The 72,089-nt window shown below is 32.2% G+C and overlaps 7 protein-coding genes across 7 annotated transcripts in view; 6 read left to right on the forward strand and 1 right to left on the reverse strand.

Annotated features, from left to right (window-relative positions):
* LOC129877078 (uncharacterized) overlaps positions 1–696 on the forward strand; it is a 2,412-nt gene extending 1,716 nt beyond the window's left edge. The window contains exon 4 of the mRNA XM_055952557.1: positions 391–696. Within this exon, the coding sequence (XP_055808532.1) occupies positions 391–507 (117 nt within the window). The 3' untranslated portion in view covers positions 508–696. The remainder of the gene's footprint in view (positions 1–390) is intronic.
* Positions 697–7,166: 6,470 nt separating this feature from the next.
* LOC129877190 (uncharacterized) lies at positions 7,167–13,091 on the forward strand. The gene is made up of 3 exons (XM_055952673.1): positions 7,167–7,581; positions 12,341–12,448; positions 12,539–13,091. The coding sequence occupies exons 1-3, from the start codon at positions 7,270–7,272 to the stop codon at positions 12,848–12,850; spliced, it is 732 nt and encodes a 243-aa protein (XP_055808648.1). The 5' UTR covers positions 7,167–7,269; the 3' UTR covers positions 12,851–13,091.
* Positions 13,092–14,550: 1,459 nt separating this feature from the next.
* LOC129877780 (replication protein A 32 kDa subunit B) lies at positions 14,551–20,077 on the forward strand. Its single transcript, XM_055953314.1, has 10 exons — positions 14,551–14,730; positions 15,010–15,120; positions 15,211–15,308; positions 15,577–15,618; positions 15,707–15,784; positions 16,957–17,035; positions 17,126–17,218; positions 17,337–17,413; positions 19,564–19,632; positions 19,724–20,077. The coding sequence occupies exons 1-10, from the start codon at positions 14,620–14,622 to the stop codon at positions 19,806–19,808; spliced, it is 843 nt and encodes a 280-aa protein (XP_055809289.1). The 5' UTR covers positions 14,551–14,619; the 3' UTR covers positions 19,809–20,077.
* Positions 20,078–24,232: 4,155 nt separating this feature from the next.
* LOC129877844 (nuclear transcription factor Y subunit A-2-like) lies at positions 24,233–29,742 on the forward strand. The gene is made up of 5 exons (XM_055953380.1): positions 24,233–24,296; positions 24,903–24,994; positions 27,912–28,027; positions 28,622–28,759; positions 29,046–29,742. Exons 2-5 carry the CDS (start codon positions 24,985–24,987, stop codon positions 29,370–29,372), a joined length of 591 nt encoding a protein of 196 aa, XP_055809355.1. The 5' UTR covers positions 24,233–24,296; positions 24,903–24,984; the 3' UTR covers positions 29,373–29,742.
* Positions 29,743–30,530: 788 nt separating this feature from the next.
* Positions 30,531–32,691, forward strand: LOC129875934 (syntaxin-121-like). The gene is made up of 2 exons (XM_055951180.1): positions 30,531–31,232; positions 31,969–32,691. Exons 1-2 carry the CDS (start codon positions 30,745–30,747, stop codon positions 32,387–32,389), a joined length of 909 nt encoding a protein of 302 aa, XP_055807155.1. The 5' UTR covers positions 30,531–30,744; the 3' UTR covers positions 32,390–32,691.
* A 2,855-nt stretch (positions 32,692–35,546) lies between these two features.
* LOC129875933 (pentatricopeptide repeat-containing protein At5g65560-like) lies at positions 35,547–40,237 on the reverse strand. Its single transcript, XM_055951179.1, has 2 exons — positions 37,122–40,237; positions 35,547–35,633 (listed from the first exon to the last, which is right to left on the reverse strand). The coding sequence occupies exon 1, from the start codon at positions 40,077–40,079 to the stop codon at positions 37,332–37,334; it is 2,748 nt and encodes a 915-aa protein (XP_055807154.1). The 5' UTR covers positions 40,080–40,237; the 3' UTR covers positions 35,547–35,633; positions 37,122–37,331.
* A 3,819-nt stretch (positions 40,238–44,056) lies between these two features.
* LOC129876855 (aluminum-activated malate transporter 8-like) lies at positions 44,057–50,231 on the forward strand. Its single transcript, XM_055952334.1, has 8 exons — positions 44,057–44,137; positions 45,843–45,890; positions 46,805–47,003; positions 47,222–47,362; positions 47,917–48,189; positions 48,517–48,641; positions 48,789–48,932; positions 49,683–50,231. The coding sequence occupies exons 1-8, from the start codon at positions 44,057–44,059 to the stop codon at positions 50,208–50,210; spliced, it is 1,539 nt and encodes a 512-aa protein (XP_055808309.1). The 3' UTR covers positions 50,211–50,231.
* The last annotated feature ends 21,858 nt before the right edge of the window (positions 50,232–72,089 follow it).

Below are 72,089 nucleotides of genomic sequence, written 5' to 3' on the forward strand. Positions count from 1 at the left end.
CAGGCTCACCTGTATCATTTATTCTGTGTGTGTTTGTCTATTGTTTTGATTTGGACGAAAAGGCTATTGACTCTTTCTGCCGAACCTAAGAGGAGTGGTTTTATTCGGGGTTCAAAGTTCTTCATTCTTGTTATAGCTAGTTATTTCGGTTTTCTAGCGGCTTTGGCTGTAGCCTCAGCTCTTTATTCTTCCAAGTAAGAGATGAACAATCGAACAATAGATAAAAAAGAGAAATCCTTCTGTGGGATTACATGAATATCATATCTACTTTCCTTATAAGTAGTTGCCAACTCTTGTTTCATTTCCTCTGATATTCAATTCTGTGATTTCGAAGAAAAATGTTATTTTGCCAGCTTTGTCAATCCTAACAAAGTGCTTTTATACATACAGGGTTCATATACTCTTACGATGAGAATGGTGGACGGAAGCAATCATGAATTGTCTTGCATAACCTTTGGCTTCAGTATTAGCGTAATCGCGGAATCAAAAGCAGTAGCTGATATATAGTTAAGTTGTACCATTTTGAACCAAAGTGTACACATTATGCTCTTGCAAATCATGTAAAAAGAGTTCCCTACTTTTTCAAGTGTTTGTGCCCAACTTTGCTGGTTTGAGGTCTCATGTATAATACTTTGCTTTATGTGAAGTACTATATATGTTACTCTTTCGTAGATATATACACGAGTTTTTTCGATTAAATTATTTTGTGAGTAGCTAAAGAAAGAAGTAGCTTTTGACCAAACACAAAATTGCTTTTGTTACGTGTCGCAGTTATACCAGCAGCTAGAGTTGGTTATAACCAAGAAAACTTAGATGTTAGTTAAGTATCCTAACTAAATAGGAGTATGTTCTATTCCTATTTATTAACTATACTACAATGAATAGATTTCGAAATATTATATCTCAGGTTGTTTTAGTTGTTTCTTTCATTGGTATCATATGTTCTTAGTATGTTGTAAGCTTATGGACTCTTTGGGATTACACCCTGGCTATGTTGTTGTATAGTATCTCGTTTTTATGTGAAGTCTATCTCAGTTTTTCTCTCTCTCTCTATATATATATATAAAAATTTGTATAATATTATCTCGTCATTCGTTGCTACAAAAAAGTTAAAAGATTCACTTAATTGAATGTTGAGTTATTTATCTAGACTATTAGGGATTAATTTACTTAATAGATTTTTTTTGATTTTCTTAGTGGTGCATTCATGTTCTAGAAATTCTAGATTCGTCTCTGGATCAGGTGATCATCGTGACTCAAATCGTAGGTCGTTGGAGTGGGATTATATGAATTTTGTCCGTTCATTTTGCTGGAATTGAAATAGCAAGTTTCATGTAAAATCTAATAATTGCAAATCATTGCGGCGATTCAGTTTTCATACCATATGTAATTTGCAAGTTTTGTTTTGATTTCTAAAATATCTCTCTCTTTTTTGCAAATTTTCTCTCTCAGCCGCAACCCAAGCATCTGATAATCATTTCGGATTTCAGTTTCAACCGTCGAAAAACCATTATTGGGTGTTTGAAGATTATTTACAATAATCTGATGTTTCTAACAATTGATCATAAGCTATATTTCTTGCAAATCATGTAAAAAGAGTTCCCTACTTTTTCAAGTGTTTGTGCCTAACTTTGCTGGTTTGAGGTCTCATGTATAATACTTTACTTTATGTGAAGTCCTATATATGTTACTCTTTCGTAGATATATATATGAGTTTTTTCGATTAAATTATTTTGTGAGTAGCTAAAGAAAGAAGTAGCTTTTGACCAAACACAAAATTGCTATAAAAAGTACTTTTTGGCTAAAATTTTGAAAAAAACTAAATAAGAAAGTAAATCACAAGTTTATTTTTGGAATTTCCTTAAATTTTAACATGAGCGAGCGTTTAATTTTGAACTCAAAATTACCATAAATTAGTAGATGTTAGTGCTTTCCCTTTAAATTTTTCTAGATGTCGCGAATTTGAACTAGTTGGACCAACGGCCAGAATTTGATATACCCAAGAAAACTTAAATGTTAGTTAAGTATCCTAACTAAATAGGAGTATGTTCTATTCCAATTTATTAACTATATCGAATAGATTTCGAAATATTATATCTCAGGTTGTTTTAGTTGTTTCTTTCATTGGTATCATATGTTCTTAGTATGTTGTAAGCTAATGGACTCTGCGGGATTACACCTTGGATATGTTGTATAGTAGCTCGTTTTTATGTGAAGTCTGTATTAGTTTCTCTATATATACGTTTTAAAATTTGTAAAATATTATTTCTTGTCATTCGTTGTTGGAAAAAAATACCAAGTAATTTCCGTCCCTTTCGGACCACCTTCAAGCAGAAAATAATAATAGAAAAATTTTAAGAGAATAACAACGCCACAAGATTTAATGTGGTAGCCCAATGCGGGAAAAACCACAGACTACCTAAACAAATATTTACTATATGAAAAATTATTACAACCATATAATACACAGTATTTCTCTCACGCACCCCAATTCCTAAAATACTATTCCCAAGGAGATCTTCGAGAGAATTATCTCTAAACCTCTCTTATAGTATACAAAGAATTGAATTTTTGGTGATGTTGTGTTCATGGTGGAGATGCCTATTTATAGGCAACTTAGAAGCATGGTTGGTGCTTATGAACACATTTATGCCACTATATTTGACAAAATGTGTGAAAATAATTAGCCTTCTTTCTTGACTTCCACCAACCAAATGCCCATAATTTTGACATTTTTCTTCTTTATTCAACCAAATACAGCAAATCTCCACCTTTGAAAAAGAATAAAAATATAACTCGTTGGCTTTTGCAGTTGTCCAACTACACATAACAAAATCAGTTCTTCACCTGATTCTAAACTCGGTCAACCATGCGCAGCTGCAACCTTCACATTATCTACTACCGACAATCATAATTCTAATATCAAGAATTATCATACCCGCACCATAAAGAATACATTCACTCAGATTGAAAAACCAATCCAAGAATTTTCACTTGAAATCACTTCACAATTTCAAGAATTTCAATTTCGGCTCATGTCGAAAAACTTGCTAATAACTTATGGTGCAACTATCTTGTTGATTTCTTGAGAGTTCATTAGCCATCGACATCCTTTCCACCACACACCTTGCATCACCTATCAACCAATGTCCATGTGCAAACTTGTGGACCAGCTACCAATTAAACATCCTCTTCCATGACAATTCTAATCTTCCATGGCAATTCTAAAGGTAACATTCATGCCATGAGGATTTTCATCTCTCTTACAAAAGATACCATCCCCCTCTTCTAGGGAGACAACATTGATTACATTTCCTTTGGAGCTTCCTGCCAAACTAGCCCCATTATCTAGACATTTACTCTTAATATGTCTCGATTAACAACAATTCCAGCAAACGATCTTCTTCTTGGAGCTTTTATTTTGTTTTCATTTTTCTTTAACAACAAAAGCTGAATTTTCTTGAGATTTTTCATCTCCATTCTTCAATCTTTTTTCCTCAGGAATTAATTTGCTCCTCACTTTCGAGAAAAGCACAATTCTCTTCTAATATATTAAAATGGGTTGCATGTGCTTATAGAAAGATGGAAAAGACCAGATGAGTCAAAGTGCTTTGTCTTCATCATCAATTTTCACTCCAACAGATTCCAATTCAGAAACAATCTCATTCAAGACACTCAGATGATCAGAAATAGTTGCAAATTCATCCATTTTGCAATTTATGAAATTGCTCCTTCAAATATAGCCTATTTGAAATACTTTTAGTTTGGTACAATTCTTCAAGTTTCTCCCATAACTCATTTGTTGTATACAATCCAATCACATTAGCAAGAACATTTTTGGCTAAACACAAGCGAATCTAACTTGTCGCTTTCATGTCTAACTCTTCCCATTCTTCATCACTAATTTTAAATTTTTTTGAGTCTCCACTGCTTTCAAATTTTTCTGAACCCTTGTCATCTTTTCCGCTAGTTGGTCTCCCTTTCAACGCCTTGTGTAATCCAGATTGGATTAACACATTCTTGACTTGCACTTGCCACAAGCCAAAATTAATTCTCCCATCAAATTTCTCAATCTCAAATTTTGTCCTCATTTTGCTTATTAGTACTAATAAATAGACAATAGCAATGAAAAGTACCCACTAAATTAGTTTCTAGGGACAACGGATACACTTAAGTACCAGGTCTTTCCTTAATGAGAACCTCTTTAGATTCTACTTATTTCCACTATTACTAAATATACAAGTACCCCAAAACATCTCCATTAGAATAGAAAACTCCACCGGAATCAAACTCGACTTGTTATTCCACCAGGATGAAACTTCTGCGTAAAAACAATAATTCTAATTCAGAATTTTTTTTTGATACGGAAGATCAGACAAAGCTGCAACCACAGAGCATACTAAAATTTCAAAAGAATTATTCCACACCTAAGGCTTTAATTTCACTTTTTGAGAAAAAACACTGACTAATTCTCATTCCTTCCGAACCACCTTCAAGCAGAAAATAATAACAGAGAAATTTTAAGAGAATAACAACACCACAAGATTTAACATGAAAACCGATGCGGGAAAAACCACGTACCACCCAAAAAAATATTTACTATATGAAAAAATGTTACAACCATATCATACACAATATTTCTCTCACAAACCACAATTTTTAAAATACCATTCTCAATGAGATCTTCAAGAAAATTATCTCTAAACCTCTCCTATAGTATACAAAGAATTGAATTTTTGGTGATGTTGTGTTCATGGTGGAGATGCCTATTTATAGGCAATTTAGAGGCATTGTTGGTGCTTATGAACACATTTATGCCACCATATTTGAAAAATATGTGAAAACAATTAGCCTTCTTTCTTGACTTCCACCAACCAAATACCTACAATTTTGACATTTTTCTTCTTTATTCAAACAAATACAACAATTCGTTGCTACAAAAAGGTTAAAAGATTCCATTGATTGAATGTTAAGTTATTTATCTAGAATATTAGGGATTAATTCACTTAATAGATTTTTTTCTAATTTTCTTAGTGATGCACTCATATTCTAGAAATCTTAGATTTGTCTCTGGATCAAGTGATCGTCGCAACTCAAATCGTAGGTTGTTGGATTAAGATTATATGAATCTTGTACTTTCATTTTTCTGGAATTGAAATAGCATAGTGTCATATAAAATCTAATAATTCCAAATCATTGCGGCGATTCAATTTTCATACCATTTGGAATTTGCAAGTTTTATTTTGATTTCTAAAATGTCTCTCTCTCGTTTTTGCAAATTTTCTCTCTCAACCGCATTCCAAGTATTTAATAATCATTTCGGGTTTCAGTTTCAACCGTCGAGAAACCATTATTGGGTGTTTGAAGATTATTTACAAACATCTGATATTTCTAACAATTGATCATAAATAAGAAAATTGAGAAATAAGATAGTAGAAAAATAGAAATAATAATACTAATAAATGAAACTAGAGAACACTTGACTACCTATTAACCTTTTATGCTAATCATAAGCTTTCACATCCTCATAACTGGGGTCATATTCTCGGTATGTTGTAGGTAGTCATGTCTTGTCTAATCACATTTTTTTAAATCCATCACCACCAACCTCTCACACCTCTTCATAGGAGCATCTGTGCTTCTTCTCTTTATATGCCTAAACCATTTCGTCTCACCGTCCTCATCTTGTGCACCGTCGTAGTCATATCTACCTTGTCTCGGATATCTTCGTTGTTAATCCTATCTCTTATAGTATGCCAATATATCTGTCTCAACATTCTTATTACTGCTACTATCGTCTTGTCGACGTGCGAGTTCTTGTCCTACCAACACTTTGCTCTATACAATGTAGCTGATTTGATAACCACTTTATAATATCTATCTTTAAATCTTGGTGACACATTCTCATCACATAAGACACCAGATGTGAGCCTTTATTTTATCCACTCTACTCCAATCCAATGTGTAACATCATCTTCAATCTTCTCATTTACTAAGATCATTAACCCATTATACTTAAAACTTTCTTTCTTATGTATGACTTGTGTAACAATCCTCATTTTCATATTTGTCACGTATGTCTTCAACACTGAACTTGCACTTCAAGTACTCTATCTTATTCATGCTCAACCTGAACCCTTTAGACTCTAAGATCTGTCTCCAAAACTTCAGTTTATTATTCATTCTGCGTCTTATCTCATCAATCAAAATTATGTTATTTGCAAATAGCATACACTATCCCACCTTTCTTGGATATGTCGTGTAAGTTCACCCATCACTAAAGCAAATATATATAAATGAGTTAAGAATTGATCCCTAGTGCAAAGACATCACCACTGTAAAGTACTCTAAGTCTTTTTTCAGTATCCTCACTTGGGACTTGATTCCATCGATTGTACATGTCCTTAATCGCACTAATGTAAGTTACAAGTACACCTCTAACCTCCGAACATCTCCATTGAACCCCAAAAAACCTTTTTTTATGCTTTTTACAGGATAACGAGTATCATATGTAAGTCTCTATTCCTCTTCCTATACTGCTCTATTAGTCTCCTTACGAAATAAATGACTTTTGTAATTAACCACCCTAACATAGTTCTAAAAAAAAAAACGTACTCAATAATTAAATCAAACAACACATCATAAAATAGAACTCTTCACTAATAATTGAATATCCTAAATTTTGTTGTGACCATCTAAACAGTTCCACTTGAAATATATATATTTCAAAAACATTTAACTTTAAAAATACACATCTAAACGCCAAACTAATATGTTAATGAAGGTATTATGCCTTTTTGTTTCAACATGTTATTTGTGTTTGGTACAATATAATATGGAAAACTTACTTAAATACACAACTTATTTTACTATATTCTATAAAAAAATTATCATTTGAAAAAATTACAAAAATTTCTATTCTCTCCTATTCTTTGATACATTACTGTACGTAATGTATCGGTTGGATACGATGTATCAAGAAGTCAGATACATCACGTTACGCGATATATCAATTGGATATATCATTTACATGATTGTATCAAGATGTCGAATACATCAATTTACACGATGTATCGATAATATATCTAGAAATAATATAAAAAAAAATTGAATAATTTTTTAAAAAGTAAAAATATAATATAATTGGAAGAATCACTGCAATTTAGTAAAATTCTGTCATAATATTGTCGTGCCTTCTCTGGCCTTCCCCAAATTGTCCGCTGTCTTTTCCACTCCTTTTAGTCTTCACAGAATCAAAGCCCTCAAACAATGGCGATTCAAAAGCAACCATTACTACTAGTCTTTTTACTAATCTCATCTCTGACCTTTGTAGCACAATCGCGCAGCGACACGAACCACGTGTTCTCACCGTGTGCCGATGCAAAAGTACAGAGATCGGATGGATTCAGCTTTGGAATAGCATTTTCTTCAAGAACATCATTCTTCATCAACAACTCAGTTCAGTTGTCTCCTTGTGATAAGAGGCTATCTCTTTCGTCGCAAAATTCTCAACTTGCTGTGTTCAGACCTAAAGTCGATGAGATCTCTCTTCTTACAATTAACACTTCCAGTTTCTTCCCTGTATGATCTCAAACCAACTTTGACTTTGTCTTTGTTCTCCCGCTTATATTTGAGTTATACTGTTAATTGTTTGTATAAGGCTGAAAATTGAGATTTTCTTTTTGTTTACTCGGGGAAATATGATGAAATGGGGTTAGATCTGAAATGGGTTTGTTCTGGTTTTAGGTTTGGTTGGGATTTTTGGTTTTGGGGTGGGGTGGGGGGCTAAGGAAGAATGCAAAGGGTATAAGGCTGAAAGTTGAGTTTTTATTGATTAATTGGGGAAATATGGTCAAGTGGGGGTTAGATTTGAAATGGGGTTGTTTTGTTTTATGTTTAGTTTGGGTGGGGGTGGGGGTGGAAGCTAAGTGAAAATGAAAATGGTTGGAATTGTTCTTGATTTTGACCCTTGATTATGTCTTTTGAAGATGGCCACAGTTATTTGGACATTGTCTTCCTAGTATTAGGATAGACGTTTAGTGGTTAGTTAGTTTCCCTTATCAGTATTAGTATTACTCTGGTATTACTATCTTTAGTCTTCGATTTTATTATTACTTGTTGTTTCGGTCAGGTCCTTTGCTTCGGTTACTGTGTTATTGTTTCTGTTCTCTTTCTCCTTTATTTTTAGCATGGCTTCTTCATTACTATATTCCTTTCCATACTTGATTTTGGTATGCTTTACTTGAGCCTTGGGTCTATCTAAAATAGCTTCTCTACCTTTACAGTGTAGGGGTAAGGTTGCGTACACACCACCCTCCCCAGACCCCACTTGTGGGATTACACTAGATATGTTGTTGCTGTCTTCCTATAAAAAAGCACTATTCCTCAACCCCGATTTGTGCGAGGGCGTTTGAGTGGGCATGGAGATTAGGGGAAAAAAAGCTTTTGAAACTTGTGGTTTGAACATATCATAGACAATTTGGTGGCTAAATGAGAAGTTTATACTTAAATTATTTCAAAATATTGAATGACGCTAGTTGTTTTGGGACAGAATGAAAATTAAAGAATGATACATAAATTGGGATAGAGGGAGTACTTAGTATGCATGAAAAATGTAATGTGGTTCGGTTTTCTTCTTCTTCTGTTTTTAACTTTTTATCTCATTTGTAAGCATATGTTTTCCATATGTTTCTTTTGGCCGAGTATCCGTTGGTTCTTAATTCTAGAACTGTTGGACTTGATTGATTTTCTTGTAGTGATGAATGCTAATTTCATTCTTTGTAACAATATCCCATGATATGTAACTATCTGAATTTGCCTTAAGTACCATTACTGTTCAATATGTGCTGATGAATTCTTGGTTTGTTCTTGATCTGATGTTTGCCTCCTACCACTAATTCTATCTTACTCTTGTTGGTCCCGTCTGCCAGATATCTATGACTTAATGCAGTCTTGAATTTTGTTTTGGGATTCATTGGTACCACCAGTGTGCAACTTATAGGTAGATTTTGACATAAATTAGTAATACACATCATCGAGAGAACAATTGCAATCATATATATAATTATTGAAAGCAATTGTATGCAACTTATAGCTAACTTTTAATAAAGATTTTTAGTAAAACATCAACAGTAAAGCATTGTTATCATTTATATATTTAAAGATCTAAGTAACTGAGCCTAAAAAATAGAGCAGACGGTGCTAAAAGTTTCTTTACTATTTAAGGAAATACGATGTGAGTGTTGAACTATGATTTGTGGTGTTACAAACTCCAGATGCCTTTTGGCCATCAGTATCTTCTCCTATATGACCACAATCTGGGAAGTGCCCATTTGCCCACCATGCTATTATTAAGGGCATTTCAGAAATTGGGTTAACTTTAAGATTTGGGGTGAATTAAGTCTGTATCATTAAATATGTTCTCCTCTTTAGTTAAATGCTAACTCTAAGTTTTGGAGCAATAGCACCTTGGTCGCCAGTAAATATCTCTTTTCACTTTCTGATGCCTTCCCCTTGTGCTGCTTGACCCCTCGACTTGATGATCACTGCAATTGAAGCAGCATTTTGCTTCTGACATTGTTTCTGGGGTTTGCACAATGACTGACCTTCCAAGGGGTCTCATCTTCTGCATTCATTACCTCATCTGCACCTTGTACTCACTCCTTCAAACCAATTGGCAACATGGAAAGCATGGAACGCCCTACAGACGCCTCTATCTACCTTATTGTCTTCTTCAATTAAGGTTGAGACAAAGAAGAGCTAATGGATTCCCAAATTAGGTTTTTGTCATGGGCAGGCCAATAATAAGCTGCTGTTTTGGGCTTAGTTTTACCTTTTGCTGATATCAATTTTCAAAGCAGGCCCATTTCCACCTTATATCTTTTAGGGATGGAGGGAATATTGCTTAATGCTCCATAGTTTTTCCTTTTGTCTATCAGAGAGCTTTAGTGAGAAAGCAATATGATATGCTTCACATTCTGCCCCCCTGTTCCTACTTACTGTGTTTTAGGGTTCATAGCAAGGGGGGTAGGGTCTGGGGGTGTGCATCATTTCAAATACCAACTCATGCACTAGATCACAAGCTTCCAAACTGCAAGTCTATAACTTGTAGAAACTGAAGGGCCTGCCAATGTTGTCTTCACTTTAGCATACGTTTCCAAAGTCTTACATACTTGCAATATGGTTGTGCTATTATTTGGCTATCATCTTAGAAAGTGTGCCTTATCTTTTTATTGTTTCCATTGTTGCCGCTAGGAGTGGCAAACGGGCGGGTCTGATAGTTTATGGGTGGGTTGAAAACAAGTTAAACAAATATGGATAATATTTCCGACCCGCCCATATTTAACGCTGATAGAAAATGTGTTTATCAACGGATAATATGGACATGCTTCAGGAGTGAGAACACAAGCTAAAAGTCAAGCTGAACATACTCTCAGAAAGCAAGAAAACAAGAACTCATGAAAAATAACAAGCAAACAAATGGGTGTTAATAATATGGATATCCATATTATCCATCTGGATATCCATTTTTTTCATGGATAATATGGATAATATCCATATCTGGCCCATTTTTTAAAAAGTCAGTTATCCAACCCCATATCTAATGGGTCGGATTGGATGGTTACTTTTTTCTTTTAACCATTTTGCCAGCCGCAGTTGCTGCCCTCTTCTATCACAAAAGTTTTCTTCTTAAAATATGGGAGTCTACTACACTTAATAGCTCATGATCTACAGTTCATTTTGGAACCTCTTTTGATAAATCATTTAGTGTTTATGCTCGTTTGTTTATCTCAACCCCCTAACTCTTATTTTTGCTGCATCCTTGAGAAGCCTCTTTTGTTTCCCTTTTTTTCTTTTCTGTTTATTCTATGGGAGAGGTGTGGGGATATTGGGAGAAGGAGAGTGATTTACTTACTGATTTGTACTGAGTTAAGGATTTTTTGAATTAATTTGTTATCAAGTATTGTTGTGTTCCTTTAATGTTTCTTCTCCTATCTGGACCCTTTTAGCTCTGTTTTTGTAGAGACAACTGTTTATTTTTCAACTGTTAGAGGAAACGTATGCATGCATGTATCTTCATTTTCGCTTATCTTTCCGCATTCTGCAATTTATGAAGCTCATTATACCTTTTATTTGGGTAGTGGTTGAGTACTTTCATCCTCCAATATGCTTACCTGGGGATAGTTCGGTAAATTGCAATTTTCGTTCGAGTTATTGCTTAATTATTTTTCAGTCCTTGTGATATTGGACTTATCGCATGCATCCTTCATTTAAATGAAGTGTGTGCTTTTCATCCAACTACTAATGGAAGCCAATAGAGAAAGCGAATTGTTAACGCTCAAAAGGGCAATTTGGTTATATGGATGCCACGGCTATCCATTTATTCTCCTGTCATCTTTTCTTCCTCTCAGCTCTCTCAAAGTTTTGAAGCTATCTTGTCTGCAACACAAGCCCCAAGAAAAGGAAAAAAAGAGAAACACACTGTCAATTTCCTTGGATAGTGTGAATTGAAGACAACCAACAATAAAAATCACAAGCTCCACAAATATGTTATGCTTCCGTGTTTTATTTTGATTCTGCAAATCATCTTTTTTATTGTAGGAAACAAGTATTGAATAGATAGTTGGCTATGCAACCCATTTTTAGTGAGATCAAGGAACGGGAAGTCCTGATCATCCGAAGACGGTGTTAGAATCCACTCTCCATTTTTATCAAGAACCATCTTTTTATTCCTTCAACCCACCATGGGAGGGACTCAAGCACTATCTATCAGGAGGGAATTTGACTTGTTTACCAAAGCCATGTTTTTCTTTTTAACTTTAGCCGAACACCCTCCACGCCATCAGGTTTAGGCATTAGGCTCATTTTTATCATCATCAGGGTAAAATCACGGAAAAGGCAAAATTATAGAGGTAATTGGAAAGACCGTGCTATGAAAAATCCTTCTGATAAAGTAGAGAATCAGATTATTTTTTTTCTCCCTTAAAGTATTTTGGTGCTGAATTTAGTTTGTGAGATACTTAAATTGTCTTTCTTGAAATTCACAGATTGTGTCTTTTCTGAGCTTCCGTTAGTAGTTGGAGCACAATCACACACTTCACTTAATTGAAGGATGAATGTTCTAGGTCAAATATCACAAGGACTAATAAAGAAACTAAGCAATAACTCGAGGACCGAAGCTGCTATTTTCTCGTATTTCTATATTCATATGCATCTACTAACCTCTCTACCTTCACAAGGTAGGGGTATGGCGGCGTACACACCACTTTGTGGGATTACACTGGTTATGTTGTTGTATATGCATCTACTAACCTCCGATGCTTCTTCTACTGTCCCACAGGATTCTTATGGAGGCTACATGGTTGCATTTGCTGGTCGGAAATATGCTGCTAGGTCTTTGCCTGCTTTCGTTGCTAATAGTACATTCATTGTAACAAGTTTTACTCTGGTAAGTGAAATTGCTGTCAACAAGATCTTGGTGTCACATCGGTTGATTTGTTATCTAACAACAGTATGGTTGTTCTTGTTTGATCCATAGGTACATGAATTCAAAAAAGGTAGGCTGGAAAACCTGTACTGGAAGAGAGATGGATGCTCGTCTTGCTCAGGAAACTCTAACTTTGTGTGCCTCAACGGTCAGGACTGTGCTATCAGGACGAATAACTGCAAGAATCGAGGTGGCAGTGTTGATTGTAGCCTCGGGATACAACTTACATTTTCTGGCACCGATAAGCATGAATCCGTTTTCAATTCGTGGTTTGAAGTGAAGAATCTTCGGCAGTACTCTCTTTATGGTCTTTATTCCAATCTCCGTGGTTCTCTCACAGATCAATACAACAAATTCTTCTGATTGTATGCATAATGAAGAGCTGTATTTTGTAATCTACTTGTTTTGTAATGGCTTCTCTTACTCTATTTCTGAGTGTTCTCTTTGTAATTTGTTTATTTACTTGTATCCATGTGGATATCATTTAACAACATTTCTCTTTTACTCTCTCCATTGTCTCCTTTATTCTTTGTACCTGTATTGGTTGCACTTGAACAAACTCCAGAAGGTAATGGTAAGGTCTGCATACATTCTATTCTCTTCAGATCTTATTTGTGGAATTTCACTGGATATGTTGTTGTTGTCATCTTCTTTTGCTTTCATTTCCTCTTGTCATTTTTCTAAGTGTTAAACTCAAAATAGAAAAAGAGAGACAAGTTCCAAATGTGTCGGACAGCGGAAATTTTACGCAAGTATGATTTTATTTAGTATATGATATATTAGGGAATAGACTTTATGTGATAATATTCGACTGATTACGAAAGTTAAAAATATATGCTAGGTATTACTTTCTTCATTTCATATTACCTGGCTCTTAGAGGCTCTTATATATAAAGTTTTATTTTACTAGCTCAATTTAAAAAGTCAAGAGAAACTCATTATTTTTTTTTCAATATTATCTCTATAATAGTATCAAGTCAACATGAGGAGGACATATTATTGTTCTTACTGTCAAGTAACAATAAATCTATATTACTTTAAAAGTATGAATGTTCTTGTAAATATTAATTAATTTTTTTATTATTTATTAAAAGATTTTATAAATTAATAAAATTATTATTTATTATTTTTTAAAAAATATTATTTAATTTTCTTTATAATATTTAAAATTTAAAAGTTCTAAAATATATGATAAAATTTATTAGGAGAACTAATAATTAAGGAGTCCTAAATATACGTTAAACAGAAAAATAAATTTTAAAAATTAATGATCCTAAAATATATGATAAGAGGAAAAAAATATTTGGTAAGAGTTCTAAGGTTTTCTTTCATTAACATGTATCTACTTTTTTTATATTATATTTTAAAGTTATTTATTATTATTAGACAATATCCGAAAAAGTTTATAAAATAATAACATTTTTTAAAAAATATTTTGTTATTTTTTAAAAAGGTAGCGAATAATATTTATTTTTTTCTTTTCAAAAAGTGTTTATTTTAGAAAAATTAGGTGTTTGATTAAGAGCCCGTTTGGATGAGCTTAAAAAAACTTTTATGTACGAAGTGCTGAAAGTTATTTTTATAAATAAGCAGTTGAGTGTTTGGATAAAAGTGCTTATGCCGAAGAAATGAGGAAAATAATATGAATTTTAGGGTTAAAAGAATAAAAAGGGTAGTTTGAAAATTTAATTAAAATATAAGGAATATAAAAATAATTTCCATGGTCAAAGAAAATGACTTTAAGCACTTAGAAAAAAAAAGTTAGGAATCCTAACTTTTCATTTTTGGCTGACTTTAAGAACTTTATGGTTTAAAGTTAGCATTAGGCAAACACCATAATAACTTAAAAAAGGCTTATAAGTTGGTTCCCATCCAAATGGACTCTAAGTTTTAAAAAGAAAATAAGTGCTTTTGGGACTAGCGGGAGTTATTTTTTAAATTTTCTAAAAAATAACTTTATCTTAAAAGTACTTTTAACAAATTATATATTTAAAAATAAAATTGTTTGTTTTGGTGCTGAAGGGCCAAATCGTAATTTTCCTATATTACAAGTGCTAAGCGCGAAAAGATTCCTGGAGAAGGAAGAGTTAAAGAGGCGGGAACCCAGTAGAGTGACACTCAGAGACAGAGAGATGTACGGTGGGAACAACCAATTCGACGGCAACGCGGCGTTTTCCGGCGGCGGTTTCATGCCGTCGCAGGCCACTCAAACCGCCAGCGATCATTCTTTCTCTCCGGCTAAGGTATGTTCTACTTCCTGAGCATATTAATTGTGAACAATTCGTTATGGTATTATTCTTCAGAAATATCTATGCCTCCCTGCTGGAACTGATAGAACAGAGAATATAAAACTAATTTAGTAAATTTATCAACCGAAGTTTTTTCTTTTGGATTTTAGGTTTTTTAGCCCTTTTTTATCTAGTATTTTACTTCTTCGTATTCAATTTGTTTATTTGGTTTTGACTTTGAAATGCAAGGGTGATAACATTTTCTAATTGTTTTTTTTCTTTCTCTATTCACAGAATCGTGATTCACAGACTTTGATTCCATTAACCGTCAAGCAAATTAGTGAAGCCTTTCAATCAAGTGATGATAAGACAAATTTTCTCATTGATGGTGTTGACGTGAATAATGTAAGTCTTTTATACTCATGGCTTTTGCTATTTCGTTGAAAGTTTATACTGTACAAGATATGTATGATTTAGAATCTGACGTGCTCGTAGGTAAAACTGGTGGGTATTTTATGCAACAAAGTGGAAAGGGTTACAGATGTATCATTTGTGGTGGATGATGGAACAGGGCGCCTTGATTGTTTTCGATGGTAATAGTCAGTTTCCTTTTTTGCTCTTTTTAATCTATCTCTTATTTTGGTAAGATTCTAATTGACTGATGGATTTGGTGTCAATCTCATTTTGTCATCATAGACCACAAGTACATTGTAGTGCATCTCTTGTTGGTAAAGGATTTAGAATTGCTATAATTGTGTAAAACACTAAAACCACAATCTACTCAGTTCTACTATGTTCGACACAATTGACTTTGTGTTTTTTAAAATTTTATTATAAATTTGGTTGATGCATACTACACAGGGTAAATGAAGCTGTTGATACCAAGGAAATGGAAGCAGTGACGTAATTTTTCTTCTCAATATTGTTATTTTTTCATCTAATATATCTTAATATCATGTTTTATCATATTTTTGGGTTCTTTGTTATATAGAAATGGCATGTATGTTCGAGTCCATGGACACTTGAAAGGCTTTCACGGTAAAAAGCAGTTGATGGCTTACTCAGTCAGGTATTTTAGTATGGGTGTCTGAATTGCTTATTTTGTTTGCTTCAGTATATTGATGTTGGTGAGTATATGCACAAGTTACTAAACTTCTCCGCTAGTGAAGTGGTTGCCTCTGGCTTGAAAAAAGCTATTTCCATGGGGCTTTAGGTTTTTCTCAAAGAAAAGGTTTTTAATACATAGTTTGTAATCTATCCAGCATTCGTATACGGAATGCATTGCACAACATTGTTTCAGCACAAAGTTACTAACTTAGCTTTACTTGAGACACTGCAAAAGCATGAAACTTATATTAATGTTGATTTTAATATTTTCAAGATCCTCGTATGGTCTTAGTAAGTTACTTTCCCTCGTTCCCCTAGTTAATCCTTGCATGCCTTTATTAGTTAATTTCTTCGTAAAGTATCTAGGATCTCTGTCCTTTTCAAGTGTTGACTATACATGTATATTGCTGTTTTTATAATTCCTTAATTGGCATAAATTCTTTTTCCTTTTCTTTTGGGGGATGTAAGGTTTAGAGGAAGTTCATCAGATAGAAGGTGGTGGGAGTGTGTACAACTGGTTTTTTCTAAGAAGCACGGGAAATGACATGATAGTTGTTTGTCAAAATGAGGCAATTATACCTGTTCCATGCCTCCTTTTATGAACAGGCACAAGGAGAACAGTTGAACAAAATTGGTGTGTAAACTTGTTACTAATGCGCGGTTTTGCATTATCTGATAGATCCCTTAATTTTGTTGAATCGATAACTGGGTAAACCAAATTTGTTAACTATATTGCCATGTATAATTGGTGATCATTATTTTCATTAACCATGTTTTAAAATATTTCTTCTTAACCAATGAACATCCTGTAAACTCCAACTTGATACGGAAAGATAGTTTGCAAGAAAAAATTCTGGTGAAATAAAACGAAAAAGCATCTTTACAGATTGAACCATACACCTATCCTTTTATATTACTGTATGAATGGCAAGGGAAGGAAGCATGCAAATATTTCATGAGAGTTGTTATTTCTACGCATACTATATCTCTGGGAATGTGCGATTATACTAGGTATGTTGTTGTACTATGTCTTTGGGGAGGTTAGAGGAGGATGCCCCCTGCCCCTTTTCTGTTTGTATCAGCTTTAACGAGTGGGTTGTAGAGATCCTAATTTCTTATTTCTGTGGTTTTTAGGCCTGTGGATGACTACAATGAGATTGCAAACCACTTTGCAGAAGTCATTTATGTTCATAGCTACAACATTAGTCTACGGGTATTTAACAAGCTGCATCGCATATGTTAAGTTAAACAATATGTTGTACATAAGATTCTGATTGAAGTTGCATTTCCTTTGCCACTCCAGAAGCAACATGATAGTTTCTTTCCGTCAGCTCAAGTACCTAGCTCAACTTTTAACACTCCTTTAAAGGGATACCAAGCTTCAGCGTCAAATCCAGTATCTCAAATTACATTTTCTCTTTCTTTTAATTTGTGTAGTTATTTTTATGTGCATTTTCAGATTTTTCACATTTCCTTTGTAGTCGGAGATTTTATATTTATCTTTTATGTTTCAGTTTCCTGGATTCAGCATGGACGGGATCAGAGGTGTAGATAAAATGGTCTTGGACTACTTGCAACAACCATCGTGCCTGTAAGTCATTTGAATCTCCAACACTTTCGCTCACTGGGCAGTGCTTGCACTTTCTAGTGCAAATACCATTAAAATCACATCAGTATAAATGAACACTTATTATTACATGTCGAATGCTTTTTTTTATGGCTGCTGATTTTGTCGGATAATCTTGTTCTGTCACATGACATAGAAATAAAATTATAGGAGTGTTATTCCTTGGTATAATCATTCACTTGCTTTAGAGAAGAATTGAGGACAAAATGCTGAACAGGTTCTTTCCAGTTCGGGTACTTCTCCTTTAAGGTGGAATGCAATGCCTAACAAAAATAGCTTAAAGAAAAGAATGGGATGTACGGATAATAGAATAGATCCGTAGGTAGTGGGTCATGACGCCCTTTTCGCACATCAAATCCACTTTGAATTTTGAATATCCTTTGCTCCTTATCTCCTCATCTTCCTGTTTATAGAACAGCGGTTCATCAATCTATGAAACAACCGGAAATTCTAGAGGATTGCCTTTGGAGAAGGGAGCGGCTTTCTTGTGGTAGATATTGTGATCATCTCTTCCACCATTGGGGCAAAGCCGCAAAGGTGTAATAATTTTGGTCAGAGTTAACACAAAGCCAGGAAGGATGCAAGCCAGTTATGACCATCCAGTGGACTAACTTTTCAATAATCAAATAGGATAAGAACACCTAGTGAACTTTCTGCTTTCAATTTCAATTGTGTGTTTTGGTTAACAAATGTTAGATAGATGGTTTTCCGGATACAACAAAAAAGTATGTAGCTTTAAGCACATCCAGGCAGGACAAGTGGATAGTTTATTTAGGTCCTTTCCTCTCAGGTTGATTCAAGTTTTTAGGACCTTATTCAACAGTATGAAATGTCTATTTTATCCAATTGCGCGCTCCATAGAACTAGATGTATTTCAGTAGAAACTATGAAACCCATGCTACCAACTAATCTTATCAACTTAGTGGTAAAAGCACAACGCATGATGTGTGAATTACATCACTGGTCCAAACCTGGCACAGACAAAAACTTGTATTATATGGAGAAGGGTAGAGAGCAGGCCCATTATCCACCGAGTTCAAACTAGTTGCCACTTGCCCTCAGGGGTTTCTCGGCTATAAAAAAAGAGGTAAAACATGAGGTTTTGGGCTGTTGCTCTAGAATAGCGGAAGAGGGGAAAGGAAGATAATTGAGTTTTTGACTTTGGGATGTATCATGAAAACTTTTGGTCAAATTTGTAATGGCTACACTCTATCAAAAGAAAACTAGAGGATGGCTTTCTTACTGCTAACACCACATAGGAACTTTGTAGATGGGATAACTTTGGGAATATTTTAGCAATATGATAATGATCTCCATTAGAAATTCATTGAAAAGATCTAAATATTCTCACGTTTTGTTTAGCTAAACTCAGGCATGAGCATGCCTTTATGTATTTCATTGTAGTATAAATGGGAAATTCCATCAAGAGACTAAATTTGGGTTGCTTGAGGAACATTTCCTCCTGCCTGTGTGTAGGAGCTTGCAGAGATGCTTGCTGTTCTTGGTAGTCCACAGTTATTCCTGTCTCAATGTGGCATTAACAATTGGATATAATTTGGGGTCTTGGTGATCCGATTAATACTTCTATTGCTTTAATATGTAAACTGATAGGCAAAGTAGTGCAACATGGTTCTTACATTGTATCTAACACGTTGGATCTGGTTTTGTGAAGCAATTATTTGGTTCTGAAAAGTTGGTTTCATTTTTACTCTTTTCACCTCGGTTTTATGATCCTGGGATGAGAATGGCGAGGAAGATCTTCCACTTGGATCAAGGACAAATCCACCTTGTTTCCTAAATAAAACTTTTCTTTTTAAAGATTAATATTCAAAATAGTTTTTCCAGAACCAAACATCAAACTTTCCCGCAACTGACTTAATTTTTATTTTTTATTTTTTTTATCTATGTTGCTTGGATTTTAAACTTTACTGCTGGATCCTCCAAAACCTATATTGTCAAAGGATCTGACACGGGTGTGACAAAAAAATTGGAGTATCCAAGTATCATAGTTTTGATACTGTGTATTTTATTTGCTTGTAATTGATTGAGAATATGACTACCAAGCTCCTTGAATGATGTTGCTGTTCTAGTAATCTCTATTATTTCTATTTCAGTGCACGTGAAAAGGGGGTTCATCGCAATGAGCTTGTCCAACAGCTACAAGTCCCTTCAGAGAAGATCTTGTACCTCTCTCTCCCCTCTCGTTCTCTTTCATGATTTGATCATTTCTGCTCTTGCTTATTTTCCTTATTCCTTGTTGTTTCTGTATGACAGAGAAGCTCTTGAATCTCTCGAATCAGAAGGCCTAATTTATACCACAATAGATGAGTTTCACTACAAGTCTACTGGAAACGGTTGATGTTGATGTGGGAGATGAAATTGATAAGCAACTTTATGTGTCCTTTTCCATGTATATTTGCTGGGTTTTTTTCTAGGATAGATTGTTGTTTTTTCCCTCAAAGAGTCTTTTGTGAACTATGTTTGGTAGCATTTGACAGTTGCAACTTTTACCTCATCTCTTACCTTGAAGGATAAATTATAATTTTAGCCTGTGGACTATGTATGGCCTTATCTTTTGATTTTCCTGGATTTGGTCCAACCTAATCTCACTTGAAATGATGTTGATAAGGTTGAGCTAATTCTATTAGTATGTTTATTCATGAAGTTTAAAGATTCACTATACAACTACCCACACACTGTAATTTCACAAGTTGGGGTTTGAGAAGCGTGGTGAGAACGTGATCCTACCTTTACATTGTGAAGATAAGAGTCATAGAGATGTTTTTAATAGACAAAGCTTCACAATGAGGTTTACTAATATATCAAAACCTTGCTGTAATTAAAAAAAAAAATGACCTACCTAATGTGATAAATTAGTAATTTAAATCTTGGTTTGTACTATGATGAGGAATATAATAAGGTATTAACCTCCACTTACTAGTTGGTTCCTCCTTCACTGAAAGATTCTGGTATTAATTCATTTGGGTTGGAAAGATAATGATTGTAGGTATATATCATTATTTATTTAAACAAAGTTCACTTAGTTAAGACCATAACACCAATACATTTCGGTGGACGGTGGCAATCTTGATTTTCTAATCCTCAAAATTGACTTGAAGGACATGTAGGGTGTGTTAAAAAAATATTTATTTTTAGAGAACATTTTCTATAGAAAAACAAATTTATGATAATGTCTTTCTTAGTAAAAGCAAGAAAAATAAATTTCATAAGTAGTGACATTTCACAATAATTATTTAATATTTACCCTCCAACATACACCAACCCCATAGCCCCTATCCCAATGATCACCCTACACTCCTGTCCCCTTGTCAGACTCTTTTAATATTTGTCTAAATTATTTTTAGAATAAATTTCTATCAAATATTCCATACTTTTTGATAATATTTTGATAAAAACGTTCATCTAAAATTTATATTTTTTTAATAAACAAACTTCAAATTTCTCATTATCTTTATAGAGTGGGATAAAACCATTCTTAGAAAGGAGCAGGCGTAGCAGATACGAATGACATTTCTGGGAATGCAGACAAAGGGTAAAGGGGCAAAACACGGTAAGCTCTTCATATTTTTTTCTCATTTCCTTTTCAAAGAGCTCTTGAAGTCGAAGAGGGTCTTTCGAAAACAGTCGTTCTACCTTTTAAGATAAGAATTAAATCTGCATACTCTCTCCAAACTTTACATTGTGGGATTATACTGAATTTGTTATTGTTATTGTTGGTCCTTTTCAAATAGATTTCAACAAGTCTTTTAAAAATAGCATATATAAAATACAGATAAATCCAAAGTTGGCTTGTCCTTTTTCCAAAAAGTTGGTTTACTAAAAGTTCTTATCATATATTCAGACAAGTCCAATAGAAGGAGCTCTCTAACTTTTTTTATTAGATATTTAATATTTATATTGAGGTTAATTGCAGTGGTTACTTTTTAAAATAACAATTTCAATAGAATTTTTTTATTATTTTTAAAAGCACAAATTTAAAATTTTTAATTAAATATAAATAAATTCTCAATCATTCTATCCCAAAAGGTAAATCTTATGAAGATTGCAATAAAAGTTATCATACAACTTTTTTATGTGTCACTATTCACTAATAAGTATATTCCACTTGGAGCTATCTTATGGCTTCCAAACAAATCTTCAATATATCATCCACCAAAATTTATCTAGAAGATTACTCATTTAACTCACTTTTCTCCTCAAATCATCAAGAAAGTAGGAAATTACTTACTGAAAAAAAATACTTATAAGACACTTGTTTTATATGTATGTTTTCATTTGATATAAGCATTGAATGCGAAAAAATTATTTTTCAATTCATATTTCAGAGAACATACTTTTTTTTGGAGGGGGGGGAGGGTTTAAATAATATTTGATATTTTTATTAGAGTTTTAATTAATTTAAATTCAGATTATGTACGACTCATTTAGGTAGAAAACACTCACCAACAAGAGTTTTTTTTCATATTACAAGTTTCAAATAAAAAACTTCTAATTAATAATGAAACAATTTTATTCATTCCACGTGTAAATATATAAATAACATAAATTCTAGTATTAAATGTTGAAATTCTTTTTCACTAATTAAGGAGTAACACGTGTACCTACCTTTGAGTTTGTACTATTATTTAGAGAATCTTTTTTTTTACATGTATCCAATGAGTATATTTATTTACCAAAAAGGGTATCCAAAGGAATTTACCAAATAAGGTTTCTCTAGTCTTAGCAAAGGTCATTTTCATGAAGTTGATTACAATACCTTTTAAGAATTGAAATTTAGGTGTTGATGGCGAAAAGTATTTAAATAATAATTATGTCCTTTAAAATATAATTATAAATGAAAATTTTACACGATAGTATATAGTATTTTAATCCTATTTTTAATAATGTGTCTTTGAAATCTTAAAAGGTTGTTGATCTTCTTTTATTAGATTTGACACCTCTTTTGTTAATTTTAACTTGTTGGAATAGGTTTTTTTACTATTTTATTAATATATCATCAAATTAAGTTCTTTATAAATAGTTATGGTTTGTTGTTGTATTACATTATTTTAATTTAATGATGTAAAACAATGAACATTATTGATATGGAAATTAATGATGAATTTGGCAAAGTATGATGAGTTCCATTTAAGACAACTTTTTACCATTTTTGCAATAATTATCTAAAGATATGAACCATTTTTGCAGTTCTTTGAAGTTACTCCTTTGGTTCTTTTTACCTTTTATTGGGTGAAAGTTAATTTATAATTTTTTTTTTAGTTTTGGTAATGATCAAACGAATTTGGATTCATTCTTGGCATACAATTCATGCTTTTAACCTAAATAAAAGTGTAATTTGATTTAGAAGTTTTCAACAACAAAACATAGAGAAAAACATAAAGATATGACCCAATGTGGATTGAGAATCATGAAGTTTCAAGTTTAAATCTCAGTAAAAATAAAAACACTAGGTGACTACTTTCATTATCTGATACTTGCTGCTGACGGGAGGTGCACACAAACTAGTCTAAACATCACAATTATCAATAAATAAATGGAAAAGGATCAAAATTACCCTTGAACTATTCGAAATAGCTCAAATATACCATTCGACTATTTTTGATCAAATATATCCTCGCCGTTATCAAAAGAGACCACAAATACTCCTCTACTTAACAGTTGACCGTTAAAGTTGATGTGGCAGTGCCACATGAAAAGAAATATCCACATGGTCAGCCACGTCAGCCTCTCTTCCTCTTCATCTTTAGTTTGGAGGTATTTTTACCCCTTTTTTTTTATAATTTTAATTTTTTTTCTAAATTTCCTACATCACCACATACCCCTTCCCTCCACATTTTCACCCACTTTTTTTAATTATTAATTATTATTTTTAAAAAATTTCTATAACATCGCATACCCCTAAACCCTAAAAAAAAGGAGAAAAAACATAACAATTTTTTCCTAGGCATCTCCTATTTGAAATCTATTGATCGTATAATCAAAAATATGCCTAATAAATAGGATTCATCAAAAATGAAATGCTTTCTATAATCATATTTTTTCATTTCAAAATTCAAACTCGAAATCTTATATTATAAAACAAAAATATCTTATAGTGGTTATCTAGAGATACTAAATACTCCACCAACCAATTATAAGAGTGGGGGCCAAATTTAGAGATCTATGCCAAGTGTAAAAATCAAAAAAGAACCACTTCAATTATCAATTATCAATTATCCAAAACCCTAGTCATTTCCCCCACCCACAGCATTATATTTGGCATTTATAAACAGTAAGATTCTTTAAAGGGGAACACTCCTAATCTTTTTTTTTTTTGATAATTCGAACTCGAAACATTAACGAAAATACTTATACTACAAGATTATAGTTGCCATCCTCTTTACACCCACTAATAGCAGTAAGATTACCACTTCTTAAGATTATCAAAAAATGTTCATCATAAAGGTAAGACTGTTAAAAGCATATGAAATAGTTTAATTTTATTGTTTGTAGGTCGTAATGTTATATTTTTTAGCTCAAAAATATTTTTGTTATTAAATTTTTTGCTCGAAAATTGTGATGACTCTACCTCTCTACCGTGAACCTAAATAACATGAATATATACAATATACATCTATCAAATAGGTATTCTAAAAAGCATATGAATAACATGATCAAAGTGCACATACAGACGATTGATGACACTTGGCTAGACACCAAAGGACAAAGATTTATTAGTAAAAAAAACAAAACATTTTCTTTGTCTTCTTATGAAGCCTTTAATTAGGTTATATTTCATATGATACTTCTATCTACCTATTTTCAATCTCTCTTTTTCTCTTTCTGTGTATGTCACTCTTCTCTTCTTCAGTTAACTTCTCTTATTTATTTATTTTTCAAAAATAAAATAAAATATATACAAATTTTATATAGCTGATTTATTACTCTCTTTTTTAGCTATTTTTCTGGGATTTCTAGTTCATGATACAGTAGAGCTCTTGGTTATTTTGTTTTTAAGTATTTTTTTATATATATATATATATATGTACCAACTTTGTGTGATCCATATGTGATTAATGATCTTAGTATTTTTATGTGGTGACTGGTAATTTTATTTGAATTTCATTAATATGTTCCTTTCCCCCCCCCCCCCCCCCTCTAATTTATCTTGTTTTTCCTTACTATAATAATGTAGAGTTAGATGTATAAGAGTAGTGGTGGCGACTAGTGAAAGACAGAAATTTAGTTAAAAGATTCAATTTTGTATACATATGGTATGATTTTCTAATAAAGGACATTTAACTGACTACTCTTCATTCTATGTTGCTCAACCACTGTTTAAGAAGTTCAATTAATTTTTTTATTTTTTTTTATAATTTGGTTGGTGAAGTTAAGTGTGAAAAACTGTTCCCTTACTTGATGCCCAATTATTGTTTGTTATATTTAATTACAGGAATTTGTTTAAGAGTATTATATCAAAGAAATTAAAGGTGTTGCTATTAATTGCTTTGCAAATCGTATCTACGGAGCAGCCTATGTCCTCTGGTAATTATTCTCTTACGGATTTATCTCTTCTTTTTTTTTTCCAATAAGTTTAGGTTTATATGGAATAATTATGAGTTATAACACGTATTGAAATTAAATAATAACGGAATTATTTAGTGGATATTTTTTATTCGTAGATATTTGGTTCATTATTGGACTAAAAAGGAAATATATTGGATATAATATAAAATATATGTTTTTTGATTTGTAATTAAATAAATTTTTATTTATAATTTTAATCTCGTCTCCCTACTGGAAACACTTTGGGAGAAAATTTTGGAAAAGGGAAAATGTGCTGTTGTTGTTGCTTCATCCTGGGCTTAGGCACATAATGTGTATAAAATAAAGAAAAACCATCCAATTACATAAATATTAATTCACTTTATAGTTTGGAAAAATTGAAAAAATTACATATTGTCTCACTAATTAATAATTTCATATCAGATACACCTCTCCTTCAGATTTTAAGTATCTTTTAATACTAGATACATGTATTTTTGAAAGCATATACATTTTGAAATACAAATACATAAGGAGAAAGGCAAGCGAGAGGGCCAGAGAGACGAGCGAGAGATGAGAGAGGCGAGCGAGAGAGGCAACATGTATCATTTGATATAGATACATGAATCTTTGATGCCATATACGTTTTGAAATACAAATATATAGGGAGACCATTTTCTTGACTCTTTAACAACATGAAGAAGTGATTCTACTTTTAAGTTGAAGATCTTTTCTTTCCACCACCTATGTGGAACAAATGCTTATTTCATAAAGCAAGAGTGAACAACTCATTTTTCCCTCTACTTCTTTTTTCCTCCATTTCCCATTCAACCTATCAATTAAACCCAACAATAACCCGCGTGATATACTACCTTCGAGTGGTTCGCAGTCACCTTAATTTGTTGTACCGCTATTTTTGGTGAGTAAATCATTCTATCTTGGGAGGAAAGATTTCAAAAAACCTCGGGTACGTTGAGGGGGATAATTTTCTTAAAGACACACTATGCATTCAGTAGGCTCGATTTTTGTTTTTACATAATTTTTTAGATATTATTCTTATTTTCAGTTTCTGTCTTTTATTTTCAGAAATTATTGTTATTGTTTCAACGTTTTACAATACAGATTACTAACACTTGTGTGGATAATATTCACCATCACTTTATCCACGATCACCATCCACCACCACTAACCACCTCTTCCATCACAACAACCACCACCACCACTATTGTCAACCACTATTACCGTCGTTTACTATTAGCCACCTCTGCCATCACAACTATCACCATTGCTAACCACGTACTACTGTCGGCGCTACCACACTTATCTCCTTCATCATTATAATTATATCAATTGTCACCACCATCTCCATCTCTATAAGCGTCGCCGCCGCCACCTCCACCGCCACTATCATCACTACAATCAATTTCTACTACCAACAAACTCCGCCATCACAACTAGCACCACCGTGCGCCAACCATCACTATACATTCTTCGGTCACCACCGTCGTTACCTCTACCACTACTATCAGCTACTACCACCACGGTGGTCAATCTATACGACTAACAAACTCCATCATTATAACTAGCATCGATTACAACTACCACAAATACATTACCAACCACCACACATTCTTTAGTCACCACCATCAATATCATCAACTACTAATATCAATCAAATTCACCATTACAACCACCAACACCACTACCAATTATCACCATTATGACAGTCATCACAACACCAATTACCTTCACCGTCACAACTATCACCACCATCATTACTAACCACTAACAACAACTATTATTATCACCACCACCACTACAAACTATCTCCACCATCACTAGCAAGCATAAGTACTTTGTTTTTTCCAATCAAATAATAATTTTATGTTATTAATTTTTATTTGAATTGTATTTTTATTATGTACATATAAATAAATTGTGTATGTTCAGATGTTGAAAAACAAACAGTTAATCATTCAGTGTTTAGTTATTGAGACAATATCTTAATCATTTGACATATCTTTAATTCAAGACCACAAGATTCAAAAATCTTCTTTATTTTTTTAAACTCATGTACTTAAATAAAATAGGCTAAATAAATTGAAAGGGGGAAGTACATTTTACTTGAATTACTAATTAAGATTTTATTATATATAGAAATTTATATATAATTACTTCATAAGTGATCTTATTGTGTAGACATCTTCAGTGTTTAGAACTTGAAACTCAATTATAGTATTTGCAGTCTTTTGATTTTGTATGGTAAAGATCTGCATGGTTATGTTCATTTCATGGCTTTGGTATGAAAGGAAAACTTCTGCAGCATTTTGTATCTTTGGACTGTTTAAATCCAATAACTGATATCAAAGCCTATGATTCGCCAAGACGAGTATAAATATGGTAAAATAATTGTGTGAGGTTTTGGTTTGCTATCTTTATCGATAGTTTGGAGACACGTGCACACAAGAAAAGCTAGATTCAATGGTCATAAATACTCGAACTAATAATGTGGGTTCAGATAAGCAATGAAATGATGAGTCATGTGGAATTTATTAGTTCGAGGGCTTGGGAATGGTCCATGTGAAATTTAATTCTAAGGGAAACTGTTAGATGAACGAATAGAATCCCACATTAATAGCTGAAAAGAAACACATACTATATATAAGGTGCAGGGCTACTTTTATTGGTTTGAGACTTTTAGAGAAAAAAACATATGAAATTGTTGGTGGTGGTGGGAATTTTATTGACAGTAACTTAAGGCTCAACTTGTGTTGTCATTCTCATTAAAATAAGTTCAAACTCAAACCTTTTCCTAGAGAATTGTTGAAGATCACAAGCAATTAACCAAGTGAAGCTAAGTTATGCTTTTGTATGGCACTTCCATATATTAAACTCTTATTAATATTTATTTATGCAGACTCTCAATCAGGTGATTCAAAATCTTCGTACAAACCAGAAAAGCTTTCTGTTTGTATGCAATCATATAATATGGACTATCAAGGACACTTTGAGCTAGGTTTTGGCCAGCCACTGGTAAAGTTTTCAGGGTTATATTATATACATTGTTGGTGTAAAAAACCTTTTTATATTATCACATCTAAAGTATCTCGATTTTTTAAGTTTCATACCTGAAATATCATGTGTGCGAGTTTCCTATCTAAACTATTACTAACTATTTATAAAAACACACTTCAACTATCATCTGTTCCCTTTACCTGCCTGAAATATTACCACCGTTCAGGTAGGAAACGGGAACAATTGATAGTTGGGGTGTATTTTGATAAATAGCGATAGTTCATGTAGGAAACTCACACGGCTGGTAGTTCAGATATAAAGCTCGAAAAATCGAGATATTTTAAGTATGTTTTTTGATCCTTCACTCTTTTCTTAAACAAGAAATCATAGAATGTTTTCTTAATCAAATATTTATTTTAAGTGGATATAGCACATATGAGACTTGTTATGAAAAATTACATATTGTATATAGATCAAATTTAAACTCTTTTAATCATCTCTTTTTGTGAGAAATTGTTCTATACATCTTATCTAAGATTCTTTTTTTAACTAAAATGATACACAAAGTAATATATATACTCATGATGGACGTTATATCTCAAAACTTTGAAGGGCCGGATTATGCTACCATTGAATTTGACCTCTGATGAAAGCCCAATATTTGTCAATGCCAAGCAATATCATGGGATACTTAGGCGTAGAAAACTCCGCGCAAAGGAAATGGAGAAGAAATTACTTAAACCGCGCAAGGTAAAGTTCTGCTTTTGACTAAATAGTTACGGATGACTTTGATTCATGCAGCTACTATGCTAACGACTGGCGTTTTCATGTTAGCAATGTCTCTTTATCCCTATAAGTGAATAAATTTGGATACTTGTTACTATAAGAGGGGAAAAAAGGATGTAATAACTAAAATGCATTTCATTGAGACGAAGAGATTACTTCCAGCTAGCTTTTTTTTCTTTCTCGTACCTAAATTTCCTTTCTTGTTCTCGCTTTGGTTGCTTAATTTTTTGTATTGGTTTAATGGTTACAGCCATTCTTGCACCTCTCGCGCCATCTTCATGCCAAGCGCCGACCTAGGGGAGGTGGGGGCCGCTTCTTGAACACGAGGAAGATGAATGGAAGTATCAACGATGATGCAAAAGGTACAACCAAGACTAGCAACACGAAATGCCATACCACTGGATCACAAAATTCTGAAGTTCTACAGTCTGATGTATTCAATTTTAACTCAACAAAGGAAATAGCTAACAATATGTCCTCTGTTGAGGCTTTTCTTGATATAATAAATACTGGCCATGAGATTCTCATAGCCAGTGAGTGGGGTCCGCAGCAGCAGATAGCTGCTGCTAAAACCTGAGAATTTGATGACTTTGCATCCTTCCTACAACCAAATTGGAGGTCTATAGACTCTGGTTCCTAGTTCCTACGCGATTTGGTTGCTAGAATAGGCAAATCATCCTTGGCTATCCACATTAAGGTTGCTTCTACATATCATTCCATGTAGCTATCCAGGTAGCCACATGGATGTTATGAAGCGCTAAAACCTTAATGCACTTTTTATTATAGTAGGACGTATATCCTATATGTAAATAAGTTCATCAAGGTTCAAATTATCGAGTTTGTGATGTTGTGTAAATGTTGGCTTGTACAAAAGTATGATTTAGTATTTGGTGTGTTTGAGACTGGACTTGTACTAAGATGGAAATGAAGTGTTTATGATTAAAGTATATTGGACATAAGTTTGTAAAATATGTGCAATGTACTAATTTTTTCATAGAGCTTATAATTGCACAATAAGTTCCTCATTACAAATTATTATTCTATAATAATAATTTTTCATATTTATTTGATACTTAAAACAATTCTAGTATTATAATTTCTCCATGATTAATATGTAAGCCAAAACAGCCTCTCATATGAGAACATTCTTTGGTACTCAAAATTCTTTGACGTATAAAGCCCGCCCCTGTTAGACTTGGACCCAGTCAATCTTAACGAGACTTTTGACCCTTTCCTTGCTCTCTTTATTTTGGATTTTTATCTTCATATATGATATTCACTTTTAAGGTCTAATTAATTCGAAATCATATCAAAAAGTTCAATTTAGAAGGTAGAGTGCTTCTTGTCAAAACTAATTATTTATTCAAGATTTAAATTTGAAATATGTGGTTAAGGATAGAGGAGTACTCATTATCCTACCATAACCTTTAGTAGTTGTTTGGTTTGAAAATAAGTTATGATGGAATTAATTATGATTAGCATAAGTTATGTTGGGATTAGTTATGATTGGATAAATTATGCTGAGATTATTTCTTACTAGTGTTTGGTTTGTTATATTTAAAATAATATGCATTGCATAAATTTTAAGAATATGTTGTTTGTTTACAAAAACACCCTTCACTTTATTTAATTGTTTATATAACATCATCTAATTAAGAATGAACGAGTATTCACTACTCCTAAAGTCTCTATATATTTATAATACATTAAATAGTGAAGACTAATACATTACTATTAATTGACTTTTTAAAAACTTATTTTTCCTTCCAACTTGTCACCGTAGTTGTTGAAGCAGACAACCATTTTGACGAGTCTTCTCTCCAGCCTGCCATTCCAGAACTAGTTAATTTCAACCCCGCACCCCTAACTCCACTTTACCCCCTTCAAAACCCATCTCAACCAAAATTCTAATCAAAATCTTGAAATCCTTTTTGCTCAAGAATTCAAGTATGAATGATTTATTCTCAGGATCCTTTTCTCGTTTCAGAAATGAAGAACAATCCCCAAATCAAGAATCACCTGGAATACAAATGAGACAAACTGGTGGTGTCAATCTTGACAAATTCTTCGAAGATGTAGAAACCATTAAAGACGAGCTTAAAGAACTCGAAAAGCTTCATTCCCAACTCCACAATTCTCATGAACAGAGCAAAACTCTGCACAATGCTAAAAATGTCAAAGATCTCAGAACCAAAATGGATAATGATGTTTCCATAGCTTTGAAAAAGGCCAAATTCATCAAAGTTCGATTAGAAGCATTAGATCGATCTAATGCTGCTAATCGAGCTGTTCCTGGTTGTGGACCTGGAAGTTCATCAGATAGAACAAGAACCTCTGTTGTTAATGGCTTGAGGAAAAAACTTCAAGAATCTATGAATCAGTTCAATGAATTAAGGCAAAGAATGGCATCTGAGTATAGAGAAACTGTTCAGAGAAGGTATTGTTGAATAAAGTTTAAATCTTGCATCTATATTACTATCTGTTGTTTCTCGAGAAATCTTCAGTTGGTTTAGCTACCTCAGCTTTCACTTACAATCCCCTTCCCTTAAACACCCCCCCCCCCCCCCCACACACACACACACAAAAAAAAAAAAAAAATTATCGGAAAAAGTGCCTATACCTCTACCGTAGGTTAAAGTAGGTTAAAGTTTGCGTATACTCTATTATCTTCTGAAATTGAGCAATTTTGCCTTTTGTTTGACTTTTGATTCATTCATTTTCTTGTTGTTAATAAATTGTTTCGTATTTGTTCCTTATTGATTAATGGAGCTCCTGGTGAAACAAGTAGAATCTACTTGTTCAAATTCTTCGAGAATAAAGGTCCTTAGCTTTAGACTATAGTTTAAAATAACCTTCACGTTGAAGCTCCATTATGAATTAAGGGAAAATGTCTGATTTTTCTAAAGGACATGATTAATATTAGACCAAAAATTAAACAGAGGTATGATTTTTTTATGACCTAAGTTTGATAATGAATGGCCATGAAATTGGAAATCAAGATCTTTACCTATTCTGTTTAGGTTGATGTATGTGGTTATCTCATCTGAAAGCTGAAATTATTAGAGAGAACATACTTTTGATCCTTTCATGTGTCATGTGGCTCTGATTCTTTTTAAAATGAATGTGGATGAGGCTCGAAATCATGACTTCACTCTAAGAATTTAAATCAATAGGTACTACACGGTGACCGGAGAAAATCCAGATGAAAGTACATTGGATAATCTGATATCTACTGGCCAAAGTGAGACATTTTTACAGAAAGCAATACAGGAGCAAGGAAGAGGACAAGTAATGGACACAGTTATGGAGATTCAAGAAAGGCATGAAGCTGTAAAGGAATTAGAGAGAAATCTGAAAGAATTGCACCAAGTTTTCTTGGACATGGCTGTTTTAGTGGAAAGTCAAGGAGCTCAGCTAGATGACATTGAAAGTCAAGTCAATAGAGCCAATTCATTTGTGAGAGGTGGTGCTCAGCAGCTTGAGGTGGCAAGAAAGCACCAGAAAAATTCCAGAAAATGGACTTGTTTTGCCATTATTATTTTGCTGATTATCATCTTGGTAGTGGTTCTTTCCATTCAACCATGGAAGAAGTGAGAATTACTCAAATGTTGGGTATTAGTCATGATACTTACATCAGGGTAGTCAATCTACATAAATATCCTCTTAAAGGTGTCGCCTTTCTTAAGCCCTGCATCAACACGAGATGCTTCGTGCATTGGATTATCTTTCTTATTTGCATTTTTCTAATGTTTGGAGTTCTCTTTGTAATTAAATTATTGCTCAAGTAGAAATGGAGCTGAGGGAGACTGTTTAATTTATATTTTTTTACCCTATGTTTTGTGCTATTTGCTTGTTTATACACATTTGGGTTTAAATCTAATCTTTTGTTGGTGATACTTTGTTTCTTTTTTGGAACTTTTCAAATTTCATAAATGCATGTGGCATGCCACAATGAAGATTAAAGCCTGCAATTTTTGTACTAGACTTCACAGAACATGTCATATTATACTGTTAAAAAGCTTATTATAACCTTGAGAAAAGTTTGATAATAGAACAACTGAACAAGACATTTAGCATACATCAATGAAATTTAATTAGCCAGCACACGTGAGTTGTCTTCTTATATTTGCAGCGTTACCAGCCTAGCATTACTAGATTAATCCAGGACCCTTCCAACGTCTCCTGTCCAGTCTTGTTTCACTAGTCCAAACCTTATCGAGGTCAGAATATTCCATGAACCTCTGTGTAGCAGCTTCCATGAAAGCTTGTATGGTTCATCGTGAGTGAGAGGTTGAGGCTCACTGGACATTACCTCTTTAAATTTTGCTACAAAGTCTTCAGGCGTTGTTTAAGTCAAGCAGGTTTGGGAATACCTGGAAAAATTCATCCGATGGGTAGTCCAAATTTCCCCATTGCAAGAGCTCGGTCATGGCAGTACAGAGCACTGCAAGCAAAACTATGTACATTAAAAAGCTGAATTGGCACAAGAAGGCACCATGGGTTCTTTACTTTTTGGTGGGGTGGAGGGCTTTTGTGCATTATGTAAAGAATCAACAGGGGACACGAAAATGGGGAACACAACTAGCATTAAACAAAAGGCGGCAAAGGGTCTGCACTCAACATCGTTGATCAAAAAAGCTTAAGATTTAGCAATTGGAAGTACCATATCGATAAAAATCCCAAGAAAAAAAATTGTATTCAGTATTTGTAGAAGATGTCGAGGAGAAAAAGTTTTAAGACTTTATACAAGTGATTCATGAGGCATTTACCCTTTAAATGAATAAGAACATTTGTACCCAAGTAAAATTGAAATCCCCCGGGTGTATATCTGTCTCATACTCTACATCACATAACTCGGGTAGGAATGTGCTCAATTACCTTTCAGGCCGTTAACATTGCTGATCATACGAATAATCTTTACCATCTTAGTCAGTGATGCATTAACAGTAAATAATGCCCCTATTATGCGTAACACCCTCTACATTCTTTATTAATAAAAAGTTCTACATAAGGATTCTTACCAATGAAGATAATCATATGTGTCATCTCTACTTTCATGATGCTGACATCAATATTCAATATTTTTGCTGTACTCTGCACTTCATGAGCGTCTTCCATATTACCATATACCTCCAAATTAAAGCCATCAAAGTCAGTCTTGTGCTTTGCTTAAGAGATCTACCAACTCCCAATATCCCTTCGCCTGGACCATTTTGCCTAAGAAGAGAAAGCTTGCTGGTCGCTTTGTCTATCCACAGCTGCTTTTTCTCCTATTTTCAGAAATTTTGGACTAACGCCATAAACATGCAGAACAAAGACTTGGGTAAATCCTGTACCTAAACAGCGATATTGGCATCTCAATTAGAAAAACATGAAATAGCAGCCAAGGAATTTTATTATTAAAATTTATAAGAGGACAGGGTGCTCTAAGATGCAGTTAAAGCATCTTCCAATGCTTAATGCACGTGAACCACAGTTTCCCTCTTTCTCCTTCTTCAGATGAGAATTGAGTCCATAAACTAAACATACCTTGTCTCAGTATGCTCTCGTTACCGAGTTGTAAATGTGTTTCACACTAAAGCTTGAAGAGCCCCGTTCATTTCCCTCTTGATATATTCCAAATGGTTTGTGTGGACGATGCCAAACAACATGATATTTAAATTTATCACTCCAACATTTGCCAGGGTGGTAATTGAGATGTTCTGGCTCCTGTAAAATTGCAACATCAGCATCCCTTGATGGGCTAAACTGAGAAGTGTCTCCAGCTGGTATTAGACTCCGCCTTTCTTTGGAGAACTAGAAGGGCAAAAATACTCGTCAATAATCACATTCATCTCAACATCTTCGCGTCATATTAAAATTTATTTAGCTGTTAATCAGGGTCTACCTTCCCAGGGTAAAATGAAATCCTGAAGTCAGCCTTGAAACCAATTCACTCCTCGAGCCAATTGCATATATATAGCTCCTGAACTTCAGGAGAATTAAATGAAAGATAGTTTGGAAAAATTAGCTCTTGGTCAGATTTACATAGCCATGGAACCAGCAATATAACATTTTGCTTTACTGATCTGGCTAAGTAAGCTGCTCGGGATAGAAGAGTTACAGCAGTTCCTGTCATTGAAGGAAGGCTAACAGTTGCGACTACATGCTTTCTATCATCTGATAGGTTCTGCTTGGTAGAATCTCCTCAAAATCCACCTTCATAGCAATGACCAAGATTCTTAAATCCAGTTCATCATTCATAATTTCACCTTCAATCATGAAGACCCTCCTCCGGTTAAGTAATGTAGGAAAAGTTTGCTTCGACCCTTGCTGCACAGACGTCCACAATCTTTTCTGATAAATAAATTAAAGGCCTGGAGAAGATAACTTATAGTGTCCATAGACAACAGAGGGACATTTATAATAAAATTAAAAATTAGACAATTTAAAAAGAAAGGAAAGTTCAGTTTAAAGAATTAAAAAGAAAGCAAAGTTCAGTTTAAAGCATTGATAAAATGTCAAAACAGGAGCATAGGTAGTATCACCATAGTTAGCTATGCTAGTGAAGAATATCTTACCCTCAAAAATTAAATAACTGATCATCAAAAAGAACGTAAAAGAGAACTCACGTAGACTAAATGCAGAGGTCAAGTATTGAAAACAGAATAATTATTTAGCATTCCATAAGAAGGTAGTGCAAACAGAATATAAACAACTAAGACAATCAAAAATCGACCAGTAAATTTGTAAATCACAAATGAACTGCTACCTTTTCTTATTCCAATATGATCCAGAAATGGACATGGCTGTCTAACTAATATGCCAACAATGCTAGCACATCAAGTGGTGGCACTATCTGCATAGATGAAGAAAATGTGAGGATGGATAAGGAGAAGAAAATATCTCTAGTCTAATTGTTTCTTTTCTTGGAATATGAAGAAAAAAAAATAAAGATTAACCCTAAGGGATAGGAGAGAAAATATAGAGGGGAATGAAGAGAAAAATAAGAGAAATGCATATCAGTTCACTTGCATGAAACAAAACTTTAAAAACAGTCACATGGATCAACATCAAGAAATATAAATGAGAAAAGACACCTTAAATAACAAGACAACATCATGGTGAAGGGATCGAGAGATGGAAGCAACAACAACAAACTCAGTATAATTGCACAAGCAGGGTCTGAGAAGGGTGCGGAGGGTGGAGTGTAACGCAGACCTTATGCCTACCCTAAGAAGGTATAGAGGTTGTTTCTGATAGACCCTTAGCTCAAAGAAAAATGTAAAAGAAAGCAATAGCAACAAGCAGAATCCACAACAAGATAATACAATAATCGAGCCTAAAGAAACAACAAATAGTAATAAAAATCAAAGTATACAACAAAACAAGAACAAAACAAATACTCCGGAAATGGGAAAGCAATACGTCTGACTACCTCTAACCTTATACCCTAATTCTCGACATCCACTCTCCTATTAAGGTCATGTCCTCGGTGAGCTGAAGTTATGTTATGTTCTTCCTAATCACCTCATCGACTCACCCCAATACTTTTTAGCCCTACCTCTACCCCTCTCTTACCGAAGCATCCGCACATCTCCTCTTCACATGTCCGAACCATTTCAACCTCACTTTCATATGCTTTTTCTAGGTCTATGAACACCACATGCAAGTCCCTATTCCTCTCCCTATACTGCTCCACCAACCTCTTCACAAAGTGAATTGACTTCTGTAATCAAGAGATAGAAGGAATCACAAATGCATAGTTAGCATAGAAGGAATCACAAATGCATAGTTAACTTTCAGTGTAAAACCATCTTTGGAGTTGTAGGAACTAAAAGGAATCACAAATGCATAGTTAACAATGTGAATTAGCAGAGTCTTAAGAAGCATAGCATCTTGCTTAAGAGTACTTATGTTAAAAGAATTGACGAACGGAACTTGAGTACTTGACTCCATCTCTGATGAACAAGATGTCTTTTACGTTACAATTTGCTTTGAAAAAAATTGTTTTAGGGAGGACAAAACTAGCTTGTTATTGAAAAACCTTTGTGACTGTCACAGAGTAGCAGCTCACAACCGCTAGCCTAAACAGATGATTCACCAAAACCAAACACCTACCATATTTCTTCAAACTGAGCAATAAAACGACAAAAGCATAAATAGTTCACAGCATTTTGAAATGGAATCCAATAGAACATATTTTAGAACCAGCAAATGAGACATAATTCTCTCACAATTTTATCCACCTTCCACTAAAAAAAAGCATAAAGAACATGCTAGAGATGAAAATAGACGGCGGAGTGGAAGAAAAAGTTTAAGAAAGCAACGGAAACTTGCCTGTTACCTGTCAGAAGTAGCTGCATATACCATATGGGGACTCCAAACTGATCTCATGGAAGGCAAATTCCCCTTAAAAGAACAGCCCAAAAGAATGCAAATGAGAAATCTTTATTCAGGCAACAGGGTACTAAGGTGCACATGAAGATCTAGTTGTGTACATCTTTGACTGAACAAACATATTCAATAGAATCACAAATAGCAGGTACTTGATACTTCATTTGTTGTCTGTTCTATCAAGTCCCTCTAGCAGCAATGTATATGTCTGAGAACTAAGTCGAGAACCATTTTTCTCCATAATATCCAACAACTCAGAACATCTATCTACAAGTCCCCTCTTAAGTAAGCCATCAATTAGAAGTTTCCAAACTACTTCATCATTATTGTACCCACAATCAAGAAGTCGAAAGAAGGCTGCCTTAGCTTTATCATTGTTTCCATCATCATACAACCCACAAATAAGGAGCTTGTACGACTCTAAGCGTGGTAAAAAACCTTGTGTAAGCATAGTGTCAAGAAATCTTGTTGCATCCTCATACATTCTCAACTTGCAACAACAATCTACCATTGAGGTGTACATATCTTCACAAGAAGACATTTCGCAACACTGCATATGATCAAGTAACCTCGAAGCCTCAACAAGACGTCCTTCTCTACAGAGACCAATAGCAAGCGAACTAAAAACATTTGTGTTTGGAGGACATCCGTGTTCCTCCATTTTATCAAAGAGTTTAAGCAAAGTTTCATATTTCACTACTTTCCACACATCAGCAATATTAATGAAACTAGCCTCTGTTTTAGGATCAAGTCCTCCTTGGGACAAATGTTTAAGTAAAATGGAATAGGTGTAATGAGAAGGTTCACATCCAGAATCAAACATACATTTTAGCATATCAAAGGCTCGATTTAATAATCCTGCACGACCATAACCATCAATAATTACTGTATAGGCCATCAAATCTGGCCTAATTCCTGCCTTTTCCATTTCAGCCATCACATCTTCTGCTTCTTTCAATTTCCCTTCATTGTGATATGCAACTAGAAAGGAAGTGTAAATGCATACATCAGGCTTGTGTCCCCTAGAAACCATTAAACTAAAAACTCTGTCCGCGTGGTCAAAGGCACATTCTTTTAGTAATTGCTCAATCAAGATACTGTAGGACTCAATTGTAGGTTCAACACCATTTTCTGGCATCCTTTCAAGTAATTGGGCTGCTTCTAGCTGCTTACCCTGTTTACACAACCCGTTAATCAGCACATTATAAGTACATGCATTTGGGGAGCAACCTTCCTCAATCATTTTCTCAAACAATGTGAAGGCAAAATCAAATTTTTCAGCTTTGCAATGTCCATCAATTAGAGCAGTGTACATTGCTACATTAACCTTTATACCCTTCTCTTTCAGAGAACAAAAAATGGTTTTAGCTTCTTCAACTCTACCTCTTTCACATAAGCCATCAACTAGAGTACCATAAGTCCACTCATCAGGAGACAAACCATTCTCCTCCATCAATATAAGCAACCTAAATGCACTATCTATTTCACCCACTTTACACTGTCCATGAACTAACAAGTTAAAAGTGACATTACTAGGAGACAGTTTGCGCTCAAGCATCTTATCAAGTAGTGACATTGCCTTATGCACTTTTTTCGCCCTACAAAATCCAGAAATCAATTCATTGTATGTACGTACATTTGGGATACAACTTTTCGATTCCATTGTGTCAAAAATACTTAATGCAACATCAACCAAACCTTTCTTACAGTATCCATCAATCAAAGCATTGTATGTCACCACACTCGGAACTAGCCCCCTTTCTGACATAACATTTAGTAACACTCTTGCTTCGTCAAGCTTGGAGTCTTTACACAAACCATCAATGAGAACAGAGTAAGTATAAACATTGGGCTCACAACCTTTCTCCCTCATCTCATCAAACAAACTCAATGCTTCTGCCCTCCTATCCAATCGACACAATGCATCTATGAGAATCGTATATGTCCGTACATTAGGAGAACAGTCATCATCTCCCATTTCCAAAAACAGTTTCATCGCTTCATCAATCCTCCTCGTTTCACACAAACCATGAATCAAATTGTTGTACGAAACGACATTTCTTCGACAACCCTTTTTTTGCATTTCCCTAAAAATCTTAAAAGCACTATCTACATCTTTTTTCCTACAATGCCCCAATATAAACGATGTGTACGTGTGTGTATCAGGACTCAAACCAGCTTGCAAGATCTTACTTAAATAAACCTCAGCCTCAACAACATTACCCAATTTACAATAACCATTAATCATTGTATTAAAAGTATAAATATCAGGCTTAATCATATCATTCAACATCTCATCATACACACATTTCATATCATCAACCATACCGAACCGCGATAATGACATCAACAATGTATTATAACCCCATCCATTAAGCTTAAACCTGAACCCATCATCACATTTATTCATCTCCCGCACAAAACCCATCACAAAAACGACATCCTCAGTTGTCCCACATGATTTAATCATAGAAAGTCTCGTTCTTTCAGCGACCTTAAAAAGCTTATTGGAAATCAAAATACGCAAAAGGGGTGCATAAGATTGTACACTGGGTTTGAAAGAAGGGATACGGGAGAGATAATCAAAGAAGGAACAAGCGATATGGGGGTTAAGATTTGGGTTTTGTGAGAGAAAAGAAGAAAGATGAGAAGGGGAAATTGAAGGAATTAGATTCTTGAGTGAAGGGTGCTTTTGCCAATTTGGTTGTGAAAGAAGATTGAGTAACTGGGAAGAAAGGGGGTCAATGGAGATGGGTTCTGATTCTTCTGGTGTTAAAATGGGTGAAAAAGAAGAAAAAGAAGAAGAAGAGATGGAAAATGAGAGAGATTTGATTAAGGAGAAGAACAGAGAAATTGACTGACCTGAGCGGAATGAAAATGGAGTAGGCAAAGCCGTCCATTGTATCATTGTCTTGGAAAATCGATTCCAAGAATGAAGAAGAAGAAAGAAGAGATCAAATTTGGGGATTCATGGAGCTAAACGCAGCGGCGATTTTGTTGCGCCGATACTTTTTCTCTTGCTGAGTGACAGAGGCGGACTTCGGAGATCGTAGTTTGAAATTAGAGGGGGTGACGTTGCAAAAATGAAAGAAATATAACACAAATAACCATTTTTAGGACCATATTTAAAATTTGGCCAAAACGTCTAAAATTAACCACACTTAGAATGGATCATTTGGTTGATGAGATGTAATAGATAAAATATTTTATGAGATGTTTTTATTTTTTTATATAGGATAATTTATTTTATTATTTATATTAAAATGATAGAATATAATAATTTTGAACTAAATAATATTTATTATCAAGATGTTGCATAAAATAATTATATGAAATATTCAAATATTATTATTTTTATTCCACCAACTAAACCACCTCTTATTTATAACTATGACCATAGATTACTCACGGATATATCTTTGTAGATAAATGTAGGTTCACGCGGGCTCATTGCCCTTCTTTTATGTTCTGTATAGTAATATTATATCTCTTCGAAATAATGTAATTATATATGTGTATACTCAAGTAGATAAAATTTGTATAAAAGTGCACCTCTATAAGTAAAATTACGATTTCAAATTCAACATCAATTTTATTATTTTTCCTATATTTTTCTTTTTAAATCGAGATAAAAAATTGAAAATTTGTGCTTGTCGATATATTTAATGTCTCCTTTCACATTTAATTAACTGATTTTAGTGTATACTTTTTAAGTGTGTATTTATATTAATGAATATCATTTTAAAGAGTTAAATACATATTGTTAAATAATATATTTAATTTATAAATAAAAATTAAAGCGAGTGTGAGTTCTTGAAAATGATCATAATTCTAGATCAACAAAGAAAGAAGTCATTTCATACCAAATTCATCCATATATAATGCAAAATGCAAATAGAATAAAATTCTAAATTCAAGCGGTATATACATTTAATCATGATTTTGATCAACTCACAACGTCTTCCTTCACATCACATAAGAATGTTATAATCTATTTAAATGTATGCTAACATATATAGTTCATCACTGATATATCAAAATTTAAAATGAACACGTGAATTCTAATTGAATTCATTGTTCATCATAAGCTAAAAGCTAAATACTAGAACAATTAATATAAAATAGTCTTAAATATTTACCTCGCCTAGTATTTGTATCGATCATTTAAAAAATAATTGTGACTAATAAATTATTATCGTCATTGCAAATATAAAAAATGGTTGAAGTTTGTCGTACTTCATACACGATTTTTTACAATTTCGATCTCGTACGTCTAGAGTGGTTCTAAAGCGGATATATCTGGAAAAAAAATCAATCTTAGGTACAACTCGAGTAGGATCATTTGCATGGATCCCGTATTTTGGGGGGGTGTAATTTTTTTTTCCTTTAAATTGGTGGTCTTTAATTTTTGTCCTTTAGAACTTAAAAAGTACCCGAAAGACCTCCAACATCTGGAAAAAAAATTGCAAATAAATATAAATATAATTTATATCATAATACATGCCGCTTAAATCCTATAGAACTTATGTCGTTAGAGGTATATATTCAATTCATAATCCACAAGTTATAACTTATTCCTTCAAGTTATACAAATATAACTTATTCCTACAAAACTTTTAACAGAAAGTTCTCTAGACTTGTGCTAAAAAAATAAGAGTTTTCTAAACTTATGTCTTGCGAATTGGGTACTGCTTAACTTATGTTTTTAAAAATTAGGTCATAATTTGATCCATAATTTTTATTAAATGAGCAGTAAAATAAAAATTAAAACCCACTCATTTAAGGAACAAAAATTTAAGGGACAATCCATGCAAAAACTTGGCTTAAGTGGCCCCTAAAATCACGTATTTGTGCACTTTTCCCCAAGATATGCCCTTCGTTCAAGCCCACCATCTTCTCCTGATCTGAACTTAAAGGGATGTCATAAAGGGCTTTACATTAGGCCCATCAGAAAATTTGGGCTTTAAAATGAAACGGCCCTTAACTATAAATGTCACTCTACCATGATATTATGCAGATATTTGACTTATAGCTCTAGCAATGAAATATTTTTTTCTTAAAATAAATTATTACATGGGAGTACGTAGGGGAAGGGGATTACAAGATGTCTGAGTCAAATCCTCGTCAAAAAGGTAAAAGTTAGGTAGCAAACAAATGAAGTTACTAAGATCCCTTAGCAATAAAATGATAATTAGATTATACTCCTAGCACAAATATTCGTGTAGAAAAATGAGAAAAATACCAGAATAGTTACTTAAGTTTGGACTTAGATTCAAAATCATTCTCTAAATATACATCGGAGCACGATAATCTTTGTACTCAATAGTGGTTCACTTTTGGTCTTGATAGATGAAATCTGTTAATTATTAATTTGATCCACCCATTATAGAGAAAAAATTTGAGTCTAAGCCCAAACTCAAAGATACTATTTTGGGCCTAATGTAAAGCCCTTTATTTTGGGCCCAAACTTAAAGAATGATTTGTTTTTCTAGAAAAACAAATCACATGAAGTTTTATGTGCTTATAATTTGGAAAAACTACCTAACTAGATAAACATTCCTACCATATTTATCTAATTCTCTCCATAGTTGAAATAATTATATATTGTCTCACTAATTAATAATTTCATACCATATTTCAAGTAAAATACACCTAGATACATGTATTTTTACTACTAGATACACTAAAATATGGAGAGAGACAAGTGAGAGAGGGAGAGAGACAAAAGAGAGAAAGAGAGAAAGAGAGAAGTGAGCAAGATAGGAAGAAGGTGAGCGATATAGACCATGTATCCTAGATACAAGCAAATCATACTAGATATATGTATCTTGAATACCAGATATAGGGAAAGAGTCAAGCGAGAGAGGAGAGTGGCGAGCGAGATAGGAGAGAAGCGAGCGAGAGAGTCAGATACATGAGAATTCACTTGAATACAGCATATCTAGTACAAATTAATACACCTAGTTTTGATCCTATGTATTCGAGATACATGTATCTGGACGCGCCAGATACATGTATCCGAAGTCTAAAATTTGGTAAGATTTGTAATATTGCAAACTAGCATGAATTTAAGTAATTAACTCATAAACTAGTGAGATTTTTGTAAGTTACCTTTATAATTTATCCATAATAACTATCCTGCATTTTTTTAGCTTGTAATATACTTGTATTTTTTCCAAAATATATGTTCCCTCCGTCCAAACTAACAAACACCTTAGCTCAAAAAAAAAATCCAAAATAATTACCACTTTCGAAATTCAAGATTAAAATTGACAATTATTTTCAACTACACTTGCAGTGGCACAACATTCAAAAAGAAGAAATACGTCTTTAAGTTTTATAATTACCTAATACTAATACTGTATAAATGGAAAACATGGTGATACACAAAATACATAAACTTGCATTATTATGAAGAGATAAGATTAGCTGCCAAACCTTTAACAAAAGAATTTAAAATATGAAATAATAATATATGATAACATTGTTGTGCTTTGCTCTTTAATCCTTGTAGCTACTTATAATTAATTTTCAGATACATTTTAAGTATGGATAATTAACCATATTGTATCACAATAAAGTGTCACATTTTATGAAACTTTTCGATATAATTTGTACATTCAAATTGAAAAGTACATCCAAAAGGGCAAAATAAAATAAAATAATAATAATAATTATGATCGATGTGTATATTCCAACATCCAAATGATTTCTGTATATTTTCTCTTTTTAATTAGGTGTATAGCACACAAGATTAGAGAATATAAATTATTATAAAATTAATCAGATCCTATATTCACTATTGAATGCTGACTAAGCTTGTAAAGTACATAACATACACAGAATTGGGGCAAATGTGATATATATACTTTAACAAATAGATCTATGAATAACATCAATGAAGCGGGTGTGGATTATACCTGGTATCTGATGGACGGTGATAGATATTCTGTAGAATTAGTCGAGGTGTGTGTAAGCTGGTTCAAATATCATGATTATAAATACAAATGGATATATGAATAATTATAATAGAAGATGAAATTGTAGGAGATAATATATTGTAGTATGTGATTTGTAATTTTATTTGCATATTGTTCAAAAAACTACTAGTATTAGATATCAGTTTTGTCCTAGTATACTTCTAATCTAGATTGGACAAAGATAAATATAGAATAATAAAATAGAGATCTTAATAAAAGTAGGTGAGTCATTATCTTGTTCTTCTTTGTCATTTATAATTCTCTTTTTTTAAAAAAAAAAAATTACTTTCAGTGGTCATCCTCAAAGTCACTAATTGCCAATGTTATGATGATAACTAAGTTTTGATGAGGTCATTTTCCTAGAATAACTCCACTTCTAAATCAAACCTAAGATTTGGAAGTCACCTAGTTTTGATTAATTAGAATCCGATTAAAAATTAAAATCAAACAAAAATGATAATATGTATTGATAACGCACTACTCAAAAACATAAGAACGTGTTACAGATGCAAATCAATATATGTATATATATAAAAAAAAACTTAAAAAATAAATATTTACTTATAACGAGTTACGAGATAGGGAATACAAGATTACATGATATAAAACCTTGTTATTGGATGGATTCGGGGTTGTTTGGTTCACGGACAAATTTATTCGTAGATTACAGTTTTGAAAATATAAATCCGAACTAATCTATTCCATCTGAAAAGTAGGTAAAAATAACATCATGTTTAAATTATAAATTTATCGTAAAATTAATTATATTTCAAACTTAATTTTGAAATATTCCATCTTAGTCCATTAACCAAACACCTCCTTAGAGAAGTACTATATTTGTCCCTAATCAGTTACGTAAGGGTATCCATAGGATTACATGCACATGTCCTAAACGAAGGTGCATGCATGGTAAAAAAAGCATCACCAGACTTCAAGGTTAACATACTTCTGAAAAATGATGTACATGACAAATAAATCCCATAGCAAACTAGGAGACGAAAGTAATAGAATTTTATAAGACATAAGTTTATATGATGCTACATAGAGTGCTTTTGGACTAGATAATAACGTTCGTAGCTAGCCCAAGAAACAAATCTATGAGATCAGTTGAATCATCAAAACAAACAATACATGTCATGAACTTGAAATGTGAAAATTTAAAAGCAGATTCAACACTTCTCCAAATATATAACTGCTTAATTATAAAATTCAGTTTCATCAAAAATTAATTGTTAGTTTCTTTCAATCAACTAAGCTAGCATTCTCTTCATCTATTTAGAGTCATTAAACCTTTGACTTGTGTAAACATAACTCTGCATGACTAATTACTAGTACTATAAACATACCAAAAGAAGTGTAATATACAGTGAGAATGGAACAGTTTCAATATTGTATTAGTCCAAAAGAAGTGATATTTATAGGTATACAAGTAATTAATATTATCTACCAAAAACAAAATCAAAATTCCTTATAGGCATATAATACATAAATATGTTCTTTAACTTGGTCTCATTTCATATTTATACCATCCAACTTTGGGTGTGCACAAGTAGACACTTAAATTTGTATAAAATTGAACAAGTAGACACACATGTCCTACGTGGCACAATACACGTAGGACACCACGTAGGACACAAAATTGCATGTAGAATGCCATGTAGGACGAATGTGTTTATTTGTTCAAGTTTTAGATAGTTAAAGTGTCTACTTGTGCACTAGTAAAGTTAGAGGTCATAGTTGTCAACTGAAACCATGTTAAGGATCATACTTATGTATTATGCCTTCCTTATATATGTACTTATGATTATGTTAGGTATTCTATATGAAGATGTGTCTATGTTCATTCAATGTCTATGTACATTATATTCTATAACAACAAGCAAGTACTCTATCTATTTCATTTTACTTGTCAATTTTATCAAACGAAGCAAGTTTTATTATTTTTTCTCATACTATTCTTAAACCTTAGTATTAAATAACTACATAAAGTAATAATAGTTATATTTAGAATTTTAAAACACTATTATAAATATTAGTTTAGTAAAATACATCAAGTAATATGAAATGGTGGGAATATTAGTAAAAAACAACAACATCATAGGAACTTGTAGTAAATCAGTGCAAAGTTCTCACACTTTTTTTTACAGCTTTCCATTTAGTAAAGAAAACCTTGAGCATTAAAAAGCATTGAGCATTACCATAGCAACACAATAATAAGTCAGAAAAAGTAAAGAATGTCCCCATTATTTTTCAAAATTTCAGAAGAAAAAGTAGTTTTTAAGTACATTATAATTAAATATACTCCAGATCCAAGTAAAATCCCAGTCAGCCAAATAAAAAAGAGGATAATTAATTTTTAAAAAATTGTCCTTCTCATGAAAGATGTGAGAAGAGACAGATAATCATGTGTGAATGAATAAAAAAAACTTCACCCAACTTTTCTAGCCAACTATAAATAACTAAACTTAGATTTGTTGACATATTACTCCATATAGTGCACTCTAGCTCAATAATTTCTTCTCCATAACAACACCACCTTTGTTTCAAACTTAGCCATAATTTTCCAAATTAAATGGAGATTAATAATTCAACAAGCCCCAAAAAATCAAATGTCATGGTTTCTCATCTCATAGATTTTCCAAAAAATATGAAGGATAAAGTTGGGGAAATTGTGAAGAAAACAATGAAAATTGGAAAAGATGATCCAAGAAAAATTTGGCATGCATTTAAAGTGGGATTGTCACTCACTTTAATTTCATTGTTTTACTATTATAGGCCTCTTTATGATGGCTTTGGACAATCAGCAATTTGGGCTATTTTAACTGTGGTGGTTGTTTTTGAATTCACTGCAGGCAAGTTTTTTTAATCTTCATCCTTCTTTTTTGGTGATAACCATCATTCAGTTTAGTTTGTCTGTATCTCAGTAGATTTTGTGGGGTGCAATATCGAGTAATTTTGTATAGTAAAATTTGGACAGATGAATAATCGTGATGTCTGAGTCAACTGAAGATGTGAATAATCGTGATGTCTGATTCAACTGAAAATGTTAATTATTCTTTTTTTTTTTCAGGTGCAACTTTGTCCAAGTGTTTAAACAGAGGTTTTGCCACATTGATTGCTGGGGCATTAGGTGTTGGAGCAAAATATTTTGCTGATTTGTTTGGAAAAGAAGGGGAGCCCATTGTTCTGGGTTTTTTGGTCTTTACACTAGGTAGGATATTATGCAAGTCAAAGCATATTACATAATCCATAAATACCTTCGTGAAATAATAATGACGAGAAATTAAAAAGCAACTTCAATATCTCATTTTACCAAAAAAAAAAAAAAGGAAAGAAAAAAAAAGAAGGATTTGGATGTTTCACAAAACAATTACTAATAATTTATGAACACTACATAAATGACAAAAACTTTTTGTAATTTTAATGCATTTTGTTGAAAGTATTGGATTCAGATGAATTCATCAATCCTCCTATCTGCCTCTTACATTGAAGAGTAACAACAAGAACGTTAAATTAAATCAGAGCTTTAATGTAGTATATGACTAAATCACATCACCTAGTGTTTAAGTGTGCAATCATCTAAATATTTTTTTTTAAAAAATATCTACTCAATTGTAATCGTCATTTGAATGATGTTTAACTCCACTTCAACTATTAGAATAAGAAAATTCCACCGACCTAACAATACCTTAGCTTCGACATTACTTAATTCTTATTTTTAATTATTTTTTAATTTACTTAATTATATTTTCAACATACATACAGGTGCTGTAGGTACATTTACTCGATTTTTTCCACATATGAAGAGGAGATATGACTACGGAATCTTGATATTTGTGTTGACGTTCAGTATGGTGACTGTGTCCGGTTACCGTGTGGACAAAATATTGGAATTGGCTCATCAGCGTTTGTCCACTATTCTTATTGGGGCTGCCACATGCATGATTGTCTCTTTGGTTGTTTGTCCTGTTTGGGCTGGAGAAGATCTTCATAAACTTGTTTCTAGTAATATTGAAAAACTTGCAAACTTCTTAGAAGGTAAGTGAATCTTCTTCTCATTCTCTTCATTTTTTTTGTCCTTTCAAGATATTTGACAATGATCTGAAAATTGAGAAATATTTTTGACTCTTTTTATTTATTTATAAGAAGCGGGATTTGGTTACCTAGAGAATGAAGTAGCTAGGCAGATTACATGTCATAACGTAGTTCCACTCATTAAATCGAAGTGTGATATGCAAGACTTCTGCGTCTCATTTCTTTTTAATGAACTAATAAAGAAATAGCGGCACATAAAAGTTCATTTTGTGTGAACCATGTGGGGCAAAAAAAAAATATGAATGAATATACATTTTGTTTTTTTTGCAGGTTTTGGAAGTGAATATTTCAGCTGTTCAGAGAATGATGAAATTGGAAAGGCCTCTAAGGAAGACAAGGGATTCCTCGGAGCCTATAAAACAGTCCTTAATTCTAAGGCCACTGAGGAAGCTTTGGTGAGTGAAAAATGTTCCAATTAAGTATTAATATCCATGTTGTTTTTAAAATCGAGAAATCCCTAAAGGCCTTTCGCTAACTCATAAAATGCTTCTAATCCACACATTACATGTTATACTGAAATAAAATATATTGTGTAATGTCAGGCAAATTTTGCATGGTGGGAGCCTGGTCATGGATCTTTTAGGCTGCGTCATCCATGGAAGCATTATTTGAAGATTGGTGTCCTTGCTAGAGAATGTGCATGCCATCTTCAAGCACTTAGTGGTTACTTTAATTCCAAGCCACAGGTATAAAATAATATAATATTAGATTATTTAATTTAATCATAGTATATAATTACTACTTTATTAATTTCACTAAATTAAAGAAAATAGCAAAAAGTCTTACACAATAGTGAAGTGTTTAATTAATTTTAAAGTGATCTCATTCTTTCCCCGAAATAGGAGTAATCGAAGAATATTCTGACAAAAAAAAAGGAATTTATTGAAGAATATTATGAATTCTCTTCATTACAAAAACATTTTTATAGTAATATTTACGTCTCAACTCATGTGGCATACTTTTAAAATTCGTTCGATCATAAAAATTATTCACTTTGTACTGAAATAATTTTATTTTATTTGAAAAGATGCGTTTAACCATGAAAATTTCAAATTTAACTAGAAATTGTATTGAAAAACATATGTTTTTCAACTCATTACTCTTTTAAAGTTATAGCTAAGTTCAGACATGTTTTCGCTAAAAATATAATCAAAAACAACTACAACTTCATAAATATATTATGAAATGAAAAATATATATTTAAAATCAATGATTAAACAGCTACTTAATCTTTCCCATACCAATATTTTGTATCATTATTTCCTTGTATTTACAATATTGTAGCATTGTAAGTTTAATAATACTAGTAAAATTTTTATCTAACGATATTTATATTATTAGTGTAATTTTAGCTCTTGTAATAGTTTATTTATTGATTTAATTGTGCAAATATTTTTATATTACTATCTAATTATTAAACTTTAATTTATTTTTAGGTACCAAACGAATTCCAGAAAAAAATAGAAGAAGCATGCACAAGAATGAGCATAGAATCAAGTAAAGTCCTAAAAGAATTAGCATTTTCAATCAAAACCATGACTCAACCGTCGTCCTCCGCCGCAGAAATCCATCTCCGCTACTCGAAATCCGCCATCGAGGACTTCAAATCCGTCCTCGCCACCACCGAAACACTATTACTTTCCAACAAATTGGACCTATTGGAAATATTTCCGGCGATAACGGTGGCGTCCGTACTCATTGACGTCATCAATTGCGTCGATAAAATTTCCGAAGCCGTTGAAGATCTATCGGTTCAAGCACATTTTAAGAAGCCGAAGGATAAGGAATTTTCTTCTCCGTCGCCGGAGAAACCGCAGCAGCAGCAGCACCACCAGCTACTGCACCGCGGAATCGTGAAACCGGTCGTCGATGTAGACGATATTGAGGGAGGTGATTCGGTTGTGATTGAAATATGCGGTGGTGGAGCAGCGGCGGAGGTGAATCCGGCGGCTGTGAAAAAATGAGAGTAGTATAGGAGGGAAAGTTTTAAACGCACTCTTTGAGTAGTAAAAACTTCTCCCTTCTAATTAAGTTGTTTTTTAGTTAGTTGTATGTTGCGACTCTTTAAAAATAACGCTAAATGAATGTTAAATTTTTCAAAAAATAATATATTTTTGAAAAATTTATCATGAGTGCGATATCATTTTTAAAGAACGATCTGAGTAACATAGGTTGTATATATAAGTATGCAGCTTCTTGATAGGAACAACTTTTTGTAATTTTTTTCTTTTAATTAAGTATTTTGATCTCGATCTAATTCTTTTTTGCAACATTAATCCTACGATCTACTCAAGTTACATTTGCAAAATCAAGACTAATGTGCTTCTTTGTAGCCTGAAATATGTGAATAGCTTGTTAAATTAATTCTTGAAAATTTTCAGGATTCATAAAAAGTTGAATATTATTGCTCATAATAATACAGAATAAATCCTCCGTTCTTGCTATAATAAAAATAAAATCCAATAAAGACAACTTTATATTAAAAGGTAAAAATAATATGGGAATTTTCGCATATAGCCACTCAAAAATATCTTATTTATGTTTCATAGCTATAGTTTGCTAATTACAATTTGTACATATAGTCATAGCAGCGTTTGTATAATTCGCGCAATATTTGTATAATTCGCTATATAATTTCCAGTTTTTGTACAACATTTGTATATTTCATTATATAATTCATGCACAGCGTTTGTATAATTCGCTATACAATTTGTAGTGTTTGTATATTTTGCTATACAATTAGATTCGCGCACAACTTTTGTATAAATTGCGCGAATTATACAAAATTCAACTGTATAATCGCGCGAATATATAAAATTCAAATTGTAATTACAGCTACATGTTTGCCGCGAGCCATAATTAATTCAAATTATAGCTATATTAGTTAATTAACTAGTATATATTTGCTTATCCGCGTAATTTTCCCAAAATAATAAGACCGAGTAATAATGCCATTTTTCTTCATTTTTGTCTTCAGACTTCTTTTGCTATGGCCAAACCTATATATTTAGCTTTTTAAAAAAAAAAGAGATATAAACAACAACAACAACAACAACCCAGTGAAATTCCACATCGTGGGGTCTGGGGAGGGTAAAGTGTATGCAGACCTGACTCCTACCAATGTAGGACGGCTGTTTCCGAAAGACCCTCGACTCAATAGAAGCATAGGAAAAAAGGTCAGACAAGAATATTAAAAGTATGAAAGTAGATAACGGAAGAGTTTCAAACAATAGTATAATCAAAGCACAAAAAAATAGTAGATATCGTCAAATAATAACATAAATACCATAATAAGATAACATAACATACATAACATAAATAATATAAATCAGAGTACAAGAAATCATAGTGCGTTAATACGCCTACGAATAAGGGGGAATAATGCCACTATGTACTAGCCTTCTACCCTGATGTGTGTCCTCCACACCCTCCTAACTAAGGTCATGTCATCGGTAAGTCGTAAATGCGTCATGTCCTGTCTGATCACCTCTCCCCAATATTTCTTCGGCCTACCCCTACCTCTTCTGAAACCATCCATGGCCAACCTCTCACATCTCCGCACTGGTGCCTCTGAGACTCTCCTCTTCAATGCCCAAACCATCTCAGTCGCATTTCACGCATCTTGTCTTCCACCGGGGCCACTCCTACCTTGTCTCGAATAGCCTCATTTCTAATTATGTCGCTCCTGGTATGCCCACACATCCATCTCAACATTCTCATCATGGCAACTTTCATCTTTTGCACGTGGAAGACCTTAACTGGCCAACACTCCGCCCCATATAACATAGCTGGTCTAACCACCACTTTGTAGAACTTGCCCTTAAGTTGTGGTGGCACCTTCTTGTCACATAACACACCGGAGACGAGCCTCCATTTCATCCATTCTGCCCCAATACGATGTGTGACATCCTCGTCGATCTCCCCACTGCCTTGCATGATAGAACCAAAGTACTTAAAACTAGTTCTCTTTTGGATGGCTTGGTCCCCGAGCCTAACTTCCGCGCCAACCTCTTGAGGAGTCTCACTGAACTGGCACTTTAGGTACTCTGTCTTGGTCCTACTCAACTTAAACCCTTTAGACTCCAAGGTGCGTCTCCAATCTTTCAGCTTAGCGTTAACTCCGCTATGGGTCTCATTGATGAGGACTATGTCGTCCGCAAAAAAGCATACACCATGGCACCTCACCTTGAATTTATCGCGTCAATACATCCATCACCAAGGCAAATAGAAACGGACTAAGAGCTGATCATTGATTCAACCCCATTACAACTGGAAAGTGTTCTGAATCCCCTCCTACTGTCCTTACCCTGGTTTTGGCACCCTCGTAAATAGAAAGGTGTGAAGATCGAAGATTATGATAGAAGATTAATAATTAACTAATTGTTGTCACCCTTTACGTGGGAGTGACAAGGAGCTAGTCCCATCTCATTGCAGCCTTATTATTACTAGTATTTAGTAGTATTTGTCGCTTCAATGTGTGTTTTACTATCTGTTGTTCATTTCATTTGTTTTGTATCTCAATATTTTATTTTCATATTTTTTTTTGCAATCTTATTTTGAATATCTTTTCTTTTGAGTCGAGGTGTTTTCAGAAATAGTTAATTTTTATCAGGATATATAAAATTTACTTATATCTTATCCTTCCCATACCACTGGCCTATTTAATTTAGAGCCCGTTTGGATTGGCTTTAAGTTGGTCAAAACCAACTTAAAGCCCCTTTTTAGCTTTTGGACGTGTTTGCCTAATGCTGACTTTAAGCCATAAAGTTCTTAAAGTCAGTCAGAAATGAAAAGTTATGATTTCTAACTTTTTTTCCAAAGTGCTTAAAGTCATTTTCTTTGACCATGGAAATTACTTTTATATCCTTTATATTTTAACTAAATTCTCAAACTACCTTTTTTTATTCTTTTAACCCTAAAATTCACATCATAAGCACTTTTATCCAAACACTCAACTGTTTATTTATAAAAATAACTTTCAGCACTTCAAAATTCTAAAAGCACTTTATACATAAAAGTTACTTTTTTTAAGCCTATCCAAACGGGATCTTAGTGTTGTTATCATAGTAATATTAATTAAAACAGATTAAAATTAAAGAAGTGTAAAATCATGTACTTCTGTACGACTAATTGTACCAAAAATCTGTAAAGTAAAATGACCCACCTGCTTTTTCCTTTTAGCAACACTAATGATGCTGACCAGTCGAAGTTAATTAAATTAATTAGTAGCTAGATTAATTAGGTATGTAAACATTATGGCTAAACGCATAATCCAATCACCTATTGATACCGACCTTAATTTACTGATTTGTGCAAATTTAAATTTAATTATATTCTAATATGTGTATCGGATATCAAATAAAAGATTTTAAAAAGTAAAAATTTCACAAATAACCACTATAAAAATCTTAATACGCCGAAATAACTACAGTTTAGGTAATTACATTCCGTAACTATAGCTATAACAACTGTTTGTATAATTCACATACCCATTTGTATAATTTGCTTTGAATATACAAATCCATTTGTATAATTTGCTAGCAATATACAAACAGGGTAAAAAAATACAAATTCTGCATTTACGGTGTGTGTACTACACTCTCTCTTTCATATAAAAAAAATTGGCTGGGTAAGTGTCAAAAGCACACCTGAATTATTCTCTTTTTTTGAGATTCATACCTAAACTATTGAGAGTGCGAGTTTCATACCTAAATTATCATTTATTAGTTTGAGAAACACATCTATCTCTTTTATTCCACTCTCATCATGGTTTGTGTACTGCACTCTCTCTTTCATGTAAAAAAAATTGTGACATCACACTCCACATGGATAAAAAATAATTAAAAAATTATTAGAATTAGTTAAAATTAAAGATTAAAATATTACTATATCCCGCCAAAAAAATATAAAATATTTTTCTTACCTTACTTCACCACTTTCTATCACCATACCCCCCCCCCCCGCCCCCCCCACCCAACCCATTTTTTTAATTTTTATTTTTATTTATTAAATTTCTTTTATATATATTTTTTAAAAAATTCTTACTTTACTCCCCGTCCCCCTCTTCAAATAATAATTTAGATATTTTTATTTTTTTTATAAAAAACAATTCTACCCCGCCCCACCTAGTCCTCTACTTTCAAATTTTTTTCTTGTTTTGTGTTAGATATATACTAGGAAAGTATATTTTACTTGCTGCAAGAATTTTTTTAAAATAAAATTTTATTTATGTTATATTTGGTACGCAAGTAAAAAAAATATTTTCCTAAAAATATATGCACATATTTAACACAAAATGAGAAAAATATATAAAAACTAAATATAGAAATTAAGAGCGGAGGGTTAGATGGGGTGGGTATAATTTTATTTTTTTAAAAAATAAAAATAATAACATTTTTTAGGAAGGAGTGGGAGAGAGAGTGAAGTATGATTTTTTTAAAAATATTTTATAAAGGAAATTTAAAAATTGTAAAAAAAAAAAGGATGGGGATTTGAGGGGGAGGGGGGAGGGGGAGGTGGTGGAGTGCGTAAGAAAAATATTTTAAATTTATTTTTTTTTAAAAAATAATTTCTTTTTTCAAAAAGTAATTTCGTTTATAAGAAAATAATTTTTTTTGGGATAATTTTTTTTACCGCGAGTGGGAATTGACTTAAACTATAGCTACGTATATTAATTAACTAGTATATGTTTACTAATTCGTGACATTTTCCCTTTAAAAAATCACTATTTTTGAATCATAACCTAAATTACTATTACACATTATGGCAAAATAGTTCTAACGAACATAGTCCCTAATTTATGTGTCATAACAATTAATAACATCAGTTCGTGGCAAAAACTGTTGGCAAGAAGCCATCTCTGAAGACTCTACAGCTTCAAGAGAAAGATGAAGAGAAAAACAAAGAAGAAAGAAAAGAAACTGAACAGACATAGAAGTCTCCAGAAGAAGAGAAGATATTTATGTGTCCAAATAATGGACAGATTGCATCACAGCCATTGATTCTCCATATTACATCACAGCCCTTGATGTTCAAGATATCATCACAGCCATTGAAAGCAATCTTGATGGATCAAATCTGGACCATACATCTCAACATATAATACCTGTACATAAAAACAAATTTAGTTAGTTTGTTATTTTTTCAACCAATGAGAATAGCACAAATATGTAGGATTTTTGTTTTCTTTAATAGATTATTAGTTAGGTATTTGTATATAAGGTGTATAGATACAATATTGAAGGATATACAGAAAATTCCCAAATTTCGTGTCTCTTCAATTTTGATTTCTTTCAAAAACAGGAGGAACTGTCAAATAAACAACATAATTGAAAAGCTTTATTGTTTGCTTCTCTAGTAGATCCATCATTTTGTTTTGCTTTCTCAAGCTACGTATAATATGTCCAGTTTTCAACATTTCATGAAGCGCGTATAATTAAACCATTTCTTTTTTACCACCTTGTTATAATAAATTTAAATTTTGTGTACCTTTTTTTTTTTTTTTTGCATTAGTGTCTTGTGCTCAACTTGCTTTTGGTGTTTTCCGGGACAATAATTAGTGCTAGTTAACTGATCAGGTCCAACCTGTAGAATTATTTTTACTAATATTCAATGTATAGGTTAAAATTAAATAGACAAATCAATCATCTTAGGCTGTTTAATTTTAACCTAATTAAATTTAGGAAAACTTAACGAGGAAGATTGCATTTTTTTTCATTTGGACTTTGAGTTGTTTCCCACTGAAAAAATATGCCAGTAAAAAAATTTCAAGTGGGTACGAGATGAATATATAGACTATAGTAATTAATAATATATGCTTTTAATTGAAAAAAAAGACTAGGAATCCTCCTAGGGATCAGTTCAAAATGAACTGTTCACTAGGTAATTAGCACTACTTTAATTTGGTCTTTAATCTTTTCAGATTGCACCGACCCATAAATACATGCCGGAGCTAAATGCGTTATTTAGTGCATAACTTTTAGAGCGGTAATATTTATTGTCGTTAAAATATTTAGTGACAATTGAATTAATGTTATAGTATTCAGAATTGTTAAAGTTTTTAATGGTATTTATATAAAGTATTGGTTATAAATATTTATATTTGTTATTATCGTTAAATATAATATATCGACAATTATATTATTGCCGCTGAATCCTTTATGTGACTGTTAAATATTTGTTTGCACCTTAAAGTTATTGAAAATAAATTACAATCACAAATAAAATATGAAGAAACATAATTTTACTAATAAACAACATCGTACAATTTTTTTGTTCACGATACCCTTTTGCGAATATTTTATGAATTTATAGAATATTTTGAGTATCATAGTGTACAATAACTCGAAGGCGTGAAGCATCAGCCAATGCGTTTTAATTATTGCTATTAGTATTTATTTATTTATTTAAAAAGAAAATATAGATTAAAAACATGATGATTATGAGTATATTTTGAAGTGTACAATAAATATTTCAAATGTATATCTGCTTTTATCTCCTCTCCTGTTGATTTTCTTTGTTTTGTTATCTTGTTTTGTTTGACTTTCAACTATGCAAATAAATAAATGAGGATTATCATTGCGTTAAACAACCTTGAAAGGGTACAAAGTGGTTCCTCGTACCATATTCGAACTTTGGATCAATTCCTTTAATTGATCCTTTCGAGCGCAAGTGGACACGAAGAGGGAGCAGACGAAGCGTGTCGTTCATAAAGATACCACTATTTCGCCTCTGGATTGAACTGCAGGTGCAGAGAGTTATATATATATATATAAAAAACAACATAAAAGAACCTCAACTTATCTTTTTGCTAGTGATCTAATCATTACTTATTGACATTATTGTATGTACAAATATTTGACTAGATAATCTATTGAACATTAAAGGAAGAAATCCACTATAATTTGTTCCTATGATCAGCACCTCTCCTTTTCAAATATTTTTTTCTCTAATTCTGAAAAGCAAGTTTACTTATATGCATCATTGTTGGTTTACAAATTACAAACAAAGCTCCACCCTTCAAATTAGCATGTTTCAAATTTAATTAATCCAAAATTAGAGAAACCAACATCCAACTACAAAAAAGAATGTTAGGTACACTTTTTAGTTAGAATCTAATCGATGCTAATTATTTGAATTCACAAAAAATAATTAGTATATCATAATTGAGTCATGTGAAATGCAAAAGGAAGGTAAGAGACGTGGGATTTGTCTTGGCTCAAGCACATGAACATATTATACGTTTAAACATGCTTAAGTTAGGTAAAAAAATAAAGTCAAGTGGTCATGTAATTAGTTTTATCTTCAAGGGTTCAACTACATACAAATGTAGTCTCTAGAATACTTTTTCTTATTCTTTTAAGGGCATATGTAACAACAAAATACTTTTAAGTTATATTTTATCTATGCTGATAATATTGGTGTATCAATGATTTTTTCTAAGGGTTCAAAAAAATAAAAATATAGTGTTTGATATTTGAATTTGAAATTTTAAAATGAATTTTAAACTCTTCAATTACTGAGATAATTCTAGTCTTGTGTTTAGATCTTAGAAGATTCAAAAAAAAATTAAAAATATATAATATAATATATATATATATATATATATACCGTATATATGATGGCGTAATTTTTTTTATCAAAAAGGTTCGGATGAACATCATCGCTCCCTATTAGATCTGTCACTAGCTAATAGTGAAAAGACTTATTGTAAACCTTTTCCTACAAGAAAAAGAACTAGCCAACTATGGAAACTTTGTGTTTTTATTTTAGGAAAAAGAAAACCCAATTATACTAGGAAAGTCAGGGCAAACACCTAACAGTTCTCCCCCTTGGCCTGAATTTCCAACAAAATAAATTTTCTCCAACTTCTTCACATAATCTTCAACAAGTTGCATCTCCTTCTTCAAAATCTCCTCCATTAAATCTTTGTCTCGACACAGAGAACCTCTCTAACAAAATTTGTCAAACAAAAATCTTCATTACTGTCAAATAGGTTGTGTCCAGAACTACACCCGCCAAGATGAACACCGATTTTTAACCTCGCTCTGATACCACTTGTTTCTATGAGTATCTAAAATGACTTCATCATAATCTTCAGGTTCTCCATGTCAATCAAAATTATATACCCATTAGGAGAATAACGTGTTGATTTTAGCTTTTCTCTAGTAGATCTTCTACAGGAGGTTTCTAGAGCATCTAAAGTAGTCATTTGAACATGAGCTGGTGGATGATCAACTACAACATCATTACCACGAGCATCTTCAAGTTATACACTCTGGTGATCATTCTAATCATGATTCCTATCAGCATTAGTATCTTGGATTCCTTCATGTGCGAAAGATGTATCAGTATTAGGGACTGGATCAACATCAACCAATCTATCATCAATTTGAGAATCTGTTTTCTCAGCCTTGTTAATATCTTCAATTGTTGATCTTCAAAGACAGAGCATTACGACTTCTGATAAACTTCTTATCAATTGGATCAGAAAAGTGATATTCAAACTCATCTTAACCACAACCAATGAAGATGCACTGCTTAGTTTTAACATCCAATTTTGATCTCTTATCTTTTGGAACATGCACACAAGCTTTACACCCAAAGACTTTTAAGTGATCATAAGAAATATACTTTGTAAACCAAACTCTGTTTGGAACATCACCATCCATAGCAACAGTAGAAAACAAATTGATAACATAAGCAATAGCGTTAATTACTTCTGCCCAAAAGGAATTTGGAAGTTTAACCTTTGAAAGCACGCATCTAATTCTTTCAACAAGAGTTCTATTCACCCTTTCTACCAAGCCATTCAATTGAGGCGTCTTGGGAGAAGTCTTCTGATGACGAATTTATTGCGCTTTGCAGTAGTTATCAAAGGGACCAATATACTCACCGTCATTGTCAGTGCGAATACATTTTAATTTATTTCCAGTTTCAGATGTAACAACAATGACCGAGTGAAATTCCACAACAAGTACTTGATCTTTGGATTTTAAAGAATATACCCACAACTCGCGAGAATGACCATCAATGAAAGTTGCAAAGTAAAGTGCACTACCTTTTGACTTTATTTTAAAAGGACCACACAAGTTAGAGTGTACTAGATCCAGTAGTTCAAACTTTCTTGAAGGAGGATGACTGTGAAAAAAACGTTTTTCTGTTTCCCCGCTAAGCATCAATGAATACATCTTTTCACCTTTGCTTGTTTCACACCAGCAAGTAAATTCTTCTAAGCCAAACATGTGATCCCCCTCTTTCTCATATGACTGAGTCTCTTGTGCCATAATTTAGACAAAGTCTCACTTTCCATTAAATTTATACAGTCACCAAGAATTGATCCTTTTGTAACGTATAAATTTGAATGCTTTCTTCCTCGAGCTACAATCAATGAGCCTTTAGTGAGCTTCCATTAGCCATTGAACAAGTCACTATGATAGCCATCATCATCTAGTTGTACTACAGAGATCAAATTCAGAGGAATGTCTGGAGCGTGCTTGACATTCTAAAGGACTAACGTTGTATCAAGATTGGTCTTCAAATAAATTGTGTCAACACCAAGTACCTTAACCTCACCAGCATTACCTATCTTTAACACACCGAAGTTAACAAGAGTATAAGATAAAAATAAGTCTTTTCTCGGTGTGACATGCGATGTAGCTCTATTATCTACTATCCAATTTGTATCTTGAGATACAAAATTGATGACGTTTTTATCACAAGCAAAGAGAAGGTCATCTCGGACAACAACAACAACACTGTCTCCATTATTTTCTTTTTTCTTTCCTTCTCTAAGGACTTGCTTCAACTTGTTGCAAAACCTTTTAATATGTCCTTTTTTTCCACAATGATGGCATGAAACATTTTGATATTTGGATCTTGACTTGCTTTTGCTTTTACCTCTACTTCTCAAACCTCTTGTTTTACCTCTCCCTCGATCTTATGTAAAGAGAATATCTGAATTTGAGGATATGCCTTGAGATTTTCTTTTGACTTCTTCATTAAACACACCACTTTTTGTATATTCCATAATAACCTTACCACCAGGAGTAGAATTTGTTAAAGAAACTCGAAGAGTTTTTCAAGAATCTGATAGAGTATTAAGAAGCCAAAGTCCTTATATTTTATCATTAAAATTGGCACTCATTCCTGACAGTTGATCAAGAACACCTTAAGAATCATTTATATGATCAACAATAGGATTGCCTTTCTTGTATTTATAGGTCATTAATTGATTTAGCAAAAACAACTTATTGTTGCCAATTTTTGAAGCGTATACCGTCTCTAACTTTTTGCATAATGTTCTAGCATGTGTTTCATTCACAATATGGTTGCGAAAATTATCTTCAACCATTCCCAATTTTTATTTGTCACATTCTCGGATTTATGAGCAGCGAGAACATGAAGATGCATCTTTTTACGAACAGTAGATCTTTCATCTTGCTTTTTCATATGCTGTAGTTTCATTTAAACACACCTTCTCAAATATTCCCCTCCATAAAAAATCCTTGATAGACAACCCAAGGCTCTAATACCACTTGTTAGGACTGAAATAATTAGGTGTCATGCGTAAACTAGCAAAACAAACCTCGCATGACCATGAGTAAGAAGATAAACGAGAAAATATAATAAAAAAGACACAAACATTTAATGTGATTTGGTCAACTGACCCACATTCACAAGAGGAGATGAGCAATCCACTATAAATATGAGAGTACAAAATATTGAGAGAAATAACCTTACACAATTCACCCGAAATACAAAGAAGTTCACACAAGTGTTAACGTAACACTTGTGTCTCACAAATTCTCCCCTTACACAAAACACTCAAAGCCCCTAGGACTACATTGTGAATGCTACTATGTTAGAAGAAATGAACATCTATTTATAGAGTAATAAACTTTTTCCTACAAGAAAAAGGACTATCCAAATATAAAAATTTTGTGTTTTTTTTAGGAAACCCCCCCCAATTACACTAGGAAAGTCAGGGCAAACGCCTAACACTAATAACCTTCGAACCATGGAAATGATTCAGAAAAAAGAATCAAGAGATAAATAAAATTATACCTAAATTATTTATCAATAAAATATCCTTGTTTCTTCGAATTTTATTTATCGTTGATTTATTTTCCATAGATTAAAATTTATTGCAAACACTAAATACATCCTAAATGAAATAAATTCTGTTTAATCCAATATACGTTTAGAAAGTTATTATCCAGGTTTAAGTTTTTCTAGATCAATACCACAGGACATAGATTAATAGCATCATAAATTGGTCATATATATGAATTAAGGGGATATTTTTAGACTAATATAGCTAGATACTAGAAAATAGGTTAGGTACATGAAGATCAAGAATTAATTAATTCTCTGTAGACTATAATCATGAAATTTTTTTAACATAAAAGAAGAAAAAAGGGAAGTGGGAAGTACCAAACAACATGACACTCAGCAAGTGGATAACTAAAACTAAGCAAAGCTCGATAGATACAAGTACTCCTGTCATCCCAATCGAACATCCTCAACTACAATCTGCATAAAACCTGCCCAACTCTACACTCTACACAATAATAACAATACAGTCCACGAATATTCATCGGCAGTCTTATCAAGTGAATCATATCAAGTCAAATTCAATATATACAGAGCAATAAGTGGTAAACACGAAATCAAAAATATCAACAAAATGTGATGCAATGCAATGAAATGATGCATGTTTGTCCTATTGGTATACATCCGCTGAATTATAGTCCAAAACCCATGGGGGACATTTCTGTCCATATTACCTGCCAAGGAGCGTGTGGCCATCTCCTCAATATACATTAGGCAATTTTGCCAGTTTTTCGAGTGTGTTAGCCCTTGGAATTTTTGGTGTCGGATTTTTGGATTGAATTTTCTTGGATTCTTCCACAGTAGCGTCCGTAACGACCTGGGGAACGACTCTAGTAGCCCTAACGGCGCTTTAGACGGATTTAGAAGTATTTTATTGGCGATGAAATGGGAATTAGGTAATTTTGCCAGTGTTTTATGTGTGTTGGCTCACGGATTTTTTAGGTGTCGGGGGTCCGAATTAAATTTTTTAGGATTCTTCTATAGTAGCGTCTGTAACGACCTGGAGAACGACTCCAGTAGCCCCGGAGGTGCTTTAGAGAGGTTTAGGAGCATTTTATTAGCGATGTAACAGAAATTAGATAATTTTGCCATTTTTTCGTACGTGTTAGCCCACAGAATTTTTAGGTGTCAGGGGTTCGAGTTAAATTTTCTTGGATTCTTTCATATTAGCGTCCGTAACAACCTGGAGAACGACTCTAGTATCCCCGGCGACGCTTTAGAGGGATTTAGGGGAATTTTATTGGTGACACAACCGAAATTAGGTGATTTTGTTAGTTTTTCGTGTTGGTTAGCCCACAGATTTTTTAGGTGTCTGGGGTATGGGTTGTATTTTCTTGGATTTGGCCCAACCCCTTCATTTTATAATACCTGTCACAAAGCGTGTGGCCCGACCCCTTTGTTTCATATCATTTTCAGTCTCAGCACGGTATGTCAGAACCAATGCAATCAATTCATGTTCATATGATTCACGCTAATAACATGACAACAACAATAATATTTTCTATCTCATATCAACACAGACATTTCACATGTCCAAAATAAATACATAATCTCATCATATCAATTTCACCAATACATGTCATTAAATCGTCATTTTATACCAGCCCATCTCCATTTTTATGGTCAATCATACAGTCAATAACCCAGTCCAATTCTCATTACTCTTCAATGCACATAACAAGGAAATACAAGCATCTACAAGCTTAAACTGAGGTTTAGAAATTCACTTGCTTCAAATAATCAAGCAATTACTCTGGAACTTGAGCCTTCTTTTTTCGTTGGCCCTCCAAATAAGGATAATCTAATCAAATAAATAACCACAATAAGATTTCAAAACGAACAACACACATATTATTATATGTCTAGCTTAGACCCAAAAACTCACCCAAATTCTATAGTCAATTTCCTACATCTCAAATCTAGGGTTAAGCCTTAATTTCTTCCAAAACTATAAATCTAATTATATTCATATAATATAATACACCTATTATTTAATCACTTATTTCAATATACCAAAACTTAATTTCTAATCCAATAACGAAATAATAATAATTTAAAGTGAAGCCACTGGTTACGAAACAAGTGGCAGAACCCATGATCTGAAATACCTCCTACCCTTTTTAATCTAATACCCAATTAAATTATTTATTACCCATCAACTAGTTAACTAAAGTTATAGAATAGACAAAATTCTCAATTTAAATTTACGAAAAGGATCTTTTATAAAAGAAGAAGGACTCGTACTTAAAATGGTCTAACGGGTCATTACACCCACTGCATAACCACTTTCTAATTAAAGCAAATTAATCTTTATTCTGTTTATCGTCGGAAGAATATTAATTTAGGACTGCAATATTTAATTTGGTCAAGTCCATGAATGATAGGAAAAGTTAGTTCTGATGTAATTCTGAACAATATGTATACCATTAGAAGTATTATACTTCCTCTCTCCGTCTCATATTAGTTGTCCACTTTTCTGTTTACACGCTCCTTAAAGAATCATAAATAAGGACAATTTTACTAATTTACCACTTGATAAAAATTTTTTGGAACTTTATAAACTTGTTTACACTTTTAAAAAAAAAAGTTTAGTTGTAATGGTAAAATAATTTTTTTAAAAACTAATTCCATCTTAATTTTGTAAATAGACAAGTAATTTGAGCTAACTATTTATAGTAATGTGGATAACTGATATGAAACGGAGAGAGTTAGTAATTTTCATTCTATTTCCACCTTATCATGGAATCCAAAGTAGATGGAATTTAATAAGTGATAATCAAACTCATTTTTTCCAAAATATTGTCAACCAATATTAGCATTTAGCCATGTAATTTTAATAATATTTCAACTTAACACCTAGTGATGATCAAAATTATTTCTCGTGTATACTAACACTAGTATTGATGTGTCCTCTTTTAATTTGTGTCATTATGACTCAACATTATACTTGTGTGGAATAATACCAAACATCTAACATTTCCTTGCATTTGGTATCAAGAAATACTGTTATTATCTATAGTACTTCTGGTTTACTTGGTCTTTGTTTCACATATAGGAACGATATAGTCAAATAATAATATAGATTATGTCCTCCGCAGTATTCAATGCAATTTATCTTCAACCCTACCAATGTTTCCCATCTCCACCACACCGCACTCCTATATACCTCGCTTCACGCTTATAATATTTGTCTAGTTTATATACAAAATCATCAATAATTTTTAACGTGTTTGCTTGGACAAAAGATACCTAAAAGGGAATAAAGAAAATGAGTTTTTAGTATAATATTTTTTTGTTTACGTACTCACTATTAGAAATAGAAGTTTTTTTCATCGGAAATCAATAGAAAATTTGTGTTATAAAAATAATTTTCCTACTCCATTACCACCAAACAAGTTTACTAGAAAAACAAATTGTGAAAAATAGATTCCCACTGAAATACTGAGAATAGCGACTAAACATTTTTATTCCTCTCTGATCCATAATTAAAATATCTAGATGAATAGAAACTGAACATTTTTCAATTAAATTTTTTAGTAGAAAAATAATAATTTTCTAATAGTGACGAAACACCAAAAAAATATTTTAAAAATCCACTTATTTTCTAGAAAAAATATTTTTCATCAAAATCATTTTCCTTCCCACCAAACACCCTAGGCCTAGGTATGCACATATGAAAAGTAATTTGTAAAATTATCCATTCAATATCTTATGCAATCTTCATGTATCTTTGATTTAATTGGATAAGAAAATAATAACATTTAGAAATAAAAAGAATCTTCAAATTAAGAGTTGACACATTAGAGAAGGGAAATGTACTGGAAAGTTGATGGAAACATCAACATGATTTTCCTTCATTTTAAGATCTTTTTTTCTTCAATGTAAGATCTTATTTGTAGGTATTTGATGTAACATATGAATGTGAAAAGTCTATTCCATGCAATTATAATTACCAACAATTTTCTTGTCAATTTCAATGTAGATTTCATCACTTTCAATTGATCTTATAATCTTTTTCACTCATTTTTTACCGAACAAGCTCTTTGAAAAAAATGCATAATGAGAAATAAATTATCATTGAAATAGTGGAAAACTTTTTAATCTTTTTGTATAAAAACATTACTATTTTCTTTTTTTCACTGATTCAATCAAAATATCTATGGAAATAACTATGAACATTTTTTAGTGGAATATAGTAATTTTTTAGTGGTGATTCAATTTTCACTTGTAGTAGATTCAGAGGCGAATTTAGTGTTGCAGGACCTAGTTCATCTGAATAAAATATTTTTGACACATAATATGGATAAAAATTCTCTAATTGAAAACAAATAGTAGATATGAATTAACATTCTATAGTTTTAAAAATACAACGGGAATTCAGTGCTAAAACTTAAAAAATTAAATAAATAAAGCTTAAATTCTGAATCAACGTAGATCGAAATCAATAATTTATTGTGTTAATGAGCTTTTAGTTCTCCTTGCTTTATATTAGTTCATAATTCCACACTTGAATTGTCTCCATATATCAGATGGAAAAAGACTTGCAAAAAAGTAAGAGAAAAAAAGAAAAGAAAAGAAAAGTGTGAATCCAAATAAGATCTAACGATTTGAATATGGTTTACATGGCGGATTTAAAATTTAAATTTACCAAGTTCAATAGTTAAGGTTTTTAGCGTTTACGATGACCTGATCATACTTCCATGTGAAATATGGGTCCCACATTTGATTATGTCGTCAAAATTTTAATAATTTCTTCATATCTATTTATATCTATATAAAAAGTGTTGAATTCACCGTATTTTGTTGGTTATTGCATATATTTTCACATCCAGCCTATTTAATCTCTTGTCTAACAATGTGATTTGTTAGGTGTCCCAACAACCAAAAATAAGAGAAAAAATTGAAGAAAACAAAATAAACACACACAAAAACTATATATAGAAGAAACAAATTAAATTAACACAGGCAAATGCGAAGACAAAATTAATATTGAAGAAACATACATGCATGAAATACTAAAATGTTGTATATAGTTCAGAGTCGATATCATTAAATTTATTTTTAAAAAACTCCTCGTATATATTAATGAATTCTAATAACATCAACATTTGTGTATATAAAAGAAAATATTTCACCTATATATATATAGTAAATATTTGCTATTACAGGTGATTCACTGGACGAACATGGGGCGAAGTTAGCTTGAAGACAAGGGAATTCAATTGATAATAATCATATTTATTGAATAATTATATCGTGCAAATAAGATAAAAATATATATTCTTTTTGGTTATATATAACTTATAGAATTTCTTGATATGAGAGAAAATTCTACTAATATGACAAAAAGGAGATCAAAATTTGATTAAAGTCACGAATTCAAATCTCACGTGTCACGTCTTTTAATTAAAAATTAAAATTCTGACTCAATCACTGAACATATATATTTAACACACATAGATCTCCATGATTTAGTTAGAAGAAATATAATAATTGATAGAGACACAAGAGATGTTATGTATTTAATAAGTTAATTGTATATATGTTAATTAAGTGTAATACTCTCCAATATATTATTTGAGGTCCCAAGCAAAGATTTAGGTTTGAAAATATTAATTATTATTTCCTAGAAAACTATATAATATGATATATATATATACCATTCAACTTATAATCTTTGACTATTTGACCTAAAGATCATATCTAGCAGGTAAGGATTTTTCCAAACAACGTGCCATACAGGCTATATTTTTTCATATATTTTGTGGTCCAAACATATATAATTTTAAAAGATTCTAAGAATCAAAGAGAATTTTATTTATTTTGTATTCTTTGAACAAGTTGAAAATTATTTTGAAAATCATGGAACATTATGTTTCAACAGTATGAATTATGAAATGTCATCAATAGTACGTAGCATAAAATGATTCCTTTACTATTGTAATATTTAAAAGGATAGCGTCACACATGTGACATCAATCACACATGTCCTCTCAGGAGACGCCTGATAAAATTAAAAAGATACAGAGAAAATTTGCAATAAAAAAACACACACATAGTCTCCACAAAAAATGAATTTTTATCGTATTAATCAGGTTTGTAGGTACTCACGCTTCTGTTTATTATTTTCTATAACATTAAGAACTCCAACTTTTCTCTTACGTAGGAAAAATGCTTTACCATTCTTAAGCTTTACGCTTAATTGAAAAAATGTACTTGGTGGATTTGGGACTTTTTTTTATGACAAGAAAAACTCGCAGTTGCTATCCTATGGGTGTGCACAGGGTAAAACAATCGCTCTTATGCAATAGCTCGCAAACCGCACAGGAGAAGTAGCCCGCACTGGGAACTCGACCCAGAAGGCAAATCTCTTACTTTCGCTGGCAAGGGATTTCGAATTTGAGACCTCCAGCATGGAAGTCCCAAGCCCAAACCACTGAACCTCCCCGAAGGGTTACTTGGTGGATGCGGGACGGGACTTCTAACCCTAGAATTACTTGATGAGAACTGCAAGAATGTCAATCAACTGAACCACCAGGTTTGACATCTCATTAGCTTAAGGCTGTCAACTGGGCCGGTACGCCCGATTTTCGGACCCCTAAGACTGGCCTATTAAGGGCCCGACACGGGGGAAATCGGACCGGGTACCGGCCCATAGTAAAAAAAATTGAGCCGGTTCGGTCTATGAGTCAATTCCTGTTAATGTTAATATAGATGAATTGGAGAAAATAATTCAAAATATGTAGAAGTTACAATTTATTATATACAACTAATTGTAAGTTTGTAACTTGTATGTTTGGAATTTTATCAATATATTAATAAAGTCAAAAACTCATTGAGTCTTTGCATTTCTTAATTATTTTTCATATAAATTTTGTATGATTCAATTAAATAATTATTTTTACTTTACATATTATCTAAGAAAAATTAAATTTGTAGTCACTATAAGATTTTAATACTTGAAAAAATATTATTATAATAGATAGTATGTTATGAGTATATTTATTATACATTGTAAGTATATTATAATAATACTTGAAAAAATATTATTATAATAGATAGTATGTTATGAGTATATTTATTATACATTGTAAGTATATATAATATATAATGTAAGTAATAAATAGTATATTGTGAGTATATTAGATATACATTGTAAGTATATATAATATAAGTATATTATTAAAATAGATAGTATATTATGAGTATGTTTGTTATACATAATAAGTATATATAATATATAATGTAAGTAATAGATAGTATATTGTGAGTATATTAGATATACCTTGTAAGTATATATAATATATAATATAAGTATATTATTATAATACATAGTATATTGTGAGTATATTAGATCTACATTGTAAGTATATATATTATAATATAAGTATATACATACTAATAGATAGTATATTGTGAGTATATTTGGTATACTTTATAAGTATATATATAATATATAATTAATTATATCATTATAAGGTATAGTATAATATTAGTATACTTGATATATATAGTACGTATATATAGTATAATGTAAGTATATCACTATAATAGATAGTATATTGTGAGTATATTTGGTATACTTTATAAGTATATATATAATATATATAATTAATTATATCACTATAATAGATAGTATAATGTTAGTATACTTGATATATATAGTACGTATGTATAGTATAATGTAAGTATATAATTATAATAGATAGTAGATTATGAGTATATAGTGAATATATTATTATAATAGATAGTATATTATGAGTATATTTGGTATACTTTGTAAGTGTATATATAATATATAATTAATTATATTACTATAATAGATAGTATAATGTTGGTATACTTGATATATATAGTATAATGTAAGTAGATAATTATAATAGATAGTATATTGTGAGTATATTATATATACATTGTAAGTATATATAATATATAACATAAGTATATTATTATAATATATAGTATATTAGATATAATTGTAAGTATATATAATGTAAGTATATCACTATAATAGATATTATATTGTGAGTATATTAGATATACATTATAAGTATATATATTATAATATAAGTATATACATACTATAAGATAGTCTATTGTAAGTATATTTGGTATACTTTGTAAGTACATATATATAGTACGTATATATAGTATAATATAAGTATATCACTATAATAGATAGTATATTGTGAGTATATTAGATATACATTGTAAGTATATATATTATAATATATAAGTATATACATACTAATAGATAGTATACTGTGAGTATATTTGATATATTTTGTAAGTATATATATAATATATACAATTAATTATATCACTATAAGGTATATTATAATGCTAGTATACTTGATATACATAGTACGTATATATAGTATAATGTAAGTATATCACTATAATAGATAGTATATTGTGAGTATATTTGGTATACTTTGTAAGTATATATATAATATATAATTAATTATATCACTATAATAGATAGTATAATGTTAGTATACTTGAGTTTTTTTTTTCTCCAGAGCAACGGAACCGGAGTTTTTTTTTTCTCTGAGTTTCTTCTGTAATGGCGGAGAAGCTCCAACCAGTTGAAGTTCTATATTGTGGAGTTTGCGGGTTACCCGCTGAGTATTGTGAATTCGGATCCGAATTTGAGAAATGCAAACCCTGGTTGATCCAAAATGCACCCGATCTCTACCCGGACCTTGTTAAAGGTTATTATAAACCCTAAAAAATTGATCATGTAGTAGTTATTATTTATCGATTTTCTTCTTGTTGTTGTTTTTGGTTGATTAGTTTATGTATTTGTTTGTTTTTGCAGATTCCAATTTGAAAGAAGCTGATAAAGTCTCTGATTAGCTCCAGTCGACTTCAATCTCTGAAGATAAACTTCTTCCTTTTTTTTCTTTTAAATTGAAACATGAATTTCCTGGCTTTTATGAAGAAAAAACAGTATTTTTTAAAAAAAATAATGTATCGTATTGTATTGTTTTGATGAATACAATGTTGAATAGATTGTGTTGTTTTATGTCATTTTGTAATGTCACACGCTAGCAATTTAAAGGATAAACTTACAAGAAAAGTGGGGAATGAGTTATAGCTATTATAAAAAAGTAGGTTAAAAGATAAAATAAGATTATTATATATTAAGTAAAGACAAAATGAGAAAATATGAATAATGTAACGATGCGAATGGAACTTTTCATCATTACATAATGATGAATTTAACGATATGATACAATAAAATTTAAGTAACAATCGAAATAAACATTATATTTAAACTAACAACACAATACAATATGATAAGTAACCATCGAAACAAACATTATAATTAAACTAACAACAATCAAAACAAGTGTCGGGAACAACGGTATGTACAAGTGATATATCAAGAAGTAGAGGTCCTATAAATCCTATTTTATGTGATTGTGTTTGACTAATCTAGGACATTACTAGGAACAATCTACTGCCACTCCCTCCTCCACCTCTGTGAGTCTTGGTTCAACGATGTATTCTGATTATAATTAGGCTTTGAAATTCTGCTACCTCCAAATCCCAAAGGTTCCTCCTAAATTGTCGGTCAAAGGAACATAACACTCTTGTAGCCTTCGTATATGTTGGATTGCATTCCTTTTGGCTCGTTTTCTATGTTTTTATTGAGCCGAGGGTCTTTCGGAAACAGCCGTCCTACATTGGTAGGAGTCAGGTCTGCGTACACTCTACCCTCCCCAGACCCCACGATGTGGAATTTCACTGGGTTGTTGTTGTTGTTGTTGTTGCATTCCTTTTGGCTCGTGCTTCTTTAGTGTTTGATAAGTAAATAAATATTATCTTAAAACAATTATATATAATCTAGACAAATAATGCTATGAATATGACAGAACGGATTTGTTTTTCATACTATCATTAGAGAAATAATTATCCTCATTTCTAAGGATTTATTTTTAGAAAAAATGTGTTTGCCAAAAACTGATCAATCAAATATAGAAAAATTAAAAAATATTTTCTTAAAAATGCTTACCATTTCTTTCTTTTCCATACTTACAACTTTAAGTCTTTAATCATTCGATCCTATGATTTCATGATTACTTAGTTGTCATAATAAAAAAAACTTATATTTCAACTGTGCGTGTCAATTAACAGAATTTTGTCACCCTTTATCTTCGGTTCATTAAAGGGAAAATTACTTAGTATGACAAATTTTACTACTATATTACGCGTTTAGGATATAATTTAAAATAATTATTGCTCACAATAAATATATTTATCTGGTATGGCAAATCATGCTTGCCAGATGTATAAATATATATGTATATCAGTTATCATTATATAATTTTTCTGACAAATATACATATACAATTCGAAGATATACATATACAATTCTCCTATCGCTCGCCTCTCTCCTCCCTCTCTCGATCTCGATCGCCTCTCTCCTCCTCTCTCTCAATCTCGCTTGTCCGATATAGAAATACATATGTCACATATATACAATATTTTGACAAATATACATACACAATTTGATAGATATACATATACAATTCGCCTCTCACCTCTCTCTCGATCTCGCTCGCCTCTCTCCTCCTCTCTCTCAATCTCGCTTGCCAAATATACAAATACATATGTATACCAGAGTTTGTATATTTCGGTATACAAATAATTCGTGAATATAACGTTTGAATAATTCGCTAGAACGTTTGTATAATGACAAATTTATGTTTGTCATTATAAAT

The sequence above is a fragment of the Solanum dulcamara genome, chromosome 12 (genome assembly GCF_947179165.1).
Source record: "Solanum dulcamara chromosome 12, daSolDulc1.2, whole genome shotgun sequence".
NCBI classification, from domain to species: domain Eukaryota; kingdom Viridiplantae; phylum Streptophyta; class Magnoliopsida; order Solanales; family Solanaceae; genus Solanum; species Solanum dulcamara.

What these genes read in the sequence shown, in the direction of transcription:
- LOC129877190 (XM_055952673.1), top strand. Translation starts at nt 7,270, where the DNA reads ATGGCGATTCAAAAGCAACCATTACTACTAGTCTTTTTACTAATCTCA. An exon ending in ACACTTCCAGTTTCTTCCCT is followed by an intron (nt 7,582 to 12,340) that starts GTATGATCTCAA and finishes ACTGTCCCACAG; the next exon opens with GATTCTTATGGAGGCTACAT. An exon ending in TTGTAACAAGTTTTACTCTG is followed by an intron (nt 12,449 to 12,538) that starts GTAAGTGAAATT and finishes TTTGATCCATAG; the next exon opens with GTACATGAATTCAAAAAAGG.
- LOC129877780 (XM_055953314.1), top strand. Translation starts at nt 14,620, where the DNA reads ATGTACGGTGGGAACAACCAATTCGACGGCAACGCGGCGTTTTCCGGC. An exon ending in TTGATGGCTTACTCAGTCAG is followed by an intron (nt 15,785 to 16,956) that starts GTATTTTAGTAT and finishes TGTGGTTTTTAG; the next exon opens with GCCTGTGGATGACTACAATG. An exon ending in GCTACAACATTAGTCTACGG is followed by an intron (nt 17,036 to 17,125) that starts GTATTTAACAAG and finishes TTGCCACTCCAG; the next exon opens with AAGCAACATGATAGTTTCTT.
- LOC129877844 (XM_055953380.1), top strand. An exon ending in TAGGTTTTGGCCAGCCACTG is followed by an intron (nt 28,028 to 28,621) that starts GTAAAGTTTTCA and finishes AAAACTTTGAAG; the next exon opens with GGCCGGATTATGCTACCATT. An exon ending in AATTACTTAAACCGCGCAAG is followed by an intron (nt 28,760 to 29,045) that starts GTAAAGTTCTGC and finishes TAATGGTTACAG; the next exon opens with CCATTCTTGCACCTCTCGCG.
- LOC129875934 (XM_055951180.1), top strand. Translation starts at nt 30,745, where the DNA reads ATGAATGATTTATTCTCAGGATCCTTTTCTCGTTTCAGAAATGAAGAA. An exon ending in AGAGAAACTGTTCAGAGAAG is followed by an intron (nt 31,233 to 31,968) that starts GTATTGTTGAAT and finishes TTAAATCAATAG; the next exon opens with GTACTACACGGTGACCGGAG.
- LOC129875933 (XM_055951179.1), bottom strand. Translation starts at nt 40,079, where the DNA reads ATGATACAATGGACGGCTTTGCCTACTCCATTTTCATTCCGCTCAGGT.
- LOC129876855 (XM_055952334.1), top strand. Translation starts at nt 44,057, where the DNA reads ATGAATAACATCAATGAAGCGGGTGTGGATTATACCTGGTATCTGATG. An exon ending in AGGCCACTGAGGAAGCTTTG is followed by an intron (nt 48,642 to 48,788) that starts GTGAGTGAAAAA and finishes GTGTAATGTCAG; the next exon opens with GCAAATTTTGCATGGTGGGA. An exon ending in ACTTTAATTCCAAGCCACAG is followed by an intron (nt 48,933 to 49,682) that starts GTATAAAATAAT and finishes ATTTATTTTTAG; the next exon opens with GTACCAAACGAATTCCAGAA.